At 48.1% G+C, this 51,208-nt stretch overlaps 1 protein-coding gene across 2 annotated transcripts; it reads right to left on the bottom strand.

Moving 5' to 3' along the window:
- Positions 1 to 5,993: 5,993 nt before the first annotated feature.
- RPH3AL (rabphilin 3A like (without C2 domains)) lies at positions 5,994 to 47,342 on the bottom strand. 2 transcript variants are annotated; one of them, XM_030472766.1, is made up of 9 exons: positions 47,253 to 47,342; positions 39,603 to 39,713; positions 38,114 to 38,257; positions 36,054 to 36,183; positions 32,101 to 32,187; positions 22,882 to 23,056; positions 16,490 to 16,603; positions 15,887 to 16,069; positions 5,994 to 8,876 (listed from the first exon to the last, which is right to left on the bottom strand). In XM_030472766.1, the coding sequence occupies exons 2-9, from the start codon at positions 39,677 to 39,679 to the stop codon at positions 8,842 to 8,844; spliced, it is 945 nt and encodes a 314-aa protein (XP_030328626.1). In that variant the 5' UTR covers positions 39,680 to 39,713; positions 47,253 to 47,342; the 3' UTR covers positions 5,994 to 8,841. The 2 variants fall into 2 exon arrangements, with proteins under 2 accessions (XP_030328626.1, XP_030328627.1); XM_030472767.1 differs by having other exon boundaries at positions 47,147 to 47,268.
- Positions 47,343 to 51,208: the final 3,866 nt, after the last annotated feature.

Below are 51,208 nucleotides of genomic sequence, written 5' to 3'. Positions count from 1 at the left end.
GACTTATCTCCAAGCACTGGCCTGCATGATGCAAAGAGCTAAACCCTGAAGTGCCCTTGGGATTAAACATGCCTGAGCTAATCAACAGCAATGAGAGCAGCAAGTCCTGCAGGGAGCTCAGTGGGAAGTTTGCTGAGATGTGGTGAGCTGGAGCAGCCCTCTTTCCCCTTACCTGGTGCCATGTAAATAAAAGCACTGCTCAGACAAAATCATCTGGTATTTTCGGGGTCTGTTCACTCAAACCAACCCATATCCTCTTGGTTTCATGCCACTTCCTGCATCTGAAGAAACTGGAAAGAAAAGAAGCAGCATTAAGAAGCTGCTGCTCCCTTGGGGGAACCAGACCCCCACAGGGATCCTACTCTCAGCCTGGCCATGCCCAGCCAAGCCTTGTCCCACCTGGCAGCCGGATCAGCCGTGTGCTCACAGGGCTGCACAGCATCTCCCAACGAAGAGGGACCAGCCCTGTCCCTGCAGCACAGCAGAGGGAGAGGAAAGTGGCATGTTCATGTGAGGTCACCTCTGCCACTGGCCTCAAAAAGCTTCAAAGCCTGGCATTTAGCATTTCTCTGCTTTAATGACTCAAGTTATTAAATAGGGACATTTTAACTTGTAAAAACCATGTCAAGACCCTTGGCTGGAAGGCAGCTGAGAAGTTCCCAGTGGCTTTGGCACTTTATTTTAAATAGAATGCATTGTCTTTCACCCAAAAGCAGTGGTCAGTTCCCATATCTGGAATCTTCTGGACTCACAAAGCACATGAGAAATAGAAACCAACCTGGCAGAGGGACTCCATCTCAACAGGATGGGTAATACCAGAATCCCTGGCTAACAAAATCCTGCTTGGAAGAAAACATTTGCACATGATTGTGCCATTAGGTGCCAATGCCAACTGCTAATGCTTAATGACTCCATGTCACAAGCAATGAAGGTGGGTGCCCAACACAACGGCAACAGGAGAAGGGAGAGTGCTGGTGCACTGTTGCCAGGGTATGGGCTCAGGCAGGGGCAGAGCACTTACATTATTTATGACCATGTAGATGGGCCCCTGAATGGTGGCTGCTCAAGTGTTTGATCAGCCCAAGGCTGTCAGCATGGCTCACAGCTGGAGACACCAGATAACAGGAGAAAATTAAACCCTTTTTCCTCCCAACCTTGGCCTCTCTAGCGGGCCTTTCTCTCAGAAAAGAGAAGAGAAAGGAGGGAGGAAAAAAAAAGCCCAATAAATTAGGTCTACTGCTGTACAACCTCTAGCCCTACACCTTCAGTAGAGATGTTGGACCTCCAGCAAGGACTATCAGGCAGGGCCTGGAGGTTGTGGAGATGAAAGTTCAGGGATGCAGCCCCTGGCACAGGAAGGGAAAGAGCCCGTGGAGCGAGGCAGCGGTGATTTCCAGCTAGGGAGGAGCAAACACAGCCCAGCTCAGCTCCAACCTTTGCCCTGGTATTCCCAGACAAGCCCCAGGCGGAGTTGATGCAAGGCAGAACTGGGAGAGCAGAGCCAGCGCCCGCAGCAGAGAGCTGTGCCCTCCTGGCTGCAGCCCGGAGGAGCAGGACCAGCCCCATGCACAGCTCTGGCTGTCCTTGCATCGTGGTTTGCAGACCGTGACCAAGGTGGGGCTGAGCTGCCATGGGCATCTCTGCCCCGCTGCAGGGTGTCTGTGCTTCCATGAGCTGCTTCCCCACAGAACAAAACCCTTTTCTCTGCCTTTCCCACACACTGGTGTCTCACCCACCTCTTAAATACATCTGTGGGACTGAGCCCATGCTGCAAAAATGTGATTCCTGTACACTCCCCTCTCCACAGAGGCAATGAAATGGGCTGCATCTGCTTTCTCCCCCTCTTTTCCAGTCCTTTCACCCTCCTTTCCCTATCTTCGAGGAACAGATGCACCCATTCATAGCCATGCAAAAGAAAGTGCGTATTTGCCTTTCCAACTGCAGTGCAGCTGGTAAAGCACAGGAGGGAAAATTATGTTTTGTATGAATACACAAATTATCTGCACTGATCTTATTACACTTGAATAGCAAACCGACAGGAAAAGAAAACATGAAAGAGAAAGACATTGTTTGGGCTGTGCCGATGTAGCTTCATTATTGTTTATCCCCTCCAACCACTCCATCATCCTAATCCCACTGTCTCCCACAGTGACAGGTCAGTAACGGTGATCTCTTACATAGCATGATACTGAGGCTCCCAGAATGAATACAGGCAGGATGCAAACCTGGCGAGGCAATGCCTGGGAGATGGCAGCACCTCTGGATGCCTCGCCTGCAATCCCCAGGGCAGGTCCAGGCCAAGCATCCAGTAACTCACAAACATTATCGTATCGGTGTTAAAAGGATTCATGTTACAGTGGTACCAATTAGCATCAGAGTGCTGGAATACACTGGGGTGATCCAGAAACAAAGGCTCAGTAACTCCCTAAACCAATCCTTGCAGATATTCATCAGACAAATAAATCCCCAAAGCCCACAGCAAAGCTATAGAAGACGGTGCATGCAGGGCAGAAGGCTCCTCCATGCCCTGATGATCATCTTTTACATAGGGCCAACATGTGTGGCTCTGTGCAGGCTCAGCACCTTGCACTGGGGGTCCTGGCTCACTGGGCAGCACTAGAAGCAGTGCAGAGAAGCACGAGTAGCTCACTGCCAACCCCACATGGGGCATCCTTCACATCCAACCCTTGGAGAGGGACTGGGTTTGTATCCTAGCCACGTGGCTGAGTCCTCTGCAGGGAACAGAACTTGTCCTCCGTGCCCAGCCTTCCTCCAACACAGCAGGGAGAAAAGCCCTTCTTTTAAAATTTACACATGGCAAGTGTCCTCTGTGCTCCAAGAGGACAGGAACCAAAAATTGCAATTAAACACATTAACTCCACCACACAATAGCTTTGCAATCCCTTAGCTCTTTGATGCAAAGATGTCCGCGACCGCCAAAGGCTCAGGCAGGACGGTGCGGGCAGCTCCTCCCTTGTGCAGTGGCATCTGAGCAGCGTAGGTGACAACAGCTAATTCCTCATGCTACGCACAACACAGCGACTCCAGCAAGTACAGAAAAACAATCCCAAGGTGGAAATTCAAACAGAACACGAGTCACCTGCTATCAAAACAGGGAAAAATTGGCAAGTTTCCTACTTAGCACTTACTACATCAAGGCTGTTCAATGATGCTAATTAAACAGGTACCTCCCAGACACAGCCAGAAAGATTTACATCCCTAATTTGCATTTCTCGGTTTATCTTTCTGTCCTCCAAGGCACCATTTTAATGGTCACGGTGTGATTGCTTGGAGGAGTTTAATTTTGCATGAGTGTCATTTGAAGATGAAGGTCTGTCCCATCAGTGGCTTGACGATTGCTCACCCAGGGTCCAGATCTTGCCCTCTGCTCTCCCACAGCAGGGCTCAGCTGTTCTCTGAGATTTTCTTGGTCTCTTGAGCTTGGCTTCACTAGTAGACAAATAAATAATGCTGGGCACAGCCACTCTCAGTAACCCAGCTGCTGTCCTCGTCCAGGGGCTGCGTATGTATCAGTCTGGGGACTCTTTTGGGGGTGAATGAACCTCAGAAATACCCAGCACAGAGCCAGCACCAGCAGCTGAGCTGGGGGACACGGTGCAGGGCTGTTACTACAAAGCAGAGCAGCAGTGGAGAGCAAGGGCCAGTCTCAGAAATGTGATCTCTCCACCCAGCTCCCAAATCAAGCCCCAAAAACCAAGCCCAGAATGTGGCTGTTCCAGGGCAGCTCCTGCACAAGTGGTTGCTCCAATGGGATGCGGCAGAGCAGCCAGAGGGGAGGTATATAATTGCAAATAATTAAAAGTGGCCACACCACTGTGATAATTAGTCTGAAAGCAGAAGTCATTCACACTCAGGAGGGGGAAGGTGTCTCTGCCAACGCCCCTTGCCCAGATGGCTCTGATAAGGTGCTGATTAGCAGCAAGTCTCCAGCCCCAGATAATAACTGCTTACAGTGATTAGGCTGCTAAAAGACTTGATGAGAAAAGGGAGGTGGTGGCACCTGTTTGCTACATTTGGTCAACTACAGAGTAACTGCAGAGCATCTAGGAGTAAACAGCTTATAGCTGGGGGCCAAGAGAGGGCTCAGAGCATAACGGTTGCTATAAAACTGATGCAAGTCCACAACAAAAAATACTTTAAAACCACAATCCATCCTTCCTGGCAAAATACAAATACATCATGCCACTCATTCCAGAGAGGGAAAACAAGAGCAATAATCCCTCCAAGATTTTACAAACAGCTTCCAGTGCCAGACAGAAATCAGTGGAAAGAAACACAACGGATGCCTTCAAACAAACCCACAGAACCCCTGTGAAGCATGGAGGTGTGTACAGCACTTCTCCTCCTTGAGGGGATCTAAATTCATCCCTCAAAGGTGCAGCTCCCAGGCACTGATCAGAGGAGCACCTTTGGGTGCTCATGGACATCTTAGGGACTGCGTGGCAGCAAGACACAGGCTACAGCAGCGCATTACACCAGCCATGGAGCTGGGCTGGCTCCTTTCATGTTTTGCTATGAAGATAACGAGAGGAAATATCTGTTCAGGGAGAAAGGTGCAGGGCAGGGGTGTACAAGGATGGCAGGCAGCAAGCATCGTGTTCCTGTCTGCACTGCTATGGAGCTAGACAGAAAAATCCTCATCTTGTGCCTCTCAAGCATCGCAGGCACTTCTAGCGCTACCTGAATACGCTGCTAATAAGAGGCAATGGTCAGGAGGGAATCTGAATGAGCAGCTCAAGATAAGATTTTTCCAAGTTGCTAACCTGTCACCTGCCATCCTGCACCTGCTGAAAGTCTCATTATTTGATTGCAGCACAGGCCTTCCAGAACACTTCCCTGAACTGTCAATCACACCTACCTGTGGAAACAAGGTGTTATGATCGGCAGAGCAGTCTCCATCATGGAGAGGAACAAAGTGATGGGAGTGGTGGCAGGAAGAAATGGGAGAGGTGGGCTGGTGAGACATCGCTGCCACCAGCCCTCTCCCCTGGAAGGAAACATCTTCTGTGAGGGGAAGGGAGGAGAGAAGAGCAACTGCTGCTGAGTTTGATTTTACAGGTGAACTTCAGCCATCTGCAGAGGTTATCTGCCATTTTGTGTCACTGCCCAAGCACTCCAGCTGATAGTCCAGGGCCTTTGCTGTCCGATTCAGTAATGGCCAGAAACACATTGTCTAAACACCAGCTGGTAGCCCATTTGCTTCAGCTATGCTGAACTACTGTGCACGGCTCCCACAAAGGAAGCATCCCCTTTCCCCTCAAACTATGGCTGTAAAAAGCAAACATGGCAACTTGGCAATTCATGGCCAGTGTTTTTTGACTCAGAGAGATCCCACAGTTGACTTTCTCATATACTGGCTGTTGTCATGGCAAGCGGAGGCGGCAAGGAACAATGTAAGAGATGGTTAGTCCTTGACACGCTCCATCCTTGGACTAATGGCAGCTCCCCAGCAAAACAATCCCAACAGCAATTATCGAGGCTCTTTAAAATGGGAAAAGCAAAAACAGATTAAAAAGCCATTTGAAACCTTGAAGCTGAATGCCAAGTGGAAGAGAACGCTGAGCGGGCAGGGCTGCACACACTCGGTGAACAATGCTGAGACACTTTGCTGTAGACAAAGCTAAATGGACCCCAATTGTCAAACCTGAGCAAGGCTGTGGGGACAGCACTTGACAGAATGGCAATCAGCGCTGCTTTATCCTAAGTGGTTACAACATGCAAAACCTTCCACAGAGGGCCTGAGGAGCACTGCTGTCCTCCCCTGCCATTGCCACCACAAGGTACCCAAGAGAGGCAAGAAAAAAGATGACTTTCAAGTGCAGAATTCAATTATGCTTCCAGCCACGTGAATCACCATTCCACTGGCTGGATCATTTTCTTTCTTTGCTGGAGCCAGCCCAAGGATTTAGAGAGTATGTGCAACCTGGGAACAGAAAAAAACTTTTTACTGTTTCAAGAATGGCAAGCAGTTGTTACTGAGCCAAAGCTTTATTGTTTCCAGTACTAATACACTACATAAAAGTTGTAAGGGATGGAGACAAGAACAACAAAGTAATAAAAGAAACACAAATGACAAGAGCAGACTAAGCACTATTCGCTGAGCCCTTCTTGTCCACCTTGAGCCAACTCAAAAGGCTGACAAATGGTACAGGTTTAGGATAATATTCCAATGAAAGCTACAAAACACAACTAAGACAGACGCGACGAAGGGAAAAGCGGTCTTTAATAGAAAATATGAGCTACGGCTGTTCCTCCATCACATTCAGATGTGGCTAGATCACATTCTCCTGGGCTATCTCCTTCCCTCAATCCACAAGAAGTTTTTCCATAGACGACTGAACAGTTCTGGTTTGAACTCAAGTGGGACTACTTCATGGAGGTAAAATATAGAGGTAAGAAGTTTCCAGTCTCACTGGTACAAAAGCAGTCCCAGATTTATCTCTGACACTGTTTATATAAAACCTAGTCTCAGTTAAAACTCAAACCCATGCCTCAAAGCAGCACAGTAAGCCAGCAAGGATTACCAGGTTCCTGTGCAGAGCCGGCAACCCACAGTGTGGTAAACGCTGTGGGAAGTGAGAGTAGGAGTGAAAACACAGCAGACCTGCCTGCACTGCCCAGGAATGAAGCACAAGAAGAGTTAGAAATGACATGCTCTGGTTTAAAAACTCTTTCCAACTCAGTGTAGTTTTTTTATGAGAAAGTAACAGGTTTAAAGAAAATTGAGTCAATTTTTAAGTGTCTTTTTCCTTCTCCTTCTTCTATAGAACTAACTTAGGCTGTCAGGCCAGACTGTCTTGAGGCACTGCAGTAATGACAGTGTAAGCAAGACAGCCTCAGTAGGACTGTCAAAAGCTCCAAGGCAAAACAGGACTTATTTTGCTGGCAAAACACTTCTGAAATTGAAGACCCTACAGCTCGCAGAAGAAACAGTATAACTTCAGCTCTGAAATCATACCAACATTGCAGCAAAAGCTGACTTTTGGATTCACTTTTTCAGAAATAATAATAATTTTGGCATCACCCCTTTCAGAGATGCCACTGGTTGAGTCTCAATGGCCAGGTTTAAACAACACAGACCACAACATAAAGCATCCCTCAGTGGAGTACAACCTCATCCCTTGCTCTCTTCAACACCAACGTTGTGAAGCCTACGTTATGTGGTTTCTCTTTATGCCATCTCAAAAAGCCCACATCATCCAAAGTTTTGTTTTCATTTTTCAAAGGGCAGAAACAGATCACAGAGGAAGAGCTGGAAGGAATTTCCCAGCAACCTGCCACAGCATGGTAACTGGAAAAGCAGTAAGGGAATGCTCCTCTGTTGGACCATGGTCATTTAGAAGGAAAGTCAAGGACTTATTTCCGATCTCCTGTTAGAGTGTTCCAACACCCAATCTCATTTATCTTCATACTGCAGCCATTTGTAAGAGCATACACCACAAAGCACCCAACAGCAAAGGAGAACAAAACAGAAGTAATAACCAGGGGAAAAGGCTGACATTAACAGGCACAAATTGCCTTTAAATCCATGATTTCAGAAGGAACTTTTTGGAATCCTTTGCTTCTTCTGCTAAAGACAGGTCAGATCGAAAGTATTTAATAAAAGCCACAGACTCCTACTTGCTTAATGTGGGTTTTGTTCAGGACTTCAAAGACCTAATTGCTCTAAAGATGTCAGGTAATTTAATTTTTCTCATCTGTCAGGCCTTAGAGGGATATTGTCCATCCTGGAGAATAAGCAGGACCAGGGTACACAGCTTTCTACAGCCTGACTCATGATGACACCATCACAGTCAGCCAGATGCTCAAGACTTGCATTAAAAGGTAAAACAAAGGCTTCTGCTAATGCAAGAGATGACAAGGTGTGCATATGGAAGGAGAATCTGCAGAGCTTAACAAGATAAAGTAATTTGAAAGCTTTTATCCTATTTGGACACACAAAGGCAGCCAGTGGGCCATGGGGTGGTGGGCATTCTCACACCAGGAGATGCAGCACACATGCAATGCCTATGATCCCACTGCCAAAACACCACCACAGGACACACAAGCCAGTGCACAGCCAGGAGGACCAAAAAATTCACAGCAAACTTCGAGTGTTTCTTTACTACCCGAAGTGTCTCCCTGAGCAGACAGCCCTATCACAGAGACCTCAATGGAAGTGAACAGGAGCACGACTTCACCAGCTGATTCAGGATGCCCCCACCAAACTCATACCAGACCAAAACAACAATGACAAGAAACACAAGGGGTAACACCCTGGTCCCAAGGAGCCAAGTGCAAGTCAAAGCCCTGGTCTCTCCCTTGGGGCTCATAGAGGGAAATTCACCCCTGGGCTGAGAAGCAGTAGAAGGGCTGCAGTCTCCTCACACCTCGTTTCAGTGATATAGGGGTGAATTTCCCTTTCTTCTGAAGATTGCAAAGCCAGACTGCAAGGCCAGGAGCTGAACCCAGGGCTGGGCTTGACAAGCCAGGAACAGCAGAGGCAGCACACGTTTCTTCAGCTTCCATGAGCACTTTGTGCATCCCTTCCAACACACACCGGTCTGGACCCCACGGCAGCACAGCACAGCTCCCTTTTCCAAGCAGCACCTCAAAGTGCAAGTCAGTCAGCAGAAGGGGAAACCAGACCAAACCATAAACCAGGTTAGTGAGGCAGGGAGGACAGGCAGGTGCTTCCCCAGGTGCCATTGTGTTGCTAATGCCTGTACAAGAGCATCATGAGGTCACCACTGGCAGTAGTTGTTGTCTGGAGCGAGGTCTACAGGAGTGGGCAAGGGGCAAGCGTTGGATCCAGGCAAAGCAGCTCCATCTTCACCTCCATCAGCGTCGTGTTCTGGTGTGGATGCGCCGTTTGCCTTCAAAATACATAAAGATAGAAGTTTTGTTTGGAAAGCAGTGAAGGGGAGAGGACTTGACAAAGTTATTATTTTACGTTGCTTTTACATGCTCAGTGCCATTTTAAGAGCTTCCTAAAAATAATAATGAAGAGAATGTCTATGCATCATTACTCCACACTCTGTCAGCAGTCAGGGCCCATTAAACTTTATTAAAGAAAAAAAAGACAGGGGAAAGAAATGGGGAAAGGAGGAGAAAGAAGGAATTGTACTGTTAGAACTGGGCCTCTGGTGTATGCTTCCCTCGAAAGGACAAGTCAGACAGAAAGCCAAGCATCAGCTCTCAGAGGTTTCCAAACTAGGTGACAACACCTATATGCCACAGAGCAGGTCCTTTGCATGATCCTCCTGCCCTCCATGTGCCTGGCCATGGACAGGAGCCATGGCAGAATGTAGTCCCTGCCATGGCTGGGGATGGGTGCAGGATAGCAATGATCTGCTGCAGAAGGTACTCTGGCTCATGTCAACTAAACGAACCTGAACTAATCACTTCAGCAGCCCCTGGTGAAACCCAGGTTCTGCTGGGACATGCTGCTTCTAGTGCATGGGGTGAAATGTGGGGCTGGCAATGTGGAGTGCTCTAAGACAGCGATGGGTCAGCACTAACTTCTCTCCACCGTCTCTGAACTGAAGGGGACACAAATTATGTTCACTCCCAGAGAACGGACAGGGGATTTTTCCAATTACTGCATTCATGTGAAATGTTTAAGGCATAGGGAGTCCTGCAAATTCCTCCCACTGGCTACTGGCTGATGTCCCAGTTGAAAGATAACCTCCTGAGCCATAAAATCTCTCAAAGTGTTTACAAAGAATCCAAAATTCAGACTTTTAACTTCCATTTGATTCTATAATACTGACTTCCCATGCTCTTTCCTTTATGCTTTGTTTTGACAGATGACATCAACTATTGCCCTCAGTGCTTTGTTCAAAATGCTGAATAGAAAGCTGGAAAGCATGAGTAGTAAACGTGCTGCAAAGGGTAGAGAATAAGTCTAAGGACGTGGGGGCAGGAGGCCAGACAGGCTGGTTGATCAAAGACCAAAGCACAGACCTCTGCAATGTGAAAGAAGGCACAAAAATAGGATTTTCATCTTCAGCAGACTTGTTTCCAGATATATTGAGTGAAAGTGGCAAGAGAATGAGTCTTTGTCATTTCTCTATTTTCAAGGGAAAAGTCTTCAATTTAAAACTCCATAAAGAATTACAGAAATAGTGAAAGAAATTTATTTTTAGGTACTCGAGCCTTTTTTCACTTAAATTCAAGGCTGACTTAAAAGAGCTGAAAATGTTTTGGTTCTACCATTTTTTGAGGACGAAAATGTTTTAATTCCTTAAAACATGGAAGGGGCATATGCTTATTTTGAGGTTCATATTTACAAATGCATTGTGTCTAGAACGCAAACCTTAAATCACTTCCTAATGCTGTCACTACCTGAAGTCATGTTTTATTTATAAATACAGCAGGACCATTCGGTGCTCTGCAGTACCAATACGAGGAGGCAGAGACAGCTCAAAGCTTCTGAGCCATGAAGGCACAATTCAATTTTTTAACTTTGTGGAAGAGGGACAACTCATCCTCCTTGGCAGCAGGAAAACTCAATCCTGTGTCAGCAAGCTTTGAGCAAAGGGAGGGGGGCAAACAGCAGTGCCCAAAGATTGATGAGGCAGCCAGTGCAGAGGCTTGGAGGGAGAGGGTGGCTGTGGGTGAGGGTCTCTCCTCCACATCTGACCCCCCTTCCCTCCTAACCTGTGCCCTCAGTGCAGGCAGAGGCTGAAGGCAGAGGGAGGAAGAGCAGGAGTTGTAAGCACAGCTCTCTTGCATGGTTACCCACCTATTCCACCCTGGTGCAAAGCCAGCCCTACGCTGTTTGGCTGTAGCTCACATGGAGGAGGGAGCGAGCAGTGTGAAAACATTTAAGCAACTTTCTCACCAAGTGCAGGAAAACAAAAGTCAACTCCCCAAAGACTGCCTTGAAGAAAGTCATTAAAGAAATTACTATCCCATTCGGAGCCTAATTACTGTTAGGACAATTTTTTTCCTACATGCAATGGAGTAGTTAGACCCACTGAAGCAAAATGTTACCTCCTCATCATTCCTGAGGGAGCAAACAGACATTCGAGAAGCAGAACGGAAGAAAAAAAAGAAGTTCATGCTTTAACTTCAAAGATGCCCTGAGAATATCCTGCCACTAAAATAATGCAGAATGGCTCTGCCTGTCATGTATTAATGGCTTGCATATTTATGAGCAAAAGTTGATGCATATCCCAGCCGGGTAGGCACTGAGCCACAGAGCTAGTGACACCACCTCATTTCTAAATCCAGTCAATTTGTGAAAGACGGGGCATAAATCTCCCCAAATTAAGAGAGATTGAAGCAGCATTTCCTGCCCATCTCTCTCAGCTTCAGGCGCTTTTCTCATCTTTGCTCAGCCTCTTCCAGCAAGCAGCCCAAGGGAGGCATCCAGAAGCTGCAGGTTTAGCATCCTGAGAAAAGAGGCCAGGCTGGACCTGCTGACCACTTTGGCGGTCCTTCCAGCTGGTCTCATGCTGTGATTGCAAGCCATGATGTTTCTCATAACCCACCAGGCACTGCCATCACCCTCTCAGCTCCCAGACCCAACACCACCACTGTTTAACATGGCTCTGTTTAACTGCCAGCTGCTGTACCACTCTTTAAGTATTAATGATTTAGACAACACACTGGCAAACAAGCAGAGATGGGGAGACTGTGATCTGTGCTCAGAGTATGCTTCTCATTAATTAGCTTATCTTGTGGCTCTTCTCAAACCTCCTCTTTGAAGCGCAAATCAGAGCCTTCTCCAGCCCCATAGCCCATGCCAAGCTCATTCACTGTTCCCTACCAGCAAGCTGTTCAGGTGACCCACAGAATACCAAACAGGATAGGACTGACCTGCTCCTGAGACAAGAGAAGACACTGAGGACCCCATTAACTGGACTCACTGAAGTTGAACTTGCTACTGATCTGAGGAGAGGTGCCTTTTTCTGTTCTGTTTATGCCCTGCAGCAGCCAGGTCTAAGCTCAAAGATGTTATTGCCAGTAAAAGCTCTCCCTGGGCAAATGAAAACCACTATAAGATATTGACGATTTCTTTAATTGTTTAATATTCCCTTTCTTTATTAAAAATATCATAATTAGCAATAGTGAGGATTTTGCTCTTTTTTCAGCTGAGGCATCTCTTTACACATCAGCTGTACAGCCAGAACAAGGTGAGTCACCTCCCTAGCTGGGGGTAAGGGGAAAAAGGAAGATTGTGCTTCTTCCCTGCGTGCAAATTTCATTCTCTTTACAATAAAACATTCTGCAGGAAAACCAGCACATGACCCTCCTCTTAACAGCTACCATGTCAGAGCAGGCACCTCCAAGAACTGGAACTTCAGAAAACAATGCTTTTGAAAGGCTTTGAAGGCAGGCAGTAGGAAAAAGAAAAACAATTGGCAGCCTCTCAACTCACCACTCTCTTCTGAAACTTTGGCTCATGGGCTGAGGTTGCCTAAATCCCAATGCAGCTCTGACAATGAGTCATTTTATGACAAACCCCAGGCTTCATTATCTGCCTCACCAAACCCCAGCCGGAGCAACACACTGGAAACCTACAAACTTCTTAATAGCTCCTTGTTTCCCCTTGGCCACACGACCATGCTGTCGTCTTGGCCTTCAGGCTTAAAGAACTAAGGACTATGACAGCAGCTGCATTTGCAGTACCACTCTCTAATTCCCTGTTCTGGCTGTGGGCTGGGATTTAAGAATGCTAAAGTGTTCTGCAAAGTCACACTTGAGAGCAGAATTAGAGCATAGGTGAGAATAAGAAGTGAAAAGAAAGTCACCGGTAGAACACCACCGGAGGTGCTAACATGAAGCAAAAATTGCTCCTAACACAGTGTTATAAAGTTACAGAGCCTTTCAGAAAAGTTATAACAAAAACCTCCTTTTAACATCCCCATTCTGCAGGTGTGGATCAGCACTTTAAGTAAGAAAGCATCTTTGTCCCTTGCTCTGCTTTTGGGTCAGAGCAGAGCACAGGCAGGAAGATGTCCAACAGGCAGGGAGATGTGCAGTGAAGATGCCAGTCCTGGCATACAGCACACTTCACCTCCACAGCTCTTTAAAGATGAACAGCAGGAGCCTCTGCTTTTTGGCAACCAGTGGCATCCAGAGGGACCCATCATGAAAAGCCTCTCACAGACACATGAAACTCTAATCTAAAGATGGGGAGAGGCACTGCCACCAGCCCCGAGGCTCTCAGCATTTGCACACGTCAGACCTCCAGCATTCCAGAGCACAGAAACCCCTCTGCAGAGCAGGACACTTCCTAGGGCACTTACAGCACTGGTTTTGCTCTTCTCTTTGTTTTCAGCTCTTGCCAGGCCTCTGGCAAAGCATGGGGGCATTCAGTACTGCAGCCTCCTGGATGCTTGATCTGCTCAAACCACCTGCTACAGAGTTCCACAGAACATGAGGCCACACAACTCGTATCACTGCATAATGCTCATTACTAGATTCAATATGCAATGGATCATGATTGTCAATAGTTTGCTGCATAGATCACATCGTGGCAGCACCTCTCCAGCTGGGCACATTAAGTGCTCTCAGAGTAAACAAATGCTGACCATGCTTGCCCCTGCTGCTCACTCACTGCATGGAGGCAATGCCACATCCCGAACACATCAGAAGGAAAACAAACTCACTTTCCCTCTCTCCGCCCCACCTTGAGTGCCGAAGATGACCCATACTGTGGGACAGAGCATGCAGCCACGGCAAACATAACACGGGCACAGGTTCCCGCTTCACCTCCTTGCAGAGACCTTTGGTAGAGTCTCTTCGGCTGCCCTCACCAGCACCCATGTTGCTGTACACAGGACATGCTCAAAGACAGGCCACTCTGTAGCCCATCCTACCACCTCCTGGGGTCACAGAGCCACAGTCGTAGTGCCTGTGCCTTGCCTAACTCCCTGCAAGCTCCCTGGCCCAGGAGGATGCTTGGCTAGTGGCTGGTTCCTGATGTGACACGACATAGAGAACCCTGCCCATTGCCACCCTCCATCAGCTCCCAGGCCTGTGCCTGCTGACTGCCACCACCACCAGCTCCATTCCCTCTCCAGCACATGTCAGCAGAATTACTCGCTGCAGTTTCCCTGCCTCCTTCCCCTGGCTCTGGGGCCACGGAGCCCTCCTACCAAGGCACTCCTTGCTGTAAGCACCATCTCTGAAGAAAGCAGCCCCTTCTGCAGGAAGACTGAGAAATAAATGACTGCAGACATAATGAAGACCTTTACAGATACTCTTTAGTCAGCCAACCTCGCTTAACCTTTTCCTTAGCAAGATCTTCTCCTACATCTCAGGGACTATTATAACTGGGCTCATGAGATTGCTATAGTTTTCATTTTTTAAATCTACGTTCTGTCATTTTTAGCTGCCTGTCATTTTTAGGTCTCCCTTGCCTAGCAAGGAGAGATCCCACTGGAAAGCACTGACCCTTTCTGCCAAACTTTTGGCAAGGTTTTGCTACAGTTTTTGCCAAACTTGCTACAAGGTTTTTAGCAGCAAAAAGGCATTTTTTTTGCCTCTAGAGATATTGTTTGCATTGTCATAGCCAGGCAGCAGTTAGTTCCAACAGCTGGCAGGAAAGCTCCAAAGTGCTAAGTGCTGTACGTACACATGGTTCAGAGGTGTGCATCCATCCAGACTTCAGCATGGACATGAAGCACCAGCAGAAAAAGCACGCAAGGGGTCATAGAATCCTAGAATGGTTTGGGTTGGAAGGGACCTTAAAGTTCATCCAGTTCCAATCCCCTGCCACAATCAGGGACACCTTCCACTAGAGCAGGTTGCTCCAAGCTCTGTCCAGCTTGGCCTTGAACACTGCCAGGGATGGGGCAGCCACAGCTTCTCTGGTCACACCTGCTATCCACAACCACTCACTTCAATCCTGCAGGACAACCCGCGGCTCTGCAGCCGCCAGAGCCAACACACAACAATTGGATGTCCCTAACACCACAGCCAACAGGGGCTTAAAATAAAGCACCCCATCCAGGACAGTACTATAATCCAGTGAGATGACAAAGCAGAAGTATCACTCATCTGATTTGCTTTGCAAAACCAAGAATTAAAGAAAACTGCAAATGCCTGAAACTTTGGGGAGGGAGGGAGGGAAGAGCAGAGAAACAATTCTGTGCTGGCTATTTCTAGCGGGAAGCGTGGGGAGGGGGGACGATGACTCCATGTTGCACTAGAGGATAAACCTGTTCCCTCTAATCCAATTTAAGCCTCAACATGCACAGCACAAAACAGGCTCAGGAACAAAAGGAGCGGCAGCTCACAGGGCAGCAGGAACGCTCTGGAGAGAGCGGCACTAAACGATAACTTAAGGGGTTATTGACTAGATTAGTGGGAGCTGCAGAGAGAACACATTTGCATCTCTTTCAGCTGCTCCAGATCAGATGTGATAGCAGCCTCTGCTCTCACAGTCTCTTAATTGTTCCAAGGTTGTTGAGGGGGGGAAAAGTGTTTTTTTTCTTGCACTGCAGAGTTCTGGGAAGAGCCATTCTTGGCTTTAAGAGCCATCTAACATAAGGAAAATTTTTATCCAGCCTCATAAAGCTGTTGGGCTTCTGCTTCGCTTCAGTAAATGCTCAATCAGTTCTGCTGCCTCTGCAGGGCAGACAGAAGCTCGGGGCCTTGGCTGGGACAAAGACTCAGTCTACCACTGCTCTTGGAGGTGGGTGTAGGCAGCTCCCACCTCAGACGATTACTCATGTTGCAGAATAATTCTGCACTCAGGGGAGAGGGAAGGAGTGAGCTGTAATGTTGTGACAGCATCTGCCATGAGAAAAACAGCAGGGAAAGGTGATCCCGGGCTGCAGCTTTGCCAGGTGTGCAGCTGAGAAAGCTGTGCTTTGAAGCAAGTCAGCTCCCAAAGCATGGATCTGCCCAGAGAGGAGGTTCAGCTTACCAGGGACTCTGCTGCTGGCATCACCGTCGCGCCCGTCGGCCGGCTGGTCGCTGTGGCAGCTCTCCGTGGCACTGGGGTCAGCCCCTTGCTCGCTGCCCAGGCTGCTGCGGCTTCCCGAGAGGCTTGGGGAGTGGGTGCTCCCCAGCACTCTGCCCCTGGCCTGGCTGGGCTCCCTGATGGGTGCTGCAGGGACACAACAGAGAGATGCTGCTGGGGGATGGAGAAGTGGGTGCTCCTAAGAGCCTCCCCACTCCCAGCCAGACACCCTCAGGAACAGGATCAATACCCAGTTCTTGTGCTCTACTTCTAAAACAGCAGTAGTGATCCCACCACTAGAGAGTCAGGAGTGATCCGGAGCAGCTCCCAACTGCAAGGGCAGTCCCTGAAAGGCTGCAGGCAGTGGAGCAACCCACTAGCTGTTTGACCTATTGATGCTATTCCAGGGAGAAAGGATCAGATCATCACCTGGCACAGCTACAGCCAGTGGGCCACACCAGTGTAGGGCAGGCAAGTGGCTGAGCCAAAACCCACAGTGCTAAGAGCCAAATATTTAAGCACTTCACACTTCCCACCCTATAGCCACAAGGAAGAGCAACTCCTCACCTAGTCCTGCTTGGTGCTTTCTGCCTTGTGAGCCTTTTGACCCTGCAGGTGAGGGCTTATCATCCAGGCTGGAGGAACTGAACTCTGAGTCGCTCTCACTGTCACTAGAAACCACTGCAGAGAAGATCAGGGGGAGGAGAGGAGAGAGACAGTTATTCACAATGCTCGTAACACATAGCAAAGAGGGTACCAGATGGATCCAAATAAAACATGAACAAATGCTGACGTGCTGATCACGTTCTCCCTCTCCAAAAGGAGCCCTACCTGCAGTTCCCCCACAGCTGTTCACTCTTCCTCTCAAACATGATGTGCTTTTACTTTTTACAGCTGATTTATAACTCTGCTGCATACACTCCAGTAGTGCCAGCACCTGAAGCAGATGCACACACTACCAGTGCTGCTCTGCTAAACCTGACTAGGGCCATGGGAATCACACTGCTTCTGTGCTGTGCTTTGCCGCCCAAAGCTCCCTGCTGCAAAGCCAAGAGCCCTGCAGCATGGCTGGTCTGGGAGCTGGGCTCTGCTCCCACTGATCCCCATGCCAGCATGCCAGCAAGCACTCCTCCTCCTGATGTTTGCCATCTGCTACAACATGCTAAGGGCTGGCTACAAGGCTGGGTCCTGCTCAGCTGCAGGTGGAGAGGTCCTGGCTGCACCGTAAAAGCATCTACAATTGAGTAATGGAGGGAGAGGGGCTGGCTTCCTCCGAGCTGCATTTCAGGTGCTTCAAGGCTTTTGTGGAGGCTCCAGGATCTATGAGGAAAACACCAGATAAAACTGAGTACCTCAAATAAAAAAATCCTGCAGTGATTACATGAAGAACCAGTGTTATTAGCTCATCGTCCATTCAGCACTCATCCCTGTCAGCACACTGCCCAGAACTGTATTACTCCTATACTCTCAAGGCTTGAAAGGCAAGGGGCCCTCCTCTTCCTCAAGGAGATTGTTCCTCATTTCAAGACGACATTTTTATTTCTCCTGGCCATAAGCCTGCTGCTTTCCACACTCCATAGTTTCCACAAGAGCTGAAAGAGCCTCATTTTGCCAGACAAAACTTCCCAGATTGGCAAGTTATTTCCACTTTTCCATGCAATTATGCAAGCACCTCTCCAGCATATATCTGTGTAACAGATAACTCAACTGCCAACTGCTCTGGGTTGAGAAAGGTGTTTTTCCAGCTCCTGGGTTTTTATAATGGCCTGATCTCAGAACAGAAATAATGGGGCTGAGGAGGAAGGCAATGAGAAAACAACCGTTCTTTGTTGGAGGGATTGCACCTACAGCATTTCTCTGACCAAGGCAGATACCAGCTCTCCTGGCAGCTCAGAAGCCATTTCAAACAATGGGCCACAATTCATAATAGAAAGTACAATATTGGCTCATGTGGGATACAGGGTAGGCAACACTGCAACCTACAGCCTCTACTGTAGAAGAAGGAAGCCCCAACTATTTCTTCATATTCATCAGTATATATATGTATGCTCACATTCACATGAGAAGTGAGTTCCCTGTTTTGGTACTGAACAAACCACTTTGCCCCCACGCCATGTAACCAACCTGACAGTGCTGCCAGGTGCAGGAGGGACGTGGGTGCAGTGGTATAGCTTGACAAGCACGGGGTAGCGAAGACAGTTGTCAGTTCATCTCTGTACCAGCCCTAAAATTCACTACACGCAGTTCACAGAGCTACAAATCCTTTAACTCTGCTCAGGGCAGGAGGATGGGTATCCCTCCCCTTGCACAGGCAAACACAAGCTGTCGAACATTTCTGGCAAGGACCTCTGCAGATGCGCCTGTATTCAGGCAGTGATCTGTACTACACAAAATATTTTATAAAAAAAAAATAAAAAAATTAATACCTAAAATAGCACTTTGCTGGAGTTAACGTCTCTGAGGATATTAAAGCTGGCTGCCAGAGTTATTGCAAAGTGTTATTGAAGTTGCTGTGGCGGGCAGCTCCCCACGCACACCATGCTGCTGGGAAGCTGCTTTGCTGCCTGCACAGCCTTCCGAGGGAATCAGCTCCTCCTGTACCCGCAGCCTTCCCCTCCTGGCACCATCAGGAATGGGACCTCTTACCTGCAGGGAAAGGGACTGTGCTGCTGAGCCAGGCACAGGGCAAAGTCCCGGTACAAGCAGGGGGGCTTCACTTCTTGCTAAGCACCCTCAAAGGAAACGTTTGGCTTTGGGTTTTGCCGTCTTAAAGACAGGTTCACCACTTCCCCAAAGCTCCCTGGGAGAGGTGGGGAATTATATATAAATATATAAAAATATATATATATAAATGCTATACATAAAAAATATATATAATACAAACCAGACATACCAGAATGTATATTTTTGCTATAAAATCCAAGTCTCAGCTGTGAGAATCATTCTGACCATTCCACTGCCCAATTCCCTCAGAAAATGTACTCCTGTCGTGCTTGGTCATGATCTTTTTCTGGCCTCCTGGATTCTTAAAATCCACCCCTTTAGAACAGCTTCTTCCTCCATGAATCCTTTAAAAATTCTGTAAATCAGGATTTATTTGGTGAAGGCCCCAGTGAATCAGTGGAGGTGACTTTAGCTGCCTTCCTTTCTGCCGTTCAGCAGGTCAGAGAGGACCAGCACAAGAGGAAGAAAATATTAATGACACAAAGGCACTTGCACCACAGGAGCAGCCCTGTCTGCTCTCATTTCCTCTACTGCCAATAAGAGTGTATTTTACCCACTGTACCAATAATTCCCTTTAAGGTAATTTTTCTCCCAAAGCTCCCAGACCTTCTGCTGGCACTTTCCAGAGCCCAGAAGTCATAAATCTGGTGTTCCAGCAGTTGCTGATATATCAATAAGAGTCGTTGGACAGCTGTACTTTGAGAGAACATAACAGATTTATCCCTCAATATCCAGCTGACTGAAAAAAAGCTCATAAAAAAAAAAAAATATGCAGAGATAAAACTTGCAAGAAAAGCAGTATTCCCACAGGGAATGGGTCACTTATCAAGAGCCTGAATCCCTCTGGCAGCAGCCAGATGACTGGGAGATGAACAGTTTTGTTACAAACCAAGTGTCTCACTGAGTGCAGCTCCTACACTAGATCATGACCAGCGTGGACCACAGTTGCAGGGACATCTCCAAGCAGGAGGAGGGGACTGGACTCAACTGCTCTCCCTTTTAGAAGCAGCGCACTTGTAAAGAAGTTGGATGATCCCCTCAATGGCCTGCAAAGCACTTGATGTAGCCCAGCATGCTCCTCTCTGCTCCATCACTCAGGATTTAACCTCCAGCACACAGAAGCCGGACAAACCCACTACATCCCCCTGCCCAACTGCTGCTCCTCTACCTCTGATAGCGATAGCGCCGAGCCCAGCACATCACATTGCTTGGCAACAGGACTAGAGCACATTGCAACAGGAGAAACCACCGGAGACCGAGCAGAGCAGCAGGCAGCCCTCATGCCAAACGGTGCAAGAACTCAGGGATCACACTTCTCTTTTTTCCACCGAGATGCTTTACATTTTTTTCTGCAGAACTCAGAGTTCGGAAGAAGGAAAGCCCTGCTGCTTATTGCTCCCCACCCCCTGACGGCCACATCCTGCCTGACCCAGTGCAGAAACCCACCCACATTCCACCACATGGAGCAGAGCTGTTCTCCAGCACAAGAAATATTACTGCTATTCTCCCCATGACAATACATTTGTGCCTTAACTAATAGCAGGGTTCCCATGGCAACTGCTTGTTTATTACTGAAAAACTAAAGGCAACGGCAAATCCCAGTATCAGCGAGCGCCAGAGGAATAATGGGTGTGTAAAAATAAAACTTCTTCCTGGTGGGTTTGCCTTTTCTTCCAAGAGGCACGTTCCTGCAGTTCCTCAGTCCCGCTGCCTTCCCACCCTCCTGTGGCAGGAGCAGCTGGTACTCAGAGCCTGGCACTGATCCCTTCCCTTTGAGGGGGAAAAAGGGACACTTGAGGTTTGTCCCATCCCCGCTGAAAGGCAGCTCCTGGCACGGAGGATGTCAAAAGGACACCCTTCTCTCCCAGGCATTCGAGAGGCTGTGCCGGGACATGGCTGTGCCTGTGCTGGTCCCACCTGACTTGAATCCCTTAAGAGCTGAGAGATGGCTCCTTCAGCACCTCAGGAGGCGAGCGGTGGAGTCAGACACGGCTGGCCAAGATAACGGAACCCCCACCGAGAGCAGCCTGTCAGAGGCAGGCATGTGAAATGCCAGAGCTCGTTCCTGAGAACATCCTGCCAAACAAGCAACGGGGCTTCACTCAGTGCCGAAAGGACGTGTTCAGATGAGGGTGTACAAGGTGTGAGCAGACAGATGCTATCAGCCAGGCAGAGGTAAGGCAGGCTGTCTTGTCAGCCACGGCCTCACAAAGCTCAGCCCAGGCCTAGTCACAGATTCACGCTGGCAATATCACAGCTGTATCATCTCCACAGGGGAAGGCAGATGCTCTGCACACTGCAGAAGTTTTGGGTGACAAAAAACAGAAGTCCCAGCACTGGCAGGTGAAACACACTTAAACAGAGGGATGAGCTGTACAATCTCCCAGCTTCAGAAATGAATTACAGCCCTAAGTGCCCACTGAAAGCTGTCCAGAGGACAGGTAGCCTAACAGAGAAGGGCAATAAGGAAAGAAAGCACCAGAAAATAAAACTGTAAATTAGTATTATCCAACCCATAAAACAGCAGCCAGCCAAATATCAGAGAACAGGGAGAAAGGCAGCTCACCACCCACATCCAAGCTTACCAAAGGCCACTTTGCTGTCCTCCACCTGCTCCTTTTCTGCTCCTGCCAGTATTTAGGGGGAGGCCTTCTCCCAAAACACAGCTCAGCTAAAAAGCTGAACTAAAAAGCAGGCCAGGTATGGGCTCAACATCTTGGACTCATAGTGTTTTGTGTATCATGTGAGCAGAAAACACCTCATTAATCAGCTCATTTGCTAAGACAACTCTCTTTTTCCAAACATCTCCTAGAGGGAAGCACAACAATCTATTGTCGATCTAATTTGTCTTTAATTACAAAAGTTACAGTGAGGCTGGGAGTGCTTTCCTCACTGGGGCCTAAAGAGAAGGTTTGTAAACCCAAGCCTCCTTTATTAACAGGTTATTTTCTCCCTACACTACTGGTAATGTTGACGTAGAAGAATGTATGCTGCTGGTACGCTGAAGAGGTCTTCTCCAATTGAAGGGATCTAATAGCAAAAGACAGAAGGAGAGAGAAGCCAGACAACTGTGCTAACCCACACCAAAAAGAAATGAAGAGAAATCAAAGCAGACTGGCAGCAGCTTTAATTCTGCAGTATCCATCACCGTTGTGCTAATGACCCTGAGTGCTCAGATCCTCAATGTCAAGCTGCTGTTCCCCCCAGTTGGCTCTAGGCACAGCACTGGAGCAGGCATACAGCAATGACAGGGTGGGCAGGTGGAAGAAAGGGGGAAAAGAGCCTTACGAGGCAGTGCTGTGAATGGGATCTGACGCAGCAGCAATCCAAGATGCCACATGTGACACTACAGTCTACTTCAATCAAGGTCTACCTCAAAGAACAGGGATGTGAGTGCTGAAGCTAATAAATGTTCAGGCTTGTCAGTGCTCTGGCCCCAGCCCTGCGCAGGGCTAAGTTAATCAACAGCTTCTCTGAGACACATTTAAAGAACAACTCAGCCTTGAGCTCCCCATGCTGCAAACCTCAGCAGGCCTGGGGAAGGGGTTTCACCCTTTGCCAGTCTCACCTGCTCAGGGGGGTCAGGCACAAAAGGACACAGACAGCATCAGCTCACTCCTACCCACTGGTGTGGAACAGTATCTCTGTCCACTTGCTCCAGGCCTCAGGAAGACTACAGGGAGATGCTGGCAGTGTAATTTCTAAATTACAAAGCTCAAAGTGACCTGAGGTTTCTGCCCAGTGGTGCTCTTTAGAGCAGCAGAAGCAAGGAGCAAGCAGCCCCAAGGACAGAGAGAATGAGACCAGCCTTTTGTCAGACTTGGCTGCACAATGATGTCCATCAGTGGCATCATGCTATTTATTTTGGCAGGAGCAGCTCTTTGGGCTGCAACTGCAGACAGGTACCTGCTTCACAGCTTGTCCATCCCTTAGCAGTCCCAGCAAAACAGTGAGGGCTGCAAGGAACAGAGGAATGCAAGGGTGGACTGAAGGACAGAGAGTCCAGGAGGACTGGGGTTAGTCTGGCCACCAATGTGTACTTAAATAACAGTGAAACCTGAAAAACACACCACAGCATAAAAACCCCAACACCACTCACACAGGAAACAGACCACATCTCATGGGCTATCCCTTACCTCCAGCATAGCCTTCCCTATTAGCTGAATCCTGCTAGCCACAGTAGAAGCCAGGTCTTTCTCCCCACCTGCTTCCTGGGCATGAAGCAGACAACCAACCTTTTCCCCTGGCCCAGGTGAAGGATCGACTGGTCCCAATGCTCTCTGCCTCCGGCATGGCTGGCTCGCTTTGCCAAGGCTGCGAGTGCAGCTCACTGGATTTGCTGCTGCTCTTCAAAGGCGTGATGTACTTGGGAAGCCCTTTGTAGAACCACGCACCAGACCTCTTCCAAACCTGGTAGAGACAGAGACACAACACCTTAAGCCTGGGTTTTTACAGCAAGAAAGCACAGCCTTCCCACCAAATTCAGCCCAGCCAATCCCACTGAGCTAGCTAGACCTCAAGGTAATCATGCAAACTGTGGAGCTTCTTACATTCTCTAGGTCAAGACTACATGTTTCTCTGATGTCCTGCTTGAGTCAAACACATGTTCCCATGCTTTCTACAAGGATATCAGGATGAAGTTCCCTGGCCTGCACTAAGCAGCAGGGAGTTCAGATTCTGTAGCTGTTACTTTCCTATTGGGAATGCAGAAAAAGTAAAGCTTCTTGGAGAAAGCAGGCATGTGCCACGGGTGTCAATGGCCCCCAAGCACATGCTCTGCTTAGAGAAAAACAAGTCTTGCACTGGTTGGAGAAGCAGCAAGTCCTGACAAGTCTCTCCTCTTGGGCCAGGTCCCTCTTTACTTCCGAGAGAGACAAAGACCAGCAGGAGCTGAGGGACACAAGCCGCAATGCCAGAACCGCAGAAACACTGCCTTGTGCAGTACCAAATGACACAACCTTGGTGTTCATTTCACGGAGCAATTCAGGCCAAGCCAGACCATTTAATGAGTGGGCTTGAAAACCCCAGAACAAGAAAAACACCACCTAAATAACCTGAACCTTCAGCAGGAAACGGACTGAGAGCACTAAACTGTAATATCTCCTGCAAGAACGCCTTCTACTCTCCAATTTAGTTTTAATGCTGCTTATGATGAAGGAGCTCTATTAAGTATATTTAATATAAAGCCTGCTGTGAGCCAGAGGAAGGGAAAAGGATGGCAGCTCAGACAAGGAGAAATGGCCTCTAAAACCTAATTCTTTTGTGCCTTCCAGCAGTCTAATAATGAGCTAATGAGACAACCAGGGCAAAAGTTAATATAGTAAAAATATAATATTCCATTTCGTGCAGGGGGGTAGAAACCTTGCACTTCTGTTCAGAGTGAAGATCATCAGTGTTTCTGTCCCAAGTTTTCAAAGCATCTTGCATATGGTATCAACATGATGCACTGGGTGCAAATGCAGATGTCCTTAATTACAGCAATATGTTTGCAATTTGCATTTAGGGCTTAATCAAAGCAGAGGGCAGAGATAACACCTGGCACTCATGAGAAGTTCTTCTCATGCAGGCACAAAAAGCAGGACACCACTATCACGATTTCACTGATGGGAGGAGATTGCTCAGCAGGTTGTCCAGTTCCTAGTCCAGAGCCATCACCACAGAGAGCTAAAATCTCTGTGTTTGGGGTCCTGAAAGCCAAGTGAAGGCAATCTGAATTCAGAAGGGAAACCTGGTAGCATGCTTTTTAAAAGAGCACCCAGCAGAAGCAGCACAGGATCGCTGCAACCCAGCACACACATCAGTTACTGTAAGAGTACAAGAGAGATGCTCGTGTGCACCACAGCAGGATCTAAAAACAAGGAGATGAGAACACTGCAACTACACCAACATTTTCCTGCTGGGTAACAGCCCAGAAGGGTGGCAAGTCTGCCATCCAAGAAAAAACCTGGGAAGCCAATTCCTCAAAGGAGAGATAACTGCAAGTTCTTCTACAGAAGGGGCCTTGGCAAGCAGGACACCTTACCAGCTCCTTCACCGCATGCAAGCAGCCAAAACAGTGACCCAACCAGTCAAGGCATAAGCTGACACAGCTCCTTCTGTCCCCTCTGCTAGCACATAGGGACTGCACAGCATTTGGTACAGCTTGTACAACAGCACACGTCAGTGCAGCACAGAGACCCTGGAAGATCGTGTTCTGCTATCCCAACAAAACCAAGAATCGGGAAATGGAACATGGTTTTTAAATCTGGGACAGACATCTCTACATGGAGCTCAGCCCACTGCAACTCAGGTAAATGTACACAGGAGCTGCAGGTTGGGCAAGCCCAGGTCTCCCTTGTCTAAGGGAGGCAGCAGGGCTTGGGAGCAGCTGCACCCACAGGGTTTGCACCCCAGTGAGTGCCATGGCTTGAGGAGGGCACGGTGTCTGTCCCCCTGACACACACTGGGTAGCTGGGACACAGGTAGCTTCCCTGCACAAACTGCCATGGAGGAAGCAAGCCTTTCTTACAGTCATTCTCTGAACAGACCTTGCAACATCTGTAATTTAATTTGAAGCACTGAAGAGACCTATTATCTTCAGGCAAGCTACAATTTAGGCACACCATAAACCCAATCAGACACAGCAAGGATTGCTGTAAGAAAAGGCTGGTCACCCCCAGGTTCCTCACTACCCCAAAGCAAGTCCAGTTATAGGAGTTAATGATACAATACAACCAGCTCTGAATTAGTAATACTAGTACAAAATTGAGTCTACAATACATATTCACTTGAAATTGGTGCTTCTGACAGTTCAGTCTCATTACAGCAGTAGTGAAATTGTTTTGAGATCAGCTCTAAAATAGCTGCAGCCAGATGCTCTCCTCTGTTTTAATTTAGCACCTCTGCTCTCCTCAGGTTAGCAGCATGCCCCATCCAAAATGACAGCAGCTCACGTTCTGTTCTGCACGGGGGCACACAGGTTAGTTTTAGCATTCATGCATCAAAACAGATCAATGCTGCTGACTGCTATTGATGGTAGTTTCATTGATCGCAAGAGTGGCCCGACGGCACAGTTCTTGCTTGATTTTAAATTAATAAATCCATAACAGCTCTTCAAGAATAACACTCCTGTTTATTAGCAGAAGTTTGCTCTTTCCAAGGAGGAAAGAGTTTTGCTCCCACCAGTCCCATCGGCACATAAGGTGAAATCCAGCCCCCATGGCAGCCTGAGTTTGGGTAGAGCGGGAATTTCATCAGCAAGAGAGACAAACAGCCCCTTCCAGTCTCTTGCAGCAACCAAAATTTAAGTAACATTGATCATCCCTTGCTCTAAGTGCTTGAAGGAGGGGAGTAAAGATGTGCATCTGCATGATCTCAGATCAGGATGTGGTGGCCCGGTGTGCGGCTCAGGACAGAGCAGCCCCACCATGGTTCACTGGCTCAGCTGTCCCCAGCCCACTGTGCTCAAACTGCCTAGCCAAACACAACCAAAATCCACTCCTCTCCTGCCTCCTTCTGACACCTAAGTTACCCTAGAGCAAAGTGAGGGAGGACATGGGGGAGAAGAGCTGCTTTAGCAACAGAATCCTTTTTTTATTACTTCAAACCAATTTAACAGCCATGGCCATGACAAGTCCAGAGAGCTCATTGCCTTTTATAGCCCTGATAACACTCCTATTAAAAGTTCCATCAAGCCATCATTATAGCCATAGAATGAGACGGTGAGAAGCAGATGTGTACTTATATCTAGCACATTCAAGTGCAGCCTGTAAATGGGACATAACAGAGCATCACTGGGCCCTGTTGAAACACATGTTACTGCTCAAACTTCTCCCTCCTCTTTCTCCTTCTCTGAATATACAGCGCTAAACCAAGCTTCTAAACAGAAAACATTAGGACTTGCTGATGAAGGGACAGGATCACAGCTGAAGGAATCATAGCTAACGCTTTCAGCCCCACTGAGTTCACTTTACCAAGCCACAAGCCCCCTAACCAGAGACGCTTAGAAAGGATCTTTGCCGCAAAGCCACATTTTGCTCTACCACCTACTGCTTGCCATGCAGTAGCTGTTCTAATTCTACAGCCCCATTCCTTCACAGCAGCCCAGGCTGGGCTGTGTGAGGGGAAAACAGCTACCTACAGCTTCCCATGCTGACACCAGCACTATTGGCTCAATCCCCCAGCAGCTGAAAGGCGGGGGAGCAGGTTCCCGTGGGCTACAATGCTTAATGAAGAGAAAGGCACCTGCAAATGCAGCCACCCTGGGAGGACTTCGTTGGCATTGCCCTCACGCAGAACATGCCCACACACTCACTTTGTCCCAGCTCTCCACCATGGCTCTGGCACACTGCAAACCACTGGCAGGGAGAAAGAGCAAACGCTCTTCAGCTTCGTTATTTGCATTCATCTGCTTTTCCATAACACAGAGATTTCCAATTACATTATTTACAGCAATCTGTTGTCAACTCCCACATTCAGCACTTGAGGATGAAGAAAATTAAAAGGCAGTGAAATTGCTATTCGGAGCTTTGTTTCCGGAATAGCAAAATCTATCACACCCCTGACCCCAACGTTTCTCATGCTGCAATGGCTGCCAGCCTTCCATGATTTATCATTCCCCTCTCAATCAGGCCTCTTTTTTTCCTGTGTCTCTATTCTAGAGGACACTATTTTGAGTCTAACCACTTTCTACCACCCCCAAAATAATATGGCAGGCTATTGATGAGTTCTTTGAATTGCAAACAGGTGCACATCACTTCGATTCAATCCAGAGTCACCCAAAATAAACACTCCCCTTCCATCAGGATCGTTATTTTGCCAAGAAATTATCATGCCAGGCTGGAATAACCCCAGACTATGCTGGTTGGTAATGTTCAAAACTGTATGAGTGCATATGTGAAAAGGCAAGCCCTGGGGGCAAGAGGAGAGGAGGCAACTCCCTTGCTCCAGTGCAGTCATCTTCTTCCTCTGCACGGTTTATTGTGATAAACCAAAAAATGCAGCCAGGCATGAAAACGCCATTTAATGGAAGAGAAGAAATTAAAGGCAAAGTGAAGCAGAGGGGACAAATTAAAACTTTAACAGGTCCCTGATAACTGACACTCTCTTTCAAATTCGATGGGGTTTAAAAAAAGCTATCTCCCCCCACCCCACTAAAGCTGTTTTCATTATCGCTACAATTTTGATGTGTCAATTCAAATGTAAATGTGCATAAATGCTTCCAAGAGGATTTTAATTACAATGATAGCATCGCTAATTATGGATATAAAATATATATATATATATATGAAGTGGTAACTCAGGAAGGTGCTTTGCAGAACCTGGTGGTATCAGTCAAAACAAGGCTGTGCAGAGTTAAACAGCTGAGCAGGGATTTGACAAAACACAGCAGGTCACATGTCCCCTTCAGGCCAAGTGACAGGCAGACTTCAGCCACACACAACTAATTCAACATGGGCATTGCTGCCCAAGCTGTTACCAAGCTCACGTGCTCTGCCTAAGGGCTGGCAGCAGGGAATCATTCCAGCTGTATATATGCCCACCACAGCTCCTCCCAGGCAAGTTTTGCTCCTCTGACAGCTGCTGCAATAAGCCTTTTCTGCTGGAGGACTTGCTCCCTTTCTGCCCTGTGCTCTCATTCCATGGGTGCATCACTGCTTCACTGCCAAGTTAGGGAACAGGCTCACCACAAACCTGTGGCCAGTGCTTGCTGCAGCCAGGGAACAGGCTTTCTAATCATGCCATGGGACTTCATCTGCATGCAGAGACAGGATTGCCCCAAGGAGGATCAGACCTCCACACTCAGTCTCCAGGAAGTCAATGCAAGATGCAAAGCCAAGAAAGGCAATGCAACACATGGAGGAGGGAAAAAAGAAGGGAGATTCTTGCCCTCGAAAGTGAATGTGATCTTGATTGAATTTGCTTCTACCCTTGCTTGCAGGAACAATAAAACACAATCCACATCTGCTTTAATTCCACTGCCCTCAGAAGGCATTGCAAAAGCAAATGTCCACAGAATCCTGGAAGAACAAAAAGGTTTTTTCAACAGATAACCTCTACAAACAGTTGGGACAAGTGATATTCCAAAAAGCCAGTTCTGGCCTAAAGCAGGTGAGGTCTATCTTATTTCAGGAAGAGAGGCACTTATGATGCAGGGGTGTCTGCTGGTCTTTGGGGATGTTCTCTTTGTCGGTAGGAACATCCAGGCTCTTTCAGGTCCTAGCCACGTCAGAACACAGTACTTTCCTCCCAGCACCTCCCTGGCACCTTGGAGACCCTCACCCTGCTCGTACACATCACACTCAGCAGCTCAAGTGCTGCCCAACACACTGTTTTGCTTCTGGATGATTGGGACACAAGCAGCAGACAGAATCCATCAATCGCCTCCACTCTCCAGAAATAAGAGAGTGTCAGAGCAACTTGTTCCTCATTGCTATGCAGCACAGCCTCCCCAGTGGAGGTTTTTAAGGAAGCAGAAAGTGGCAAAGAACACTTCTCAATGGCTAGGGCTGGGATTCCCAAAGGGATCTATGGGCACCAAGCATCCAACTCCAACAGAAAAATTGATGTAAACAATAGCTTGTTACTTTGGTCTTCATTTTGACCCAGGCAGACAGATGATTTAATTGTTACTGAAGCCAACAGATACTGTCCACACAGCAAAAGGGGGAGATGACTACCACGTATCACTAAACTTATCACTAAACTAGCTTAAATCAAGCCTACAGGGATAAATAACAACAAGGAAGATGAAGGGATGAAAGCTTTAGCATGTATGAACACCACCACACACCACAGTTGTTAGCTAGCATATGTAAATGTCCAACCCCACCTTGCTTGCTTGAGATCCTGGTGGGCCCCAAGACCCATGTGCTCACTCAGGGCATGGCAGAGGCTAAAGGGAACAATTATAGTCCTAGGCTCTTGTCCCAGCCAGATGACACTTATTAACTCTAGCCAACATCATTTAGTCCACCCAGGTTTCCAAATGACCTCTTTCTCATTTCAGCGCCTGACAGTCTCTTGCTAACAGAATCGAGAGCTTCATAAATATCATGCTCAAATAGCTTGAGCAGTGGTTCAGAAAATTAGACAGCGATCAAAGCGCTGATGTGGGTGGAATCACCCAGCTTGGAAACACCACATCTCATCACACCTGCTGGAGGAGGCACTCCAAATCAGCATCAAACACTCACCCACCTGAGCTGGCCAAGTTCAGGAGCCTGACAAATTGGGAGGTGTTGCCAGAGCTCTGTGGCCTGGGACAAGCCCAGTTTAATCATGCATTTTGTTGGCATGGGCTAAAGGACAACCTTGCTCAGTCATGCTGTGCACTGAGAAGGGGAGAGAAGAAGGGTGATTTTGCCTTGTTACTGCATCACACAACACAAAGTGCTTCAGTGTGTTCCGGAAGCTCCCTGCCTGGATGCCAGGAAATAAAATGGGTCCGACACCTACTCACCATGCAATGGATTCAAAGGTTAGACAGAAATGAGAGCATCTGATCCCAAAAAGCTGACAACCATCTGCACTCGCTGATAGCAAATATAACCTTCAGCAAAGAGCATGGCCAAATGGTGTTGGTCCAGAGCAGATGGCAATACAAGACAGATCCAGATCACAGAAACAGACAGCAACAAGGAACTGATTGTGAACACAAGCCCTTAAAAGAAACCTGGTAATTTAATGCATGCCCTGTAATATCATGACACCAGAACTAGTTTCAGGGACTGCACCAGTCATCAGTCTGAGGCCTAAGAGCCTCATCTCTTCCTTACACTCTTAGGGAAGACTTGATCAAGCCACTTGCCAGGCATTTATTCTGACATTGCCTCAACTTCCTTGCCCTGCCTCAACATGCCTTGCCCTTCCTTGACATGCCTCAACAAGGCTTCCTCTAATCCTCAATGCTTCCCTGCCCTCCTCCAAATTAAAAGCAGAGCATGTGGGAAGACAGAGGGGATGTATGACTTGATGCCTGCCTGCGTGTCCACACTGTTACCCTTCCAATCTTCTCCTGGTCAGGGCACCAGCAGCACTGCAAACAAGAAAGAAGACAGACATGAACTGACCTTAAATAGAATCAAAAGATAAAGATGAAGCTTAGAGTTGGGAGGTAAGATAAGGCTATTTTTTAGTTAGTCTAAGAAGGAAAGTTCCATCCATTTTCATTAGGAAAGCACTTTGGCTGTGTCTCAGGTTTCAGAGAGAGCGCGAGCTCTGAAGGTTACCCTACGCTCACACACTGGCCACTCTAACACTTATTGGACAGGTTAATATTCTCTGTCCAGTGACCACAGCTCCTCATCATTTTTATAAGAAACACGAAAAAACCCCAAACAATTATATAGCGTGAGATGAGAAAAAAAAAATACAGAAAGAACAGAATAAAAGAAATAAAGACAATTTTAGTCCCATACACATCTCTCTGCAGAACACAGAAAATACCTTGACTTGCCTCGCTCTCCATTTCGGGGCCTACATCTGGAATTCAAAACATCCGGATGATTCAGTGTACCCAATTAATACCAATGTCCAAGGAGCTGGAATGCTCTCTGCCTGCCCTACCCACACTGCTGCTCAAAAGCTTAGGAGTGGCAGCACCTATGTACCCCTCGTCTCAGCTGAACATGAACTTTGCAAGCAATCCCGCACAAACAGTCCCCTCTGAGGTAAAGCCTAAGAAAGGCGAAGTTTCCACAACTAATATAAAAAAATTCAGCAAAACACCTGCACAAATGCTCTCACTACACTTCAAAAATTGATGTAGCAGAGTATCCAGGTTTCACAGTTGGTTGCAGTGGTCAGAAATAGCTGTACTAGATTGATGTTCAAGGACCACAAGCAAAAGCCCAAAATAAATTGATGGGAACAAGTGAAAATCCTTCTGTAATCACAGAACAAATTCACCGACTTCACTGTAGAGCAGCAAGCCCTGATGTTGGTGGATGCTCGCTGGCAGACAAGAATTGAGGCAGGCCATTACTTTTTGCTGTGTAAAGTCAAGGATGAAGGATATAAAAATTTAGAGACCTGCATTAGAAGTCTCACACACTGTCAAGTTATGGGATTTTGCAGGCAGGGAGGAAACAGATTTATAAACTTCAATCTTAGTTATTTTTAGAGGGACAAATATTGCAGTTATCCTCTAGATCGCTCCAGCTGTATTGAAGAACCAGCATTAGCCAGGTTTATTTGCCACAAAGCTGGGAGGAAAAAGCGTGGCAGAAGGTAACACTCTCTTTATGGCCAGAAAAATTCCACGAAGCCGTACAGGCTGCAGGGAATGCTGTGGGGTTTTTTCCCTCTACCCCCTCATAAACCAAAGTTTTCACCATTGTGTGTGTTCATTGAGCCTCCCAAAACCAATCCCAAGCTCCTCTCCAAGCACCCAGGCACTCCAAGCATGCTCAGCACAGACTTGGGGCAGGTAGATGATTGCTGCTGAGCCCCATCTCTCCACAGTTGTATTTTACCTCTCTTTGTTCACTGCAGATCTTGCACAACCAAAGAGGACGCTTCTGGGCTCCAAAGGTTTCTATTCCACACTTGGTGCAAACTTTCTGAAACAACAGAGAAAAAAAAAAGGTGGTATTAGCAGCTCCCCACAGCCATATAGCCCTTGGGAGAGAGAAGGTCAGGAAGCATCTTTCCCAACAGTTTTGATTTGTTTTCCTTAAAAACCTAAACATGGCACAATTTTACTTATCCTGGAGAACCAGCAATCACAGGAAGCTGCTCCAGATATACATGGACATGAGACAAAGGCAAATCTACAGTACAGTCCTTGACTCCAGGGCAAGAAGAGAACTGGAAAGGGCAAATCAAAGCCCATGACCAAAAGGCATATTTCCAGAGTTGGTTTTTTAATCCTAAACCCCAATCACTGTGCCATGGAAAGCAGCTATAACCAAGTACAAACCAAGTTTGTGCAAGACTGGAAATCCTCTCCTCCCTTCCCTCACATGCATAGTCTCAAGCCCCATGGCTTCCCCTCCATTTCGGCATGCACTTGACAGCTATTGATTTGTGGCACGGCCATGCCTACATGAACACTGCCTGAGCAGAATGCTTGATAACGCCGCACGGCCTGTGCTGCTGCACGAGGGAACTTTCATGTCTCTGCTGGCATTACAAGCCATTTACAACCTGAATCACCTAATATTATATAATGAAGCTGATGTGTATCAGGCTTGGCTTACAGCTTGAATGAGAAATTGGATGAATTCTATGATCCTCACAGAGCAAAAGCCACTCAGAAGAGGGCCCTGGAGAGCAAAACCTTGCTTAGAGACATGTGAATTTAATCTCCCCAGCTAAGGTTTTACACGTCCCCCCCCACCAGGATGCTCCTCCTCTGAGCCAGGAGGCCTGTGTTCAAGGATGAAAGCCTCAGTGGCTCACTTACCCCTCACTGCCCATGCCTAGAGGAGGAATGATGGTACCTGAAGCAAAGGCTTCATTGCATGAACAAATGCCCCCAACTGTTTTGGTCAGCATAGTCCAGAGGTAGGTCTGTCATGCTGCACAGAAAGCAGAAGGCAGCACTAGCAGCCCCACAAAGGTCGGTGCTCTTCTCCATCTCTCTGTTCCAGTCCTCATCCTTGCAGAGAAATAAGGAGCAACCTATTGTGCCCGATGCATCAATACTCAACATGGTGCTATCCAAACCAAGGGGGATTGCAGATGCAATTAGCAGACACCATCTGAACTACCCCAAATTCGCCCCCCCTCCAACCAAAACCTGAGAGAGCAACCCAGTCTCAAATACCCTCAAAGATCCCAATCCCCACATATATAGCACATTCAAACACTCCCTCTAGTGGAAGTTTCCAAGCGATTTTCTTCCTAGCCATAAATTTTCAAAGTTCTGATATAAACAGGGTTTATACTGAACATCATGCACAACACCTCGGAAGACAACATAAAAATCAAGGACATTAAATGCAGCCCCATTCCTATTTAAATACAAGGCACTTTCTTCTCTTACTTGTACTTCACCTTTTATACATGACACTGATACCCTCTGCACAATAAATGACCCATTATGCTTTGCCTAACTACTGTTATTGTTAACACATCTGGATTTGCATACATCTTTGTCATGCTATTATGCATTTATAGCTAAGATAATAAAACCTAACATTAAATACATTCTTTGTAAAACAGAAAGTGGCACTTAGAAAATTCATCAGGCTGCAAGAAATACAGAACCTCTATTTAGTAGAAGGGACTTGCTGAAGGTAAGTTCTTTGCTATGTTTCAGATGCATCATTACAACAATTGCTGTTACTGAATTATGTGAGCTGCAATGAGATGGTAACAGAGCAACGCTAGCAAGAAGAACAGGAACTTTAAAAATCCATAATTCCCTGACAAGTCATTTCTTATTGCATACAGCACTGCACGAGTGATGGATATCCCTGGACGAGAGGGAACAAGCTTAAAGTAACAGTCTACTCTGTGTGCTCTACTGAAGGGTTGACTGTTCCCTCCGTTCACTCCTCAGCATTAAAAAGCAGTAAGAGGAGAAGCCCAACGCACCCAGTCAGCATTGCCCTGAGCTTGCACACAGCTGGAAAGTACAAACAAGCAGAAAGCAGCTGCAAAATGCACACGGGAAAAGTAAGGTCTCACCTTAAAACCACCTGGGTATGAATGCTCCTGAACAGACTCCAGACAAAAAGGGAATAACTGTAAAAAAAAAAACCTAAAATCTCAGCCCTTCTCTGGGGTTTTCTGGTCACAGCTGGGCTCCTGCAGCCTCACTAGCTGGGGAGTTCCTACCTGCAACTGCAAATGGACATGGCAGGGAAACGGCTGACTCAGTTCTGGCCTCCTCGTTAGTGTACAGGGCTCATAGGAAGGAAATTAGGAAGCACTGTGGCAGTGTAACCTAGCTGGCTTTGGACAAGGTGAGAGCAGAATCACCAAGGGAAGAAGGCAAGAATACCGCACATCCTGTTATTCCATGTGGTTGAAATGCAGGAAACAGCCAGCCGTCTCCTGTCTGCTATCCAGCCCTTTATTCTCCACAAGCACACATGCACAGAGCCCACGCTCCTCACTGAGAAAGCTGCCCTGAAGCTCCAATTCAAACCAGACCTTTCACTTCCCAGTACCTTACTGCTTCCCCAACACTTACTAAAATGCTACTTTCTCCCTGGCTTAGGACCCAGAAGTTCAAAGATTTGTGTTTAATTTCCCAGTCACTACCTTACAAGAAATCTCCTGTATAACCCCTGCCTCAGTCAAGCTACTTCTGCAAACTGGATCCAGTGGAGAAACTCACTTGACAGCTACAGCAGCACAGCTCACAGCAGCTCCCGGCCCAGCAAGCACATATGGAGGGTTGCTGGAACCTCGGTATTGACTCCAAGGGGCACCCACCTCCCTTCTCTTACAGGAGCTCTGAGCCCAGCAGTGCTGCAGCCAACCATGGACCAGTGCAGGCCCAGTCTGGCAGCCTATTCTGCATGAGAACTGCATTTCAAAAATGCCGTAAGTGCCAGTACAAAAGGTTCTCCATCATGGCCTGAGTGGCTGCTTAACCACAGAGGTGCCAATATGCACCATTCCATGCTAAGCAGCAGGTTTTACTCAGTGTTGTCCTGCGAGATCCACAGGACACCTCCTCAGTGACAGGGTAGGTGACACTAGCAAGTGTCTCCTTGGCTCTGGTGCCTGCCAGGGACAGTCAGCACAGGCTGCTCTGTTCCACTCTACCACCAGCAAGTTAGAAACATTCCTGCACCCAGCAGGTACCCTCACCTCTCCCCATGCAACATGCTGAGGCAAAGTCACTTACAGAGTGATCTCCCCAGGGAAAGATGGGCTTCAAGTGCAGGAAAAACAGCCTCCCAGCAGAGGGAGGATAAGGTGGTTGCCTTGGAGATCATCATCTCCACAGCAATACAGATTAACCCCTTGGCTGCAGAGTCTAGACAAGCAACAGTTATCCCTCAGGGTGCTGGCAGAACAGCAATCTGTCTGAAAACTGATACTGCCTTTCAAACGGCACTCGTGCAGTCCTGCCAACAACATACTCAAACACAGGCAGCCATCAGTGCACAGAGTTGGAAACTTTACACTGGTTTGGAACTTGAAGATGGACTTGACTCTTCCAGAAAGAGGCATTACTAGAAAGTCTAAGGGCAGACCTTGCAGTAAGTAACAGTAAAGCACAAAGATTCTTTTATCAGTTGCTTCTGATGGTCATACATTTCTGCCCCTTCTCCCACTCTGCAAACCCAGAGTGGGAGATGCAGAGGGGGCTTATGCGCTAAGTGCAGTTTAGGCACTTTAGGATCCTAAGGACTAAGGGGTGCAAGAGAAAACCTGATGCTCTGACAGCTTCCAAGTGGGCTGGTGGACTTTCTAGACAGGTCTGCTACCAGGAACAGGTAGGAACCTGTGGGACCAAACCCACCTTTTTGCAATCCTGACAAAAGACCGATGTGCTACCCAGCAGCCCGAGCAGTTCACCGCAAAGCAGACACTGCGAGAGGCCATTCCCCATCGCGTTCTTCCTCATGTTCTCCAGCCGCTCCACCAGGCGCCTGCGGGGAAGAGGCAGAGCAGAGGTCACAGCGCTCACCTTGGAAGTGGAAGCACATGGTACTAGGCATGCCGAAAACCTGCAGACGTGTGCCTCATACTCAGCCTGCCTTTGCTTCTTCTGCGCAGTTTTGGGCCCCATGCTGGGACCATATGTACTTTCACTTCAGCCTCTACACCCAAGTGTTTCCTACCAGCTGGCTCTTGGTCCTCAGGGGATAAAAACCTGCTTAAGTCCACCTACTGATGCTCACCAAGGCCAGAATAATCAAAACTTTGAGTACTACTGCGAGGTCTGACTCAGCTAGCGGGTGCATGGCAGACAGCTCAGAAGAAGGGCTTGATCCTACACCCTTCAGGAGCTCAGTGTCACTGGGGCCGCACAGTCTCAGCACAATGATTTCCTGCCTATAGAGGAGGAAAAGCCTTTAGTGCTCAGATCAGGGCAAGTCAGACAACACCAGGAAAGGGCAGAGGAGTTAGACCTGCTAAGCCCTGCTCCATGTTTACATATATTCCCTGAAAGCCACACTGCAGGCACGTGACTTGCCCACAGCCCATTAACAAGCAGGAAGGCCAGACTTGAAGCCATCAGACAAAAATGAGCCCGGCTGTAGTACAGGAATGCCAGAAACTGCTCCCTGCTGTGATCGAGACAGCCTGCTTGGAAGGCAGGAAGCACATACGTATGCACGATGTCCATAGCAGCAGGACTATGAAAGGGAAGGAAGGTGGGATAAGCAGTTAGGATGCAGGATGTGGAGAGCATGCAGAGCAAGGCTGTTGTCATGAGATCACTGCCTGGCAATTCTCAGGCATCCATTTGTAGATGGGGACACTAACAGCCAGGCCATTTATCAGAGGCAGTGACCAGCCGCAGCCACATGTGCACGTGGCACAGGGAGGAAACGCAATCCTGCTGTCCATGCAACCTCATTCTCATTAGCACTAATGTCCCATCAACTAAGTCCCATACTGAGAGGAAGGCAAGGTCTGTTTGAAAGAGGTACTGCCTACGGTGATGAGGTCAGACAGCACAGCCAGGCTGAGCCATCATTAGAATACTTATGATTCTTGACTTCGGCACTAGAGAATTCCCAGGACTTAACAAAGGCATTTCAGCGAATGCTTCAGCATGGGCACAGCAAGACTATCACCTTCTGCAACTACACCAACCACCACACAGAATGATCAGCCCCTTGGGGTTGCTGGCTGCTTCTGGGGCTGCTGGGTCTCTGTTATATCACACAAACATCACTGTCGGGTCTCGTTAGCACTAACAGGCACTGTGCAGGGACAGAGCAACGTGCAGGAGCAGGGAGCTGAGCCTGCTGGAGGCGGGCTGGGAGCTTTCTGTCTTACAAACAAGACCTCCAGCAGGACTAAAAGCAAATGGAAATCTGCAGCAGCAAAAGGATGCCCGTAAATTAAGTAATGCAAGCTAGCAAACCCCTTCCAGAGGGCTCAGCCAACTAGAACAAACTCATTCACTGCTCCAGGCAAAATCCCAGGGGCCTGCCACAGACAAAGGAAAACCTCACCGTGCCGCCAGCAGCGGTTCCTGAGCCATAGCATCTACTAGCAGTGGGTGCAGCTGCACAGATCAGCATCTTCCCCAGCCTCTTCCAGAGCCACTGGGGCAGCTGCCTTAGCACAGGCTGCATATACCAGGGACTCTGTCAGTGGCTGCAACCACAGCAAGCCCCAAGGCTCAAAGAAGGCACGAGAAAGGCTTAAGACAGAGATACAAGGAAAACACCACATCCTTCCCAATGTTCACTGTCTCCAAACAAGCAACATAGGAGGAGGAAATAACTGACCTAAGGGATGCTCTGACCGATAGAGGCTGAGCTCAGGCAGCCAGGAGAGCCACTCCTCTGTCTGGGCTGACCTTTCCTTCTGAGGGAAGGGGACAAATGAACGTGACTGTACCCGATGCGCTGCTGCTCGATGATGTCCAATTTCTCCGCCTTGCGGATGACTTCCAGAATGACCTCAAGTTCCTGTGGGCTCAGAGCCTGCATCTTCCTCTGCTTCTCAGTCTGGAACGTGTGCACTGACCAGCCTGTCTGGAGCCTGGGAAGGGGGAGCAGAGTGAAGAATTGAGAAGGAAAGCACAAAACCCCTGCCATGACCCACAAGGCCAAGCCTGCCAGGCACACAGAGCCCACATCAGCCTTCCAACAGAGAAGTCTGTTCCCCGGCTAATGCCCAAAGCAGGAGTCTCTTCTCACTGATCAGATCACTCCTCCCGCAACACTGAGTGCTGTGCTGTCTCTCCCTGCCCTCTCATTTTCCTCTCTGCTCCAGTTCATATTTTACCACTCCATGTCCTCACTCTTGCTCTGCCCATAAAGAAAAACGAGTGCACCTAAGGATGGCCATCCTGGGAGTACCCTTGCAAAGATGGGTGCTAATGCCAGACGCTACAAATGCCAAATGCAGACTCTGGAACACAGGGATTACCTGCACCCTCCTCTCTCCAGATGGCATGTTTCTAAGGTCCTCAGTTCGAACACACGAATCATCAGCCACACATGGAAATATAAATTGGGCAACTTCCTCCCTTGGTCTAATCCAGGCCCCCACAATGGACTTCAGCATCCACTTCCCTCCATGCCTCACATACAGCAGCCGATATTGCTCCTCAGCTCACTTGGGGACAGGCGGGAGCTTTCACAGCAGAATTAATTACCATTCAGGAGGGGTTTAGAGGTCACTGGCTAAAGTCACAGCTGCTGCAGAATGCAGGGCACTATCAAACACAGCTGTCTTAATGAGGCTCTCAGGTGAAGGCTGATGAAGCAGCAGTGGTGTGCACTATTCACAGCCCCCTCAGACACAGTGTGACCTCCTATTTTCTAACACTCTACAGCAGGCTGACCCTAGAGGTTCAGACAACAGCAGAGGTGGCAGTGGCATGATACTGGCTGCCAGAGAAGAAAAGCATACAGGAAACAAACGCAATTGTAGTGCTTGACTCATCTCCATCCCTTTTGTCTTTAGGTTATGCAGTAATTTAACTTCAGGGGAAATGAGACCAAATGACAAGTTCCTAATACAAAAGAGTGCTGGTAGCTGGGGGATGCTATCAATTCTATTTTAGGGTGCTGCAGAGATATAAGCCTGCCTCCAAGCCCTTCCTTTCACCCAGGGGAGGGCCAGTGAGATGGAACACACCACACAGCAGCCAAACTGCAAACTCCACTGCAGGCTGGCAGCTCTGAGCAGCAGCCAAGCACTGAGCCCCAGCTTAGCAGGCTCCTCTCCCACCCAACCAGCGTACTTCTAGGCTACAGAGGGGTTTGCATGACAAGCAAACTCCTGGGAATGAGGCCAGTGCTCCGCACAGATACCAGGAAACCATTCAGGCCAGAGTCAAGACTGGAAGGAGAGGAGGAGGAGGATGGTGAGGACTCACTTGGCACGCAGGGCAAGCTGCCGGTCATTGGGGCACACCCACTGGCCCGTCCCGCTGCCAAAGATCATGTCAGCCATGGCACCACGCTGGGAGGAGAGGCAGGGATCACACCTGTAAGAAGAAAACACCAGCACTGAGTACAGCTGCCACTCCATCCTTAAGAAATCTCAGGGCAGTGCTTGGCACAGCCTCCTTAACCATCCCAAAGGGCTGCTCTTCTGGCAAGCAAAACACAAGTGATCTGCTGGCATCACACATGGTGGAAGTAGACACTCACCCACAGACAGCAACAAAAACATACCATCATCCTCATAAAATACAAGCCAATAGATACCTTCAAATACCTTGAAGACAAGAGTGGAAGTTTATATTTTACAGTACTCTGAAAAAAAGAAAGCCAGAGACTCCGTCAGTTCTGATTTTTCGTTTCAAACTAGAGAAAAGCGTTGTTTTTAAGAACAATCTCTGCTCTATCACCTCTGGAGCCCCAACGCTGCACTACTGACAGTGAAAGCCACTGTAAAGGACACAAAGAAGCTACAAGTTGCTTTTTTATTTACTTCTTAATAGGAAAACAAACAAAAACTCGACAATCACCATGAATAGCGGCAAGACATTTTGTTCATTAAAACTCCTTCCGTAATAACCTGATATTTATAACTACAGTCTACACTAGCAGCTTGTTTGCATTCTCTGATGTTTAAGACAGCACCTCTTGCAGCAGATTCTCCTACTGAGGCTCCTGTGACCAGCGCAATCACACCAGTGAGTCCTTGTTCAACGACAGTATCACTGTGAACTGATGAGTAAAGGCAGCAAAAACCAATTTCCACGCACTCATAGGAGAAACACATCCCCAAGAGACTTTGCAGCTAAGCAATTCTGAGTCCTACCAGCAGTAAACATGAACAGAAAGCACCAAGGGACAGACACAGCCAAAAAATTTCAGTGGAGGCAAAATCAGTCTTGATGTACAGAGCTTTTCTCCAGCTGGATTTGCTCTCCAGCAGACCAAGTGTCCCACAAGCCCTAGTGCAAAGATTTCCAGGTATTAATACTTACCTTCCCTAGAACAGACACTTGCCAGCTTTGAAACCTTACCTACTGGGCAGAGATAACACGTTTAATGCTGTTTGGCAAACACAAATCAGATACAATAACAGGCAAGGTATATCACCTGCCAACTGTGCAGTAGTTCCCAAGAAAACACATGTTTCAGTCTCAATCCACAGCACTCTTACGCCAGCAGTGACCGTGGCTCAGTGTGCTGCACCTACACTTGCTATCTACGCCTGACACACAGAAGTTTCTGCTTCTGTGCCAGGCAGGAGTCATCACAGGCTCTACGGCCTTGGCCCTCTGACACAGGCAGCTTGTGCACATTCAGCTCCCTCCCTGTGCTGAGCTCACACGTGCCACACACTGCACTCACTCCCCGGCACAGGAACGCTAACTCATGTTAGAGAACTGACAACTATCTCCTGCCAAACCCCACGTCAGCCTTGAGAGCCAAAACTGTCACAAACAATGAACCAGTTCCCTCCTCTCAGATCACCCAATTTTTGGAGAGAGTCTGAAAACTCAGTGCTTACAACAAGCAGGAGAGAAGAGGAAGAATTCCACAGGAAGCACAGATTTATTTCAGTGCAAGGGGATAGATGCATAGAAAGGGTGAAGGCTCTAACAATTCAGCATAATGCTCAGCAGGCACAGTCCAACTGCACACCGAAGTGAGGTATGGAGGACATGAGAGGCTGCAGGGAAGATTTGGCAGAGAAAGATGGTTGAGACAGCAAAGACAGACAGAAGTGTCACACACAATTTTTTAAACCTTTACTACATTAGTTAAGGTGATCACTTTTGAAAGGGATTAGCCCTAGAATAAAGCCTTGAACACTGGCATCCTGGCTTACCAACAAATGCCACACATGCTGTGGCATTCCCATTTTGTCCCAGAACGCCTCCTGCTCTTTGCATCTTCTTCACGATCTTAAGCGAGGAGAGAATGCAGCAGTCCCCACACACATCCCACAGCAGCTCACACACAGAGGAGCAATCAAGCATTAACAGCAATAGAAGCCAGACACTCCCACCCCCAGGCCAGTGTTAAAAGCAGAAAGAAGCCACAATTTCACAGAGAATGGCAGACCTGGGATTTTCCAGAGATTTTCCAAGCCTGTGATGCGATGTTACAGGATTATATGCACATGTAGCCTCACAAATGCATATATTAAATTATTCTTCAGATATACCATGTACCCTTCACTCCCCCTCACACACACCTGAAGCACTGTGTCCACTGGTGAGGCTAAATGCACTCAGTCGTACTGATGTGAGCAGTACTGGCAGCTGTGGGATGTTCAGCATAAAAGCTAGAGCTGGAGATGAGCCCGATACCATGGTTAGGGCAGAGGAGTTTGCTTTGCCAGCAGCTGTGCTTTCAGGGTGGAAAGCTGTGCTGAATACATCTGCCCCTTTCTCAGCAGAGCATTATCTGCTCTAACAGAGCTGAAGGCAAGGCAGAACAGAGCACATCAGCTGAGCATTTTTCTCAGGAGAGACCTAAACACATTCTCCAGCCTCACACCACAGTGCGCTTTTCTCAGCATGACTGAACAAAAACAAGCAATGTCATGCTCTTTTGCCTCTTGTTACTCAGCATAAGCTTTCTGTTCTCCTCCATTCCCTGAGCAGCATCTGCAAATAAAGAAGGAAAACAAAGCACAGCCTAGAGACCCATCATATGCCAAAACAGTCTTTAGACTGATTATTCCCTAAAATATTTCCAGCAGCATTTTCTTTTGGCAGCTTTGGACATCTGCTGCTCCCTCTCAGGTAAACTGGCATTGAAGGTGGCTTTGCACCTTTGTATGAAAAAAGCTTGGTGTGGTTTGATACAACTACATCAGAGAAGGAAAGAATGACACGGACTGCAGGCCACAGCCTGCTGAGGTGCAAACAGAAGCACTAGCAAGACTGGAGGGAAAGGAATATCTTGCATGGCCATGGGAACAATGCCAGAGAAATGGTACCAGTATCTGGAAGGCATGAAACATCCTCCCTTTTATCTCTGTACAGGACAAGAAGTACAGTGGAATCAGCCTAATCAGAAACACCAAGATAGCAGAACCACTCCAGCCTAGGGAGTCATTTCTATGGGCTGTGGCGAAACACCCCTCTCTTGCAGTCAGCCTCTACTGCATTCTCTCTCAAAAATACCCCAGCTAACATGTACCTCACCAAGCCATCCCTCTCCTCTGCTCCTCTCAACAAGCTAACAAAGGGCAGAAGGAGCCAGTCTCTAGCAGTGAGAGAACAAGAGAAATCCGCAGCTCTTGGCCGAGCTGCAAATACACTGCATACAGAATAAAGGGGCAGCATAAGTACTTAGTGTTACAGAAAAAAACCTTCCCACTCCAAGATTCTACTTTTTACTTGAATGAAGAATTAAAAGGGAGTTCTTATCAATACTCTGTGACCCGCTTGAAAAACACTCCACCTGTTTGTTCCTTTCCTATGATGGAGGAAATCACGTGAAACGAAACCTCATTAAATCTGAGTTCACCTGGCTGCCCTTGGCACAGATGCTAAGGGGAGTGCAGCAAGGAAGGAGTGCTACCCTGCAGCGAGCCAACCCTTTGCATGGGGCTAGGAGCAATTTGGAGGATGCAGAACTGAGCACATCTCTGTCTGCAACTCTGATGACAGCTTCTGCTGCCTCCATGATGAGACTTAGACTCTGTAGCCAGAGAAAAAGGTACCCGAGTACATTACTTTGGTCTGCAAGGGACAAGTCTTCCACTGGGGTCTGAGTGAAGGAAAAAGCTGCAGGGTCATGCTGCTGATTTGACCCCACATCCCTGCAGAGTGACCATAACACAGCCAACTGAGCAACTGGATAGTCCCCACTTGGCCTGGAGGATGAAGGTGGCTGCAGCCAGCTGTGGGGCAGCAGGTCCTCCAGGCTCTTGTATGAAAGAAGGCCAGTTTTCTCAGCAGAATAGCAACATGAACATCACACATCTTTAATAACAGAGCACAGACATAGTAGGTCACACCAAAGGTCCAGTGTGCATGGTACCTGCTATCTGACCAGCTCCAAGAACAGATACTTAAAGAAGATTATTAGAACGGAGCACAACGCAGCAATACTTTTCCAGAATACCCTCCCAGCCTCCAGAGATTCCTGGATCATGCACTCCCTAAGTCAGGCTGTAACTCTGTATTTAATACCTTTAATATTTTTCTATCCCAAACTTCACAGCTTGCTTTTTTAGCTCATGTACACTTCTAGCACCCTCTTGCTACACCGAATCACTTCCTCCACCCCAAACACATTTTGACTTTACCTTGACTACATCAAAGTTAAACCTGAAGGGTCTTGTTGACATTGAGGCAATCCTTGCAGTAGAAAACACCTCCTCCCAGCAGTGAAAGCACAGCCTGCACAAGCCCTCCTGCTGCCGGGCTGATTACAGGTGCTCATGAAGCATTAATTCCTCGGAGCCCTGCAAATACAAAAATGTCCTACACAGGCCCATAAGGAGGTCTCCAGTCATTCATTTGCCCGGTTATTTCAGGCAAGCAGCTCGTGTCTATATTAATTTGGGTTTATAGGAAATTAATTAGGCAATTTTTTGTTTAATACCTCATTTAAAAACTAAAAATTAAACTGTTGGCCATAGACAAGTCCCCAATTCCCAACCCGAGCTGTGCCGGTGTAATTAACTCGCCTGCTTCCAGGGCGTCAGCTCCCCCAGGACTCCCAGCTTGCAGCAGGTACCGTGCTGGCCTCTTTCTCCTTTTAGCTGCTGCTCCCTCACAGAGGCAGTGTAATTACTCTCTGCTCCAGACCCCATTATCCCCAGGAAACCTTAGCAACTAAGTGAGTGTTTGCTCTTGTTGCTATGACAGAGGATAAATGAGTAGCAGAGATAGATAAGGTTAGCCTGGCCTCTGCCTCCCACCCACCACCGGCCAGTCCCTTTTCCTCACAGACACTTAGCCGCGCAGCAGTGAGACGAGCACGACAGGCAGGGAAAGGCTGTTTAGTCCAGACTCAAGTCCTCCCCTCATGTTTTAAAGATCCTAGTGCCACAGTTGTATTTCAAAGCACACAACTGTTTTGAAGTGACAGATTCACCCTTGGGGCTGTAGGACAGTGGTGAAAGACACACACTTGACTTCCAATATACAGCCATGTCTCAGAGCCAGAGGAGGGGAGTAACTGTGTCTCTACAAGTGCTGGCCTGAATCAGGGGTTTATTAAAGTATTTCTCACACACAAACCATTTTGAACCGCCCCTTCACACCTACATCTATGCAGCAGTTTGTCAGTCCCTCCAGTGGCAAAGGAGCCTGCTATAAGCACAAACATTTTATAGGGGTGAAGCAGGCAGGAAGCACAAGCACAGTGGAGCCAAGTGATCCTGATCACCTTCCTGCTCCCTGCTCTCAGGAAGGGAAAGAGCTGGGCCAGTGCACAGGGACACAGCTGAGAAACGGCCTTTTGCCACTTCTTACTGTGGCAAATCCCCACAAGAGCTCAAACCCTTAGAAGATGGAAAGCCAAGCAACACAAGGAATCCAATATGATCACACTTGACTTGCAGCTCTGCAGCTTGGGCCAACAGAGACAAGGAAAACACAATGTCCAAATAAACACCACAAAGCCTTGGCAAGCTTTGGGACAACAACTTAAGAACCCAATCATGCAGACCTTCTCCAGTTTGCCTCATCATGAAAGCTCAATCTAAGCAATACCAGTGCCAGCAAAATGGGAAAAACCTCATTCAGAGCCATGTACTGGAATCTAGTTGGCCCAGCCCAAATTAAACACAAACTGACTGCAGCACACAGAAAATGAGAGATGTCATTATCACGTAAGGCCAAGTTGGAAAAGCAGCAAATGAGGATGAGGTTTGGGGGGAAAACAAAGAAGGTTCCTATGCACCTGAGCTGCTTCCCAATCCTAGCAGCAGTGGCAAGAAGCCTAACTGCTTTTAAGATGGAGCTCGTTAAAGAGCTTATAAAATACAATGCCCTGGAGGACCATGCCAGTCCCGTGAGTGGGAAGATAAAATCAGCTCTACAGGAAAACCGACATACGGCACCAACAAGCCTGTATTAATGAGAGGCACCTATTAGCATGGCTACTTGATATATGGTTAGCTATAAAGAACAGGGTTTTGCCCAGGCAAAGCAGTCTTCCTGCTCCCCAGCACCCTACGATGCTGGGGAGGAAAGCCAGCACTGTTCCACCTGCCAAGGTGTATCTTTATTTACTAGACCTTGGCCCTATTTCCTTCTGATCCCCAGCCAGGCAGGTGCGTTGTGCAAAGTGAATAATTCATGAAGACAGCAGGCTCTTTCTGACTCACATTCTGGGGCAGGTTGATCTGGCAGAGGCCTACGAGAAGCAAATTAGCATCTAAATGGCCAATTAGAGAGACTCATTTCACTATTCTGATATGCTAAAAAGCTCAGGAGGCTTTCTGCTGCTGGAGGTTGGCAGGGTGGAATCGGCACCTCTCAGCGTCCCGAGGAGCAGCGAGTTTCTTAGAAAGAATTGGACGTAGCAGGGAAGCACTGGCCAGTGTTTGTCAAGGAATCCCTTGGAGGGAACTGCATGCCAGCCTATTTCACGGGTAACCTCAACTGAACCAGGAAAAGCACAGTCCAGGGCCGGTGGAGAAACTCTGCTGAGCAGCCTGACCCCCAACCCTGCCAAAATCTCACTGTCCAGCATGGCTCTGAGCCACGGGCCTGCCATCACCTCTGAAGGATGAAATACCCTTTCTCAGCATCCTTAAGCTATAGTATTGGGTTTAAACATCCTAGGAAGCCTCTGAACAACACACAAGCACAGCCAGCTCTAACTCTAAGACCCTTATCACCCTGAACATTGTTGGTACGAGCAAAAAACAAGCCATGGACTTTGACCAGGCCCTGGGGAGTACCTGACCCAAGCTGCAGGAGGCTAAAAACCCTGTGGGTGACCACAGCATGTGATTATTTTGCACATACAACAGCACCCATCTCCCGGTGTCAGAGTGCCAAAAGGAACAAGGACAATTCATCCTCTGCCAGGTGCACGTGCCTGCTCCCATCACACAAAAAGGACAAGCCCAGCAGCTCTCAAAACCACGCCGGGTTGGTAATATTTTCCATGGAGCACGTTGCTTTCAGCCTCCCATTTCTGGTTTGTTTCCTCTCACACCTCGGTCACTTACATTCAGTTACTTCAGGAGGCTGAATTCCACCTCGACTCAGCCTATGCAGTTCGCCTTGCTGTGTTTCTGGGCTGCTTTCAGCAGCGTTTTGGACAAGCCTCTCCCACCTGTGGAGCTCCAGGTCTGGCTGCCCCAGCGCCCCGCAGAAGCTGCTCCCCGCCCCAGCACGCCGGTTTCCCCACCGGCCTCCGGACAACCAGGACGTACCAACACCTGAAACTCAGCCCCAAACTCCGCACGAAGCGCCCGTGCGCCTTCCCGATACAGAGCTGCACCGTCCCCGCCCGGCGCGGCGTCCTCCCGCGCACCCACCTGCCCGCCGGCCCCGCTGCCCCGGCCAAACGCGCAGCCGGCTCCGCCACGGGCCACGCTGGGACGCGGAGCCGTCCCCCGGGGACAACGCGGAAACGGAGCTCACCGGCGGCACCGCAGCCTCCTCCTTCGCCGCCGCCGCCGCCACCACCTCCAGCCCCGGCGGCGCCGCCCGCGCCCCACCGGCGCCCCCCGCGGGCACGGGCTCCCCCTGGCGGCGCCGCGCCGCACCCGCCCCGGTAGAACCGGCGGCCGCCAAGGCCCGGCCCGGAGCTGTGCGGCTCGGAGCGGAGCAGAGAAGCGCAGGGGTGCGCCAGGCCGAGCCCGGAATACACCGCCCTGGGGAAACCCCAAACTGCAAACAAGGAAAGGCGGTACCAAAATAACCCCCATACCAAAACAAACCTCAAAACAAAACCCCAAACAAAAGCCTCAAAACAAAACAAAAAACATCAGAACATGACAAAACCCCCAAACAAACCAAAAACTTCAAAGCAAAACAAACCTTAAACCAAAACAAACGCCAAAAGCTCAAAACAAAAACCTCAAAACAAAACAAACCTCAAAACAAACCAACTCAAGACTCAAACAAAACACAAAGCCACCCAAAATAACCAACCTCCCAACAACAAAAAAACCCAAACCCCAAAGTAAAAAAACCCCCACAACTAAATAACCCCGTGTAACAAACAAACAAACAAATCCCAGCAAAAGCCAACCCCACCCCAAAAATGAATTTTGCAGGGAAAGTTCAGAGGAAGAGCACCCCGTGGCAATGCGAGGTGAGCTGCTGGGCCTGGGACAACCGTAGGGAGCTCATAGGTTTTAAAACTGAAGGGCCTAAATCTGCAGAGGGAGCCTAAAACCAAATGCCAGCTACAGAAGGTTATTTGGGATCAGCAGGAAAACTTGGTCCTGCATTTTTTACAGTTAAAGCTGTTCCTCCCAGGAATGCCATGGACGGGCCCCCTTGTCCACAGAAGCTTAGCTTGGAGGAAGGGTTACAAACCTGGCACAATGTGGATCCAATATGGACCCAACACACCAAGATAAACCCAACAACCTGCCCCAGCCAGCCCACTGCAGCTGCAGAGGGACCACAGGGCTGGTGGGTCTTTTCTCCTGCGTTCAACAATTGCTCGTAGCCCTCTCCCTCAGGCTTCCTCGCAATCAAACATGCTTCACTTGGTGTTCTGGAGATCCATACAAACACTAATTACTGTCCCACAGCACGGGGAGGGTGGGGAGCAGGGAGAAAAGCACTTGATGAAGTGACAACCTGCGATCATAGGGTGAGTCAACAGAAAACCACAGGAAAACAATTATTCCTTCGCACTAGCCTGTGAACACAGAAATTACAGCTCATGACTGTCTAAATGTGCAGTGGATGCAGTGAGTAAATTTGCCATGTGGCAGGATGGGAGGGAGAGAAAAGGAGAGAAGGGAAAGAGAAAGGAAGAGAAAAGAGACCCTCAGTCTGTGCTTTTATTGCCTGTTCAGAGCCTGCTCTTGGGAAACCTGGTGCCCTGTGAGCCCTGCTGCTTCCACACACCCGCAAGACCTGAGGCTAAGCTTAGGGACCTTTTAACTAAATCAAGTTCAAGTCTGAGTACATATTTTGCTTTTCAGTTTAGGCAAGTGTTGAAAAATACATCAGAGGAAGCAGTGTTTGCATTAATACAGAGCCTGCATTTCCGTGAGAGAAAGCACTTCAAGATGACATTTCACACCACGGTAGTCCTCCACAGAATCAATAACATAAATAAATTAAACACACGGTTCAGCCAACTTCAGGATAAAGATAAATTACCTTATTCCACCAGCTGTACTGGCAGGAGCAATAGGCACAGGAAATGACATGTCTGAGAGCCTGTATCCCTTCTGCTGTTGAATTTGCTTGTCAAGATCCTCACAGAACCACAGATGCTTCAGAGTCCAACTGCAAGAGGCTGGGCCTTGATAGCTGGAAGTCAGAGAGAATAAATATGACATTACATTAAAAAATTTAAAAGGCTAAGTATGAGTTGTTTTATCTTGATAGCATGAAGTCAATTTTTAATATACTCGTTTCTCAGAACGCAGGCACTTCGAGTTCCACCCAAAGAACCCTTCAAAATCTCTCTTTTATCGACGATGGGTCCCACTGAATTATTCACCAGATCACAGCTGCCGGAGATCTTAAATATACACATGACAAGGACTATAAGGGATAGCAACCTTCTCCTGCAGGCCTATCAGTGACGCTGACAGTGGCACCACAGATGCCCCAAGCTGCTCCAGTCTGCTTTCAACACGGCACATGACTGCATGCTGGGGAGCAGCCTTCCTGCATCACCCTCAGACCAGCACGTTTCTCAAAAAATGAAAAATAAAGACCATTTAAATGATGTTAAACTCCTGGGTATGAAGGTGTCCTCCAGAAGAACTACGGATGCTTAAAAGCAGCCCTATTGTACAGCAGAACAATCCTAATTGTAACTATCCTGGAGTGCTGAAGGAAATGATTCCTGGCTTGGACACTGGACTGGTGAACAGGGGTCTGAGTTCCTAATCTCAGGCGTGCCCTGCCAGGCAGTCAGTGCTGAGGTGTTGCACTGCTGGTCTGCACAAATAATAATCAAAGTATTAATTTTAATTATGAGCAATTTTAAACACGTAGAATAACCAAGGCCAAACTGACTGGCTGCTTATCTCTGAAAGGCCATTTCCTAGGGACACAGGCTGACAACGAGCAAGGAGCTGCCACAGCCAGACGTGTTTGGCACTCCCTTCCCATCACCCTGACTGCTCCAGCTCGGTTTAACCCCTTTGCAATTCACTGCAAGAAGGACAGGATTTTTTCTCCAAGCTGTTCCTGTGATTGCAATCTGCTGCTGTTTGGTCCTCAGTGATTCAGTTTATATTTGTCCCTCTAATTATCATTCCTCAATAAAAATGTCAATGATTCAGTCCTTAACCTGAGAAAAAAATAAATGATCTTGCCTATAGAGCACACCTGCTCAAGAATATATAAGGCAAAGGAAATGTTTAAAGAATACTGCTACTTCATGGTAAATTAAGCTGCTTTTTTACCTGTTTTAAGGCAAACTCCCTGTTTTGATCCACTGCTCTTTTTGCTTGTGTGAACAGGCTCAGATCTAATTCTCTGGGCTTACAGATTATATTTCTATGTGATGAATTCATGCTATGCTTATTTTCAAAAGATATATGCCTCCAAGACATGGTGAAACCTTCAGGAGATTGTGGAAAGTTTGTTCTTAGTATTTTTACTGTGAATTGCAGGTAGAACAGCCACTGAGACTCTGCTGGGCACAGAAGAGCTTGAGACTGTCAGTATAAACAGAAAAGGGGGCAAAGAGAAAAGTGACGGAAGCAGTAAGAGGGTAAGGGGTTTGCCTGGGGACAGTGGCCCTTCAGAATAAAATCATCTGCTGTCAAGGAGCACCTCACCACTCAGCATCCTCCTGGCACCAGGCGAATGTTGCTCCTACTCCTCCTGGTACTCCAGGGAGGACCTCTCAGAAGATGACTTTCTTCGTATGTAGATCAGGCCAGCCACTACCACTGGACTCTAATTTTGGGTGGCAAGTCAGGTTTTATCACAATAAAATTAATGACAAACACCACAAGCTACAAGTAATCCCCTTCCCTCAAAGCTTTTCTCAAAAAAAAAAATATACTCACTCTTCAGTCTGGATGAATTATTTACATCCCACCACTGCTGTTGCTGTTTTCCTTGCCTTTTTGCCCTGTGTCACCATCCCTTTCATCCACACGCAGGCTTTGGAGACCTGCTGGCTGCTGCACAGCATTAGTAATAACCATCACTGCGAAACCCCTGCTGCTGCCACTTTGAAATCAGATCATTAGCGGCAGTCAGAGAAGTGCTGCCTGCAGCTGAGGGATCCGCTGTGGGAGCAGCCTCCTGGGAGCCCAATTTCATCACAACCTGTCTGAATGCAACCGCGAGCGTCTGCCAAATTTCACATCCAAATAGATCAGAAGGAGAGAAGGGAAGAGGCAGGCAGGGAGGGGGAGAAAGCAACTAAAGCGAGATTAAAC

This window comes from Strigops habroptila (genome assembly GCF_004027225.2).
Source record: "Strigops habroptila isolate Jane chromosome 13 unlocalized genomic scaffold, bStrHab1.2.pri S16, whole genome shotgun sequence".
In the NCBI taxonomy this organism is placed as follows: domain Eukaryota; kingdom Metazoa; phylum Chordata; class Aves; order Psittaciformes; family Psittacidae; genus Strigops; species Strigops habroptila.
The sequence above is the reverse complement of the archived record's forward strand: the minus strand, read 5'-3'. Positions and strand labels throughout refer to the sequence as shown.

Coding starts and splice junctions, on each gene's coding strand:
- RPH3AL (XM_030472766.1), bottom strand. CDS start 39,679: ATGGCTGACATGATCTTTGGCAGCGGGACGGGCCAGTGGGTGTGCCCC. Junction 23,057..32,100: donor TCTGCAGTGAACAAAGAGAG/GTAAAATACAAC, acceptor TGTCTCTACCAG/GTTTGGAAGAGGTCTGGTGC. Junction 8,877..15,886: donor TGCCAGCAGCAGAGTCCCTG/GTAAGCTGAACC, acceptor TGTATTTTGAAG/GCAAACGGCGCATCCACACC.